Raw genomic sequence first — 70,926 nt, 5'->3', positions numbered from 1 at the left:
CAGTACCGAGAGCGTGTGTCAAATCTTCAGCAAAACATCGGTGGATGTCATGCATGGCCTCAATACACCGAATCGACCTTTTATATTGCGCATCACCAAGACCAAACCTACCAACTGTCTGTGGTGCACGATAGGGACACTCTGTAAGCACGGGAGGATTCGGCCGGTCACCTTTTAGATTATCATAGATATATTCCAACCCCTTGTCCGGGGGTGCACCTAAGAATGCATAACTCAAGTGATCTGGCAGTGGGTTAAGCTCAAGTGTGGGAGCTTTTTCACTAGATGGCTCGAGACGCTCCTGATATATTTTCAGCTCTACTAACCCAAAAGAATCGAATGGCATATCCAACTTCCTCTTCTACGGAGGTGCATTCAAAACCTGCAGTTGATCTGCTCATTCTTCATCTTCAAGAACTGATTCCCCTATTAAGGATCTCTCTAAGGTATCTAACTTTGGAAATTTCTCAAGCTTCGAATCCACGACAGAGTCTACTCACTCTACTTTAAAGCACAGCTATTTATCTGTGGGTAACTTTATTGCTTTGAATACATTAAAAGTGACCTTCTGATCTTGAACCTTCATCGTAAGCTCTCCTTTTTGCACATCGATCATAGTTCGGCATGTAGCCAAGAATGGTCTTCCCAAGATGATGGGAATCTTCTTATCTTCCTCAAAATCCAGAATTATAAAATCAGCAGGCAAGATGAGTTTATCCACCTTAACCAAGACATCCTCCACTATTCCTTGCGGATAAACGATGGAACGATCAGCTAGTTGCAAAGACATGTTCACGGGTTTTGGATCAGGTAGTCCAAGTTTCTTGAAAACTAACAAGGGCATTAGATTAATGCTAGCTCCCAAGTCATAAAAACACTTGTCGAATGATAGATTGCCAATGGTGTAAGGTATTGTGAAGTTTCCTGGATCTTTAAGCTTAGGAGATAGTTTCTGTTGCAGCACAACACTGCACTCTTCCGTTAGAGCAACAATTTCCAACTCCTCAAGTTTTAGCTTCCGAGATAGAATACCCTTCATGAACTTAGCATAGCTCGGCATCTGTTCTAGAGCTTCAGTAAAAGGTATTTTGATATGCAGCTTCTTGAAAACTTCCAAAAACTTGGCAAATTGCTTGTCAAACTTATACTTTTGAAGCCTTTTAGGATATGGCGGAGGTGGTTAGACCTGTTTATCCCCTGTATTACCCTCAGGAGGATTGCTTTCAACAGCTTTCTTCTTCGGTTCCACCTCGGCATCATTCTGCACCACTTTTACAGCGACAATCTTATTTTCTGGATTTGGCAAAGGTGCAGATGCACCTGCATTCTGAACAGAATTTTCAGACTCTTTGTCTTGCTGAATTTGGGGGCTTGCGACCTTTCCAAACCGCAAGGTGATGGCGTTCACCTGTTCATTAACTTCCCTCTTGCCTGGATTGGCTTCTGTATCACTAGGAAGCGTTCCTGATGGTCGATTCAATAAGGCGTTAGCAATTTTCCCTATTTGGTTCTCCAGAGTCTTGATAGAAACAGCATGGCTTTGGCATATAAGAGACTAATTTTTGCACATAAGCCGCAACTTCTCCAATTCAGATTTTTCATTCGAAGATAGACGTGCACCTCCATGAGTTTGTTGTTGAAGTTGGAGTTGTTGTCTTGGTGGATATTGCGATTGTTAAAAACCAGGAGGGGTAAATTGCTTTGCTGCATTCTGCTGATAAGACTGTTGCATCGCACTCTGATTTTTGCTCCAGCTGAAGTTAGGATGATTCCAGTTGTCAGGATGATAAGTGGCTAGAACTGGTTACTGCGATCTCTGAAAGTTGCTCACAAACTGAGTTGATTCACTAGATATAGCGCATTACTCCGTCACATGTGAACCTGTACACAGCTCACAAACACTGGTTATCTGATTAACACCAATTTAGCCAGAGAATCGATCTTCATAGACAACGCCTTTAGTTCGGCAGTGATAGCCGTAGCTGTATCCAATTCAAGAACTCCTGCTACCTTGCCCTGTGGCAATCTCTAATTTGGATACTGATATTCATTAGCAGCATCAGTTCAATTAGATCATAAGCTTCCTCATAGCTTTTTGGCTATAATGCTCCACCTGATGCCGCATCGAGTATGGGTCTTGACTGTGCTCCCAAACCATTATCAAAACAATTGATGATCATCCAGTCAGGCATGCCATGATGAGGACACTTCCTAAGCATCTCCTTGTAGCGCTCCCAAGTTTTACATAGAGTTTTTCCCGATTGCTGCGCAAGTTGAGTAAGAGCATTCCTGAGTGCAGCTGTCTTCGCCATAGGCAAGAATTTGGTGAGAAATTTCTGAGCGAGATCCTCCCAAGTAGTGATAGAACCTGCTGGTAAAGAGTGTAACCGGCTCTTAGCCTTGTACCTTAGAGAGAATGGGAACAGTCTCAGTTTCACCGCATCCCCAAACACACCATTAAACCTGAAGGTGTCGCAGATCTCTATGAAATCCCTGATGTGCATATTTGGATCTTTCGTTGGAGAACTCCCAAATTGGACTGAATTCTGTACCCATTGAATTATGTCAGGCTTGATCTCAAAGGTATTAGCTGCGATAGCTGGCCTGAAAATGCTAGATTGAATTCATTGATCTTTGGTTGAGAATAATCCATCAACACTTTCGTTGCTGCTGGTTCTTCCATTGCAATAAAAACCAGAGTACCTGAAACACACACAAGTAAACCGTGAAAGTAAAAGAGTCTTAGTCAGTGAACTTTAACGACCACTGATGTCAAGCACATAAACTAAAAATTAATACCGAGTCCCCGACAGTGGCGCCTTGTTAGAGCGAAAACACGCGCTAAAATTACACGCAAGTATACGCGTTCGCAAGTAGTATAAGATATAAATCAGATTCGTTCCTATAGAGACTGGTTTAGGTTAATTATAGATTATACATCTATACAATAATGTATGGTTATCGTTCAATGTTAAGACAATAACAAGTTGGGTTTTGATTAAACTAAAAAATTATACTAAATAACATTAACTAAGAGAATTGAGGTTAAATTACTTATATGAGATAAACATTGGATTCTAACTTCATTACTACTTCATTCAAAGTCATTATTCTTAACCTTAGCATGTGATGGTGATGACAACTAATCAGATAACATGAAACTAGTAAACGCCAACTTTCGTTGTACGAATACCCTACTACCAGACATCCACAAAAGAGATAGAAGCTGAATAGACACCAATTATGTTGAGACCCTATATGTCTATAGAATTTGACAACATAAAGGTTTAATGAACAAGTTATCTATCGTGATTACTAGGGCAAGTAAGATGGTTAAAATTACCTACGAATCATGCATAAGAATTATACATGAACCTATGCTAGCATGACAAGTTCTAAACCTCTAAATTCACTGTCGCTTCAATAGAGATTAACAAACTATCTTATATGTTAGCTACGCACATAAGACAAATAAGCACAACCAATACTAGGATATCAATCAATCACCACACACCAAGATATTGAAACCAAATTAACTATAGAAATCCATAAGTAAATTCGTTAGAACCCCACGACAATGATTAGTTCATAACCGAACTCATCGTCACCATGGGTTCCAATGAAAGCATGATAATAAACAATGAGAGTACTAAGGTTCAAAAACAAATCGAAAATAAGCATCCAAGTATCAACTATACTAAAGAAAACAAAAGTCTTCTTCTCCGTAGCCATCTCGTGCTCTCTAGGTCTTCTTATTGTTCTCCCATCGCTCCTTGTTGTTTAAAATGTCTTTTTATTGATATATATAGGCTCTAGGATGACCAGGACTCTCAAAATCTTCAATTTCGACTAAAATCAGGATTCTGGTGCAGAAACAGGGCATGTGCACGCTACTTTCGGCCGCAGTCGCACGGGAATAGTAATTTCTGGAGCGTAGGCACGCTGGTTCTGGCGCGGCCGCGCTGGCCTTCTAGAAATTTTCTAACAATTCTTCTTTTGGACGTATCTTGAGTTCTGTCATCAGAATTAGGCGATTCAACTGCCCACGCGAAACTAACGAGATTCTCTACAACTTGAGAATGTCCTAGGCTTCCAATTCTGATATCTTTTAAGCATATTTATTTGAAAATCTTCTTTCTTCCTCCAACTACTGCCTGCAATGCAATAACACAAAAACACATCAAAAATATCAATAACTTGAGTCCAAAACACCAACTTAAGCCTGTAATAAAGTGTTCCAAGTAGATATAAAATTCACTCATCAATGAGCCTTTAAAGAAATACAAAGTCTTAATGGGTCGGGTTGGTTGTGCGAGTTAGGCTCGTGGGCTCATTGTTTGAGATGGGCTCGTCGTGTCAGTTGGGCTTGTGGGCTCAGTGCGTGAGCTGGGTTCGTGGGATTATTATATGGTTAATTCCAAGGATGCAGATTCCCATTACTCAACCACCGATTGGCTCTCAAGAAAATCGGGGGACAAATCTTCAACTATATACGGTGCCCTCTCTTTTGAACACCCAAGATTTGGAAATGAATATACTACAGAATATACTACAGAATTAATTATGCCTAATAAGTACACCTCATAATTTTATTCACAACAAATTCAAAAAAAAAATCAATGAAAAGGAATATACTACAATTGACATTACCATTTGGCAAAGATGAAGGCGAAACCGGACTAAGAGGAAAATTTTTCCGACCTGGATAACAATGAACACCAAGTATTTCATCTTTCACTCTTAAAATTAAAATCTATTATTATGACATAGAAAAAGAAATTACCTCCTTCGTCCATAATATTTTCATCATATGTTGGTACGACTTGTGAAAATTTGATAATTCAATTGATATCGATTTTGCAGTAGCTTGATTTCTATAAAGCTAATAGTCTGCCTGATTTTAGAAAGATATTGTTATGATGATAAAGGGATAAAATCCGAACACTCGTGAATGCTACGTCTGATACTACCAAAAACCTGTGGATATTCCATTAGGAAAATGAGTACGATAACGGTTTTGTTTTAAATTTGAATAAAAAATGAATGCATTTGGGTCAAGAATTCATGAAATAGTGTAAATATAGTAAGTTGAATATACAACTTGAAATCCTTTGCTAGTAAATCTTCACTAATTTCTTTCTCATCCCATTTCCCTTATACTTCATTTGTCCCTTATACTCCATACTCTTTACATACAATCTTCGCTATTTATCCTTTTTCCTCATTCTTCATCACCTTTTTAATCTTAATTTTAAATTATTTTATTCTCATATACATACTTATTAATTTATTTTATATTTTAGAATTTAATATCATTATTTAATCTATACTAATACTAAAAGACATATCACTGACATCATTAAAACAAATATGTCATGTTATACTTATACTATTTTTTATAATCTTTCGTCAACTTTTTTTACTAATTTATTCGTTCTCCCTCTCTCTTGCAATCACCCCATTAATTCTCTGTCATACTCGTTTCTTATCTAATTATCTACCATTCTCATTTCCCATCTAATTTTCTATCATAAATTATTTTTATTTTATTTTTATCAATTCTAATCAATTTATTTTTATTTAATTATTATGATCGAGATTATTAAAATCTATCTACACTATATTAAAAGAGTACATCTGATGTCATATTTGTTTAGATGTCAAACTCAAATTTAATAGTTGACATCATCTAATTTTATGTGTGAAACTTAAACTTAAATTTCATCTGATGATTTCAATCTCCCTCTTCCATTTATAAACTCTTTTATAAACGAGAAAATGACCAGAATGCCTATATTTCAATCTCACGAGCCTGATCTACCTACATGCGCTAATTGGGCCCTAAATACCCATCTTATTCGATAGTCTGCAATGCATATCCTTGTTTAAAATATAAAGATGTTCCTATTCTATTGTCTTTTTACATCAAATATTATAACCGCTATTATTTTTATATATTATTTCCACTCTCTCTACATACAGTCGCTTTCACTTCATTTAATTATGCATAATCTGTAAGTAACTATATGTTCATACATAATAGTTAGGTTTCATACATAATACTTGTTCATGTTTAATTGAGATTTTTTTTATTATATGTCGGTGCTTATGTACTCCAATTTTATTCAATTAACATGAATTGTTATTGTAAATTTAGATTAGTGTTTCAGATTTTTCAAAGTGTATTCAATTAGGGATTTTTGCACTCACTTTGTTTTTTATTTTATGCCTAAACCCTAATTTATATGTGGACCCTAATTTAACAAATTTATTTTGGGTTCAACAATTCCCTTTCTAGGTTTTAGACATGATTCGTCAAAATAGTTAAAATCGTCATGTGTATTTTGATAACATAATTTGTTTTCATATGCATGATAAGTGGCGTTGGTTTATGTTTTATGTCAGAGCTTATATGTTATATTTAGGTATTTTAATACTGGTCATTTTCGTGTTTACAGGTTATGGATTATCAACAGTTATGTATGGATCCCCATCCTAAAGAAACTTCTACTTTGCATTTACAGAAGATACATAGGTCATCAGTTGTGTGGGAGGCAGACGGAGGTGATAATTTGAGGTCAAAGCGTCGAAATCCTAATAGCATCAGATTTATTGCTTTACATCCGAGGATGGTTCCTCTCCTTAAAGAATTGAAGTTTGATGGAGTTTCAAGGCTGACCAGCATACAAATCGATTGGAGTTTAATAACTGCTCTAATAGAGCGCTGACGACTCGAGACCCATACTTTTCACTTATCAATGGGTGAGTGTATGATATCGTTACAGGATGTAAATGTTCTTCTTGGCTTGCCAATTGACGGTTCTACTGTTACCGGCTCTACTTCTGTTGATGGTGGATGTGGGAACTATATTGAGCGAGTGTTTGGAGCAAACCCAGATTTTATAGTAAATCCATCTTCATCAGGTCTGGTTGGTGGTAGATTAAGATTTAGTTAGTTGAATTTAGCTTTCCAATCTCTTCTGGATGATGCATCTGATGTCCATCTAAGACGATATACTCAGTCCTATTTATTGCAGTTGATTGGTGGGGTGTTATTCACTGATAATTTTGGGGGTCAAGTACATTGTATGTATATCCCATTGATCGAGAACACACTTTCGCTCATGTTCCTCGTGGTCTAGGTTTAGATAACCACACATTTGGGCTGATCTTCCCGGGCCACACGGTTTAAGGTAAATACATGTCATTGTTTGATAGCTAGCTAGCTTTAATGATTTAATGCAATATCATATTTTGATTATTTTTTAGACAACATTAACACCTAGTTCAATTATTTTATGATAATGTTATTAACTGAGCATTTAGACCATAAATTATGTCTATCTCCAAGGTCTTTGTTCTGGTATAAGCAGTGTCATCAGTCATGGTAGTGGTCCAAGAAATGTCAGTTACAGGGCTTTTCAATCAGAGAATTACTTAGGTAACAAGAAGTATCACCAACCCTATACCATTGAAATGTTTAGGCATCAAGTAAACATCATCATCATCATCATCGACAATCAAGACAACCCGTATTTTTTTGTTTCGGGACTTAGGAACCTACGTGATACACCTAGTGTATATAAATTTGGATCTATTGAGAGCTTCTTACAAAAAACATGTATGAGTTCTTCATATCTCAAACTAAAGTACCATTTTACAAAAGTAACAACATATTTATCATATGAGCTGCCAATGATATTATCATATATGATATTCCCATCACAATACAACCATCCCCGAATAAAATTTGAATTTGAAGCCATGTCATAAAATCAGAAAAAATAGAAATCAAATAAAGAGGGTTTTGAATTAACCTACTGTAAATGTTGTTGAAAAGGGCCAATCTGACATTCTCCGCATATTTATCATATGGGATCAATTTGAACTAGACATAAATAAAAGCAGCTAGGGTTTTTTCTGTTATCTTAAATTTAACAGACAACTACAAGTTTTAAGTCAAATCTCTCAACGATACACGCATAATTCACTTGCATATCGACGTACACGCTCCCTCACTGCGTGTAACTTGTCTTAGTCTTAGCTGTCAACCCATGAAACCAATCTTACAAAGTATACGACTCATGAAGATGTGTATCGACTATCACGGATTTTGCTTATGTGTGTCCGGAAACGGGTTTTTATCATCTTTCCACTAATTTAAATATTCATCAATTTATTTTACTTATTTATATATAACAAAATATTGATAATCAAAAATATTATATCATCCATGTTTAAATATTTATATTTATAATTTTATTTTATTTTTCAACATTATAAACACGATACAATATATATATTAAAATTGAAATATTTTAAAATATATTTTAATAAAAATATTATTATATACCGGGTAAATGTCGGGGAAAAAGAATAGGATTTCTAGAACCAAACCTAACAAAACCGAAGAAAATGGCGTTTCTTAAACCCTCCCTCCTCTTAACCTTCACTCTCGTCCTCATCACCACTCCACAACCCTCCAACTCATTCCTCTTCACATCTCCCTACCAATCTCTCTCCTCTCTCTTATTCTCCTCTCTCCCCTTCTCTTCCTACACCACTCTCTTCTCTCTCGCCCACTCTCTCACCACCCGCGTCGCCAATCTCCGCGCCTCCCGCGGCGACCTCGCCGGAGCCGCCCGTGCACGCTCCCTCGCCCACAAGATCCGACCCGGTATTGGTCTCGGGTTCTGGCGGTTCATGTTGTCTCTTGGGTGGGATTATGTGAGGAACTACTCGTGGAGAGATGTGGGGTCGGTGTCTGATGCCTTGGGAATCGTGTCGGATTTGAATGAGGTGATGAGAGTTGTTAATGAGTTGACGAGGTTTGAGTCCAATGCTGATAGAACTGTGTGGGTCCAGCGAAATTACAAGAATGTCCTTAAGGTCACTAAGTCGATGTTTCGGAGGCTTACTAAAATCTTTTATCAACAGGTAACTAACCTCTTATGCAAGATTGTGTACATTCATTTGTTTGATTTAACATGTTTAGTAATTTTAGCTTATAAGCTACAAGTAAATGATTTGTATGCAGTTGTGTCGTAATTTTAATTTTTACTAGTGTGACAGAGGATAGTAATTTAGGTCTATACTAGTATGAAAATATATGCAATTTAAAGTAGTTTGCTAAGAAACACAATATTTGTATATACATAGGACAATGTCATAAGCATACCATTCTTAACATTTTGGGTAAAAATAGTGATGTTAGAATACGCAGAAGTTAAAAGTTTATGAATGTTCCTTAATGTATACAGTAATTGTAACTAGTGGTTTTTTAATTTGCACTATAAGTTTGTAATAATTATGATGGGATGATGTCTAGGAGTTCAATTTTAACTACTTGTATCACGAGTTAGATGGTTGGCCATCTCTAGGATTTCGGTGGCCCTAGTATTTTTAAATCAGAATTTTAAAGATTCTAAAACTAAAATCATATAAAAAAATTGCAATAGTAAAAATAGTCGGTAATCCATGTTAAGTATGGGGCCGAGTTAAAAAATAGTAATAACAAAAGAAAACTTTGTTAACATATAATCAAACTCAGGTAAAATTAAAGAAATTAAACTAAATAAACAGATTTTTAATCATGTAGTTATAGAGAATCCTGTCCCGGTGAAACGAAAGAAGTAAAATTAAATAAACAATCCGTAGTTATTTAGAATCCAACTTAAGTGAAACTAAAGAAGTAAAATAATAGACAAATCTCTTATTATTTTATAGTTGTAGGAATCGAACCCGTGTTTGTCATGAAATTAATTAATTAAATTTTATAGTAATTGCCAAAATGTACAAAGATAAATAGAACTGCTTGAAGAGAGAAACCAAGACTAACATTTAATTATTCAAGGGCTTTTTTTCTTTCAAGGAAAACCTCTAAATTTTGGGAAGAAACCCTTCTATTTTACAATTTTTGCAGGGAAACTTTCAAATATTTTTTTTATAATTTTAGAGGTAAAAATTGAAAATAGAAATTAAATAAAAAAGAAACTTGGGAGGGGGGAGACAAGTGTCACGTCCTCCACTTTCTAGATCCACCGCTACTCGTCTGTATATAGCATGCTACAGGGGTGGGGGTCTAATTATGTATACTGCGGACTTGATTATACTAATGAAGTACATAATGTTTCGACAAAAACGTTCTAGTAGATAGTGTAAGATGTTGCTAATCTTGGCTGAATGTGGCAGGGTCCATTGAGGGAAGTGGTGCAGATGCTACAAAAAGAAGTTGTGGAGGGTGAACTGCTGAAAGACTGTCTTGAATTGGGGAGTGATGACTTGAAGGGTTTGATTCAAATCATTAAAGACCTTGCTTTACAGTATTCTTCTACGCCCAGAAATAATGAGTTATGAGCAGGTTTTTTACACTTTTGTCATTGCTCGTTGGATGGCAGATATAGAATGGTTGATATGCTAATGCCACTTTTATGTTGTTATATAGTTGTACTTATGTTGGCAACATTAACTAATTGCCCGGGTCTTTGTTTCATCTCCCCATTAGTAGGTGGGTTAATTTTGGAAATGAATTGGGTTCAATATCTAGTTTTGTAAAAAATTTTAGTGACATGAATGGAGATTCAGTCTATTTTTCATTGTGGACCTGACCAAAGTTGTTCCATGGCTTAAGGGTGTTGTGTTTCATGATGATAAATAGCTTATAAAACTTGTAAATTTGGTACCTTTGTTTTGGGCCAGAATTCATTGGTCCAGTGAAAGTGCCAAATCGTTAAGCAGAAGGTATGGCTTGTGGGCTAACCAACTATGTAACGTTCATATTAAGTTTCATTAACGACAGCAGTTATGTTGGAAGTCTCTTTAGCTAGTGGATCCTTACGAACTGTATGAGCAACTTTCAGTGCTATAGTAAAGCAGAAGAGGGACCTAATTCTCAGTGAAATAAAGTCTAATTCAGTTTGGGTAAAGATAAAAAATGGGACGGTACACTGCTGGTTTATGCTGACCTTTATTGTTTAGTTGAATGTTTTGTTTGGATGCCTAAATTAAACAGGAGTGTTTTTTTTTGTCTCTGCATCATGGGAACCAAATTCAGCAAGGTTGATGGGTTGAGAGAGCTCAGAGTAATGCCTGGTTATTATTCCTAGCTGCCAAACCCACAAGTGCTTCTTCCATCTTCAAATGGTATAATGGGAGATGGGTAGGTTTAGGAGATCCTCAGAATTCCGATACATAGGTTGATGTGTTTTTGCCATGTAAAATTAATGGACTAGCTACAGGTCCATGGCCCCAATCAGATGAAACCATGATCTAATTTGTTTCCCTTGTATAATACTAACTTGGTTATAGTTATTTAATCTTATATTGATCGTCCTTGTATATCCTGTCACTTTGCTCGAGTTTCTAAACAAAACAGACCATTTTCAATATGATTCTAAAGAGGCCAGGTTTGTGGTGTTGCATGGTTGCGTGTAAGTCATAGGCAGGACCTTTTATCTAGTAAAACTGTAGAATCTGGCTTTATTAAGGTCTTAGATTAGATTAGATGCACAAATTTTTGTGACAACAGTACTAGCTTGATTCCTAAACAGAGGTATGCAACTATGAATACTACTACTAGTATACTAGGATTTGGTAATGATGCTCTTGAGCGTAACTGATTCCAGAGGACATTCCTACTAGCAGACACAAATAATTCGAGCACATTACTATTAGTTTTGCATTAATAAAGTATTTTCATGCAAAGAGAGTGGAATGAGGCAGTTGCTGAAGCAATATATAACCTAATTGTCAATGGCAGCCTGCAACAGCGTATTGCAGCCATAAAACTGCATTGCATATTTGCATGATATTTTTGGTTAGATTCACGGCATAGGTAAACTTTAAACTTATTGGCGAAACTTGAGTGCTAAGGTTTAATTGGGGCAAGAGCACTCATGTGATCCAGCAATGTGAGTTGGGTAGTAATTGATTATGCGCGTCTAATCATGAAGATGTATTGATTGGGAGACTAGTGATTGAATGGCCTGACGCCCCGCGCTTATCTGCCGACATTTGAATGAATGGCGTCATTAATATGTAGTATGAGGAGTACGGGTATCAACTTCCTTGATAAATGATAAAAACTGGCACCACCGACCATTCATGTTCTTCATCTCAAAGGCTTTGGATCCAACTTAAGTCAAACGTTTAGAGCTTTATAGACCAAGTCCTTGTTCCATAATCAACTTTACATTACCTGTATATGCAGTAACAATGAGGAAATTAGTACAAGGTGGGGAAGGTCGGAGGAGTTGAAACAAGTGTGGAGAAGTTTAAGATATTATTTTATTGGTTGATAAATTGCTCCATGAAACAGGCTGGACAGACCAAGTCAAGATGTTGGGTAAAAAGTTTCTTAAGATTGTTGTGTTAAAGCAGTGGTTTCTTAAGGTACCCAATCCACTAAGCAGGGGTAAGGTTGTACTAAAGCTTCCATACATCTTACCCATCTCACTCGGGATAAGTGAGTAGAGTCAATTTTCCCGTTCTTTTCCTAGCTTGTTTCAGACTTTCGTTTTTTCTTTTTCTCTTTTTTATTGTAAATGATGATGGGTGGGTTGGGGAACCTAAGTTGGCCAATGAATGAGCATTAATACATAGGTTCCGATGTCAAAGGATCACATGTGTCTGTATGTATGTCCGTATGACCATTACGCTTATCTGCTTCTTTATTTTAAGCTACTTAAATGCTTATTTCTTTGTCAACCAAAGTCCTTTTCTGTATTTTCCAGCTTCATGCTTAAAGTTGAAGTAGTAGTGCAAAGTTCATTTTAGGACTCATTTGTGTGAGATTTAAATTCCCCTTTGCGTCAAGTTACTTGTTATTATCATCATTATTATGTAACTTTCTCGTGTCTATGTTGCAGATTTATTTATTGTAGTCCATGAGAGATTTATGATGATCTATGCCCAACTTATATGTTCTAGTATCCATTTTCACATATTAATTGAGGTGACACTCATCATATGATCTTTTGCGCTAGTAAACAAATAAACGGTAGCGTGTATTTTTCTTTTCAGAAATAGAGATTTAACTAATGTTGACACCGCACCTATGAAAGATCTATTTCAACATTATTGTTTGTAGGACTGAATTTTTAGTCCGCTGGCTTTTTGAACAATTGAGCTTAAATGTTCTATAAATGAGTACATGATATCAAATTAAAGAAAAAAAACGTGAACGCTGATCAGGTGATTTATAATAACGAATTGAGAAATGCTAATCAAAATACATCACTATATGTGTCATCTGGGTGCCCGCGGTTTGGGTTAAATGCAAAACCCAAACACAACGTGTTTAATTGACTTTTAATAATTTAAATTTTTTCGGGTTGAAATTAAGGTTGGGTTTTAGAACATGGGGCTGTGGGCATGCACCCCTGATGCCAGCAACTTGACTCTCTAACATATAAGTTACTAATTATGGTAGTAGACCTAGAATTGCTTGGTATTACAAAAGTTAACCAATTATGGATTAACTATGGATTACTACGGATTAAGCAATCATCCTGGCTTGCGCGCACACACACTTAACACGCACAAATCAGTTACTGCAAATGCATGGAAGTGCAGTACACAAATACACTAACATTACATAAGTAGGCTGATACGCAGTCAGTTTTCACTTCACATTATGTCCGCGTGAAATCAATGCCTCCAACTAACATCTCAACTGTACAACAATTAATTCTACTAGCTAATTCTCACTCCCTACATGGACTCTTTCTACATACTCTTTATTTTCGTCTCTTGCATTGCATTAGCATAGCTGCCTCCATGCATGTATAAATACACACATATCTTCTCCATCTTTTAACACATTACCACCATTTCCCAGTAATTCAGAGCTAAATCCTCTGTATATCTCTCTGATAACCTTTACATTTCTAATTGGTTCCCTACAAGCTTTGTTACTTTTGTCATTGTGATTGCGAAAAATGGGTGTTGAACTTAGCAAATGGATGGTGGTGTGTGTGATGTTGCTGTTAACTTTGTACAGGAATGGGGCTAATGCTCAGCAAGTTCCTTGTTACTTTATTTTTGGTGACTCCTTGGTAGACAACGGCAACAATAATCGGATTACCTCTTTGGCTAAAGCTAACTACAGGCCTTATGGGATTGATTATCCTCAAGGACCAACCGGAAGGTTTTCCAACGGTAAAACAGTCGTCGATGTTGTTGGTAAGTTCACTCTCTGTCTCATGTTTCCATATACATAGTATGTTTAAGTTATTAACCAAACTAAACAGTAAACTTATTACGTTCCACTGGGAAGTGAAGTTTGTCAGTGTCTTACCTGTTGCGTAAAATTTCAATTTGCATTAAAACTAACTTTTTCCTGTTTTTCCCCACATAACTGTAGCTGAGCTACTGGGATTTAATCGACCGATTCCTCCTTACACACAAGCTAGGGGTCGATCCATACTCAGAGGGGTTAATTATGCCTCTGCAGCTGCTGGAATTCGAGATGAAACTGGCCAGCAATTGGTGCGTACATTGTCGCATTTTCCTAATTATAATCTGTCATGCCTAGTCTTCATATAAAGTTCATGTCGAATGTGATACTAACAGACTTAATGTTTCTGTTTGTTTCCTTTCTCTTTTGTGCTATAGGGCCAAAGGATTAGTATGAGTGGGCAGGTTAGGAATTACAAGAACACGATCTCGCAAGTGGTAAATATACTTGGTGATGAAAATACTGCAGCAAATTATCTCAGCAAGTGCATATACTCCATTGGACTTGGCAGCAATGACTACCTTAACAACTATTTCATGCCCAATATTTATTCTACTAGCCGGAGATATACACCTGATCAGTATGCTGATGTCCTCATACAGCAGTACAGAGAACAACTAGTGGTATAAAATAACTTTACATACTTACATACTTATATACCTGATGCAAGTAAGACAGCAGAAATGCTAGAGTTTCCATAACGTTTGTCAAATAAATATACTGAACGGTGATGTAGTACAGTATCATGTAAAATGTTTTGCGTCCTTTGTACTCTGAGTTGATTAGTGAGAAGTGATGATGGTATATGGTGTAATGAATATCTCATGAACTGCAGGATTTATACAACTATGGAGCAAGAAAATTTGTGCTGAATGGAGTGGGCCAGATTGGGTGCAGCCCAAATGCTTTGTCTCAAAGCCCAGATGGTAGAACATGTGTACAAAGAATCAATAATGCAAATCAACTTTTCAACAACAGGCTGAGGTCACTTGTTGATGATCTCAACAGGAATCAACGAGATTCAAAATTTATATACATCAATGCGTATGGGATCTTCCAGGACTTGGTCACCCGTCCTGCAAACTTTGGTACATCAATCTCTTATCTTCTCAAAATATTTACTATTTCTAACATTAAGTTGATATACATTTGTAAAAAACAGAACAAGAAAAACATGATTATAATATCTGACTAAATAATATTTTGCTCTGCAGGATTTACAGTTACCAATGCAGGATGCTGCGGCGTAGGAAGAAACAATGGCCAAATTACCTGTCTTCCATTTCAAAATCCTTGCAGGAATAGGGATGAGCATGTTTTCTGGGATGCATTTCATCCGACTGAAGCTGCCAATATAGTCATAGGGAGGAGATCTTATGCAGCAGAGTCTAGGTCTGATGCATACCCCTACGATATCCGTCGTCTTGCTCAGCTCTAGTCAAAGACACATCAAATCATCTGATCATGCATGTTAAATATTTCTATTTTGTATCAATGTTCTGAAATAATTAAGTTTCCATGCATTGTGTTAAGGGGTGTGAAAATGCAACAAGAAGATGTTAAGCATTCACTGAAGAGCCCTAATTGTAGCTATATATATACATTTCTTGGTTTGAAACCAAGAACTTAAGTTCTATGTTGTCATGATTCTCAGATTTTAATGAAAAAATTGTCTTGTATCTTTCACCCTACTGAAGAAACTAACCAACTAACCAAAGCTATGGCTTCTACAAGATTATTGATAAACAAAGAACTATAACATCAACTTCAAAACCATCTTCAGAGAGAAATCACTAGAAACATATAATATAATATATATCCTATCATGATCAACATGAATATATGGAGTATATTGTTGGGGTTAAACCCCAATATGTTATATGGGTTTGGAGATATAAGATATAATTGAATTGGGTAATAAGGGTTTGGTGATACAAGATATAATTGGATTGGGTAATAATTATATTTGTTGACAATTATTATCATAATGAGATTGATTAATAATTGTATGTGTTGACAATTATTATCAGAATGGGTATAAATTGTATGGCTAGACAATTATTATTGTAATCAGATTAGGTGTGTTTTGTTCGCTAAGTTTGTGATGGTTATATATATATAGTCATGTTATTGTTTTGGTCTGGATTGACTCTCTTGGTGGTTGGGGTGGGGATTCTTGCTTGTCTGGGATTTCAACTGAGATGTTATTGATTAACTGGAATTTTGGATGTTGAGTTGGTGGTTCTTAATTCACTGGAATTGTTCTTTTTATCGTGGATTTTGTGGGCTCTGTAAGATGTTCTCTTTTTGGTTGGGGTTCTTTTTGGTTCTGTCATTTGGGGTGTTCTGGAATTTTCAGGGGTAGGTTTATTTGGTGTGAATTGTTTTACTTTTTTTTGTTTTTATTTCTTTCTTTTTTCTGGTGATTAATCTGGGTTTTTTTAGTCTGGTGTATTTTTTCTTGGGTCCTTGGTTTGTTTTATTTTGTTTTTATTTTTATTTTTTGGCTGTTTTGTTCTGCAGTTTCTGGGTTGATCTGAAGGTGTGTTGGGTAGATCCTTTTTTAGGTTTTTCTTTTTTTGCTTTTAGGTTTTGGGTCTGTTTTGAGGAGTTTGATTGGAGAGTGTTGTGTTTAGGTGTTGTAGGTTTGTGTTTGTTTTGGTGGCTTTTAGAGGGTTGGGTTTGTCAGGTTCTGGGTTACTTTTCTGGGCTGGGCTGCTGTTGCTGGGGTGGGGTCTGTGATAGGGGGAGGGTGGTTTGAGTTGTTCTTGGTGGCGTGGGGTTTTGATTCAGGGTTTTCTAGTGGTAGATGCTTGGAGGAGTTGTTTTGGTTTGGGTTCGAGGGTGGTTAGTTGGAGAGGGGGAAGGTTTTTTTGAAGGGATTCTGATGGTGGTAATTTCTGGGTAGATGGTTTTTTAGGTGGGGAAGGGTTTGAATGGCTGGTTTTCTCTTCAGAACGACTGGTGGCCTTTCTAGGGACTGCTGTGTTGTTTCTTTGAAAGTTCTAGAGAGTTCTGTTAAGGCATGTTGGGTTTTGGGGTTGGGTGATTGGGTGGGGTCTAGGTTTGTCAATTGAGGGTGTGCTTATGTATAGCGAGGTGAGTGCAGGAGCTTTAGCTTTGTGGCTGGGGAGGGTTCATTTTTAGTTAATTCAAGGTGGTGATGTGTCGTTTTTTGAGTTCTGGATTGGAGTGCATCTTGCTGTCATTTTGCTGTTGATGTTTGGTGGGATGTTTGATCAGAAATTAGTTTCGTCTAAGGCAGAGATTCTCTGCTTCGAAATTGTTGGGTTGTCTCTGGAGTTTTCTTTCTGCAGGTCAGGAATTTGGCTCTGTTCTTCTTCGAGTTGGGATGCTGGTTGGACTGGGATTGTGCCAGTTCAAGGTCTGTGTCTGTTTCGGGGAGATCTGCAGATTTTCGAGTTGTTGCTGGTCTGCTGGGTTGTTGTAGAGTTGGGGTGTTTGGAGCTGTTCTGTGTGCTCGGTCTTTTCTGGATAAATGCTATTGCTGTTGATCGTGCGATGCTGATGTCAAACTGTGTTTCAGTTTTTGGTTTTATGACTTCTCGATTTTTGCTTCTGTTCGCTTGGATTCTTTCTGGTCTGGTGCTTCTAGTGCATATGGCATACTTAATTGTTGTTGTCTGTGATGCTGTGATGGTTTCTGTGGTCTTTTTATTCTCTGGAATCTTGCATGACTGGGGAACTTGGATTGTGTGGTTTTTGCCCCTGATTTGGGCTTGTATAAATTTTATTTGGTTTGGTTTTAGTACGGGCCTTTTGGTTTTGCCCAGTTTCCTTTTGCTGGGCTTGGCTAATTGGGCTTGGTCTTTTTGGTTTGGTTCTTTCGTATTTCTTTTACTTTAGATACTTTTCTTATTTTCTTTTGGAGATTTGTTCCATAGAAAATTTGAGAAGCATCACCACTTTGTATATTCTTTCTCTCTTTTAGTTAATATATCTGTCCTCATTTACCCCAAAAAAAAGATGTAGTCGTTTTAGGTATCGTGCGTGAGATGCTTGAACATTGGTTGACTCAAGTATCAGTTTGGGACATCATTGAGGTGTTATGTATTGATGTATTGTTGATAGTTGTTTTAATTAATAATACAAGTTGGGACGTGGATTTTCCACGTCAAATATATATTGTTGTGTGTTTGTGTGTGTACTCTGTATTGATAGAATTGAATCTCGAATATGTGTGTGTTTCCTCCTAACAAGTGGTATCAAGAGCCGAGTTTCGAGGTTTGTGATGAATTGGGTTGGAAGAACGTTCGAGGTTCAATTGTTATGGTGGAGTACGTTGATGGATTTGCTGACAAAGTTACGAGCGGTATGGCGGTTGACTTGCACTGTGGATCAATTCGTTTGGAGTCGAGGTGGAAGATGGACGGGATCATTGCAATAATTTCAATGGTTTGATGGTTGATCGACCAGGTGAAAATTTTTGGATGATACTCGTGATGTTCTTCAAAAGAGGCCGAAATATTGTGAAAGCAAGGATCGGGTGACTCAATGCTGAAAGGAGGCACTCGTGGTTGATGCACGTGATTTTGTGGATGGATATGTAGTTAGGATGAAGAACGGTAGTTTGGAGCTATTGGAGGTCACTATACGGGCCTTAGTGATTCTCAAAAAGTTGGAAGAACGAGATGAATGGAGTCTTGTTCGAGGGGAGACATTGGTAAACGGACGTTGATGTTTTGATGGTTACCATTCAACCTGATCTAGAGTATTGGGTTGAAGGGGAGGATTGTTGGGGTTAAACCCAATATGTGATATGAGTTTGGTGATACAAGATATAATTTGATTGGATAATAATTGTATTTGTTGACAATTGTTATCATAATGGGATTGAGTAATAATTGTATGTGTTGACAATTATAATCAGAATGAGAATGGGTAATAATTGTATGGGTAGACAATTATTATTGTAATCAGATTAGGTATGTCTTGTTGGCTAAGTTTGTGATGGGTTATATATACATAATCATGTTATTACTTTGATGTATGCCTAAGAGATGTAGTCGTCTTAGGTATCGTGCGTGAGATGCTTGAGCATTGGTTGACTCAAGTATCAGTTTGGGACACCACTGAGGTGTTATGTATTGATGTATTATTGATAATTGTTTTGATTAATTATACAAGTTGGGACGTGATTTTTCCACGTCAAATATATATTGTTGTGTATTTACGTGTGTATTCCGTATTAATATAATTGAATCTCGAATACATGTATATTTTCTCCTGACATATATTTACATTCCCATGGTCTTTATTTAGAAAACAGTTTACACTATTATTGATCTGTCTAAATATGAGTTGGACAGATCCCTATTTTGTGGAATAGGATCATAATTAACTAAGAAGAATCCTAAAACTTGGAGATCCAACTAAAATAATAAAAAAAAAAATTAACAGCAAAAAATAGATCCACAAGTCAATGTATACAGATAATAGATTTGTTCACAATTCAAAGGTACAGCCCAACAAGTTATCATCAAATTCTGTTCTTGCATCTCAAAGTCAGCTTCAAGATTGCATGCCCACTCCTTCACACCCTTAGTTTGAGCCCCAAATATACACTAACTGCATGGGTTTAATTATCATTTTAATTGTTTATATTATCTAGTTACATATTCTGTTACATTACAATAAGAAATGTTAGGTTACAATTTTCGTACAAACTGATCAGGCAATGAATAATTTCAGTTATGTGTTTAATTTTGCGTAACGTGTTAGCATGCATATGGATTAATATTCCCCATATGGCCTTTATGCAGATATTAAATTTTATATTCAGTTCAAACTTGACTTCAAGCTATATTCCCCATATGGCCAAATTTTGTACTCAGTGCCATATATATAGACCTGATCCTGGTGTTCTGTTACATACATGCTCACCAAAAATTTGATGGCATTTGAGACCACCAAATGGTTCATGGTATGCACTACTATTAGTGTAGTTTTGGTCTCTACTACATTGCCAATTTGGGTTGCTGGAGAGCCACAAGTACCTTGTTTCTTCATATTTGGAGATTCTATAGTGGATAATGGCAACAACAATAATCTTATCACCCTAGCTAAATCCGATTTTCTTCCCTATGGCATCGATACTCCGAATCGTAGACCTACAGGAAGGTTTACCAACGATCGGACAATTGTTGATATCACTGGTCATTCTCATCCCCTGATCATCAACCAAAAATGCTACTCTTTTAAAGTTCATCTTGTTTAAAATGCTTGCAGCATATACATTCTTTTTCTGCTATTTGTTGTATATACTTTGATCATATGCATGTTTGCTATGTGTTTTAGCTTTTCTGCCTAAATCTATGTAATTTTACAAAATTATAAAAGTGGACTATTTGGTGCATTATGAACTACAAGTTCGATCTTTCATTTGATTCCTGTACAAGTGATTTATATGCCCCGTTTTCAAAATTTTCATAATGAAGATGGTTTCATCGGATCATCACCCTACATTAATGAATATAGCATAAAATTTTCATGATGAAGATGCTTATTGGATTGAAATATCTGTTGTCTGTACAGGTGAACTTCTAGGGTTCGAACAATACATCCGCCCTTATGCAGATTCACACAATGCAAATTTACTAGTTGGCATGAATTATGCATCTGCGGCAGCTGGAATACGAGATGAAACTGGACAGCAGCTGGTAACAATAATTACAGACATATGCTTAACATGATTAAAAGTAATACTTGATCCGCCTCTTTAATTTTGTAAATGTATGTAGGGTGCACGGATTAGTTTTAACAATCAGTTGAGAAATCATCAAGATATCATCTCAAGAATCATTAACATACTTGGAAGTAATGAATCTACGATAACTCGCCTCAACAAGTGTTTCTATTATGTTGGATTGGGCAATAATGATTACATCAACAACTACTTATTACCACTATTTTACCCCTCAAGTCACGTGTACACCCCGGAGCAATTTGCAGAGGTTCTAATTCAACAATATTCTGAGCAAATTAAGGTCAGTTTTGTAGCTTTTCACTTTGCCGTCACCATCATTTTCTAATGAAAGGATTAAACAGGGCCACTACCCTTGTGAAGATAATCAATCAGAAACCCTGTTATAACCGTACTCGTATACATTTTCTCGACATGGCAGGCATTGTACAACTATGGAGCAAAAAAGGTGGCACTGTACTCTCTATTACCTATAGGATGCGCTCCAAATGAGATTGCAAGATTTGGAACCAATGGCGCTCTCTGTGTGGAAGATATTAATGCACAAGTCGTGCTCTTCAATAGCAGACTCAGATCACTTGTTGATGAACTGAACAATGATTTCAACGATGCAAAATTCATATATGTCAATCTGTATGATCTTGCGCTTGCAGCAATTCTGAATCCTGCATCGTTTGGTATATTTACTGATCCAAAGTTTTTCCTTAAAACACATTTAGTCGTCGAAATTGGAAACTTATTCATTTTTTTAATAAACAAATAGGTTTCACGGTAACAAACAAGGCATGCTGTGGAGTAGGGCCGAATAATGGAATTGCATGTATTCCCGGAGAAATCCCATGTCATAACAGAGCAGACTATTTATTCTGGGATGCATTTCATCCTAGTGATGCTTCAAACATGATTATGGCTCAAAGAACTTACCATGATCAGAGTTCAAACATCACTTATCCCATGGATATATCTACCCTAGCTCAGCTTCAATTAGCTAGCTAGAGCATGCATCATAGATATATGATCTTTTTGAGCATCTGAAAGAATAACACTTTATGGAGTTTGTGTTAAAAATTAAAATTTTTGTTTTAACAAGAGTTTAAGTACAGAAGTTTCATATATAGTGTTGATTCTGTGAGGCGTACATGAGCTATAAACTAGCTAAAAGTACATAAATGTACACATACATGAAGAACAAATGTTAAGAGGAAAAACAAACACAGAACTGATCATCCGTTGGTACTCTTTCTTAAATTCTTTGAATTACCGACTTACGCTTTCAATGTCAGTTAATTCATGTAGCTTACTATCAACCTCAACCTCGTCGCCAGGGACATGTGACCTATACTTGTAATTCTTAGCCACAAACAAATATACGACGAAATTTATAAGACTCATCAAAGAAAGTAACCAGTAGAAGAGATTTAAATGGTTCCTGTTAATGTTGTTCCCAGCCAACCATCCTCCACTTGCTGTAATGTTCTTCGTCACAGCATTCGTAATTTGTACAAGAATTGTGCTCAGGAAATACCCAAGTGCCATGGAACTCCATAGAAAACAAGTAGAGATAGATTTAAGCCCCTTGGGAGCCTGCGAGTAGAAGAATTCAAGAAGTCCAACGTATGTAAACATGTCAGCAATGCCAAATATGAAGAAATGAATTGCTAACCAAAACACATTGATTGGCAATGGCTGTAGTCCCGGGATTGCATCAAGCATGTTGTTGTCTCGGGCTACCCCTTTTCTTTTTACTTCGAATATTGCTGCTGCTGCCATGGATATGCAGGAGAGGACTAAACCGACCCCTACTCGTTGGAGGTGAGTTATTCCAGTTGGAAGCCCGGTGAACTTACGGGCAAATGGCACGAAAAATACATCGTAAGCCGGGATTAGGACGAGGAGGGAAAAAACAGGAATGATGGGGAGAGATGCAGGTGGAATGTTGAAAGATTTGGTGATTTGTGTGTCCATTGTTGTACCTTGTTGAATGGAAAAAGTCTGTAACTGAGCCAAGCAGAGGGTCATAATGATGGTACACAGGAAAACTGGGACCATGCCTAGTATGATTTTTGCGTTCTCTACTTGGGTTACTCTGCAAAGTTTCCATGGATTTTTTAGCTTCTCTGCATGCTCAATTTCGGTTGATGTTTGGATTGCTGCTTTATCTAACCACCTGCAAATATAAAAATTTCAGAATACTATATGACAGAATTATGGCCAGATTCTCCTAGAACATGTGAATATAGCCGTCTTGGTTTTACCCGTTCAAATCTGATTCGGCAATAAATTTTAGAATATTAAGTCCTAGTAGTTCATAGAGACAAGTTTGAACATTAAAATGAGCAATGCACGAGGCTCGCGAGCCCAAATAAGTTTTTATACCTTTTTAACAAACTGAATCTAATCCAGTTTGGGTCTAGCATAAATTTAAGTTTTAGTTGAGTCATGTTTGAGATTCATAACTCGATAGAGTTCACACTCGAGAACTTGTTTGTCTTAACATGTGAGTTCATGCGAGGTCTTAACATGTGAGAAACAAAAGAGCAGGACTTAATTAAGCTAGAACTTGTTTGTCACACAAGCTGACCTGAAAACTTTTGTGTGAGGAAGAAATTCTTGATCTAACGCGTCCTCCTTGTCCTTGTTTATCTCGTATAGCAAACCATCATTATCAGGATGTTTAAGCTTCCTGTTCCGGATAGCTGCTACATACACCTGCACACAACCTCAAATTTGTATACAGCTGCTACATACAATAAGGAACTCTCAACTTGAGCATATCTGTGTAGATGTAAACCTGGACGAGTTCAGTCAGTGCACTACTTCCTTTAGTAACATGGATTCTGTATCGAGGAAATCCACCAGAAAAAACCACAATTCCCACAAAGATGGCAACAGCGGAAAGACCAAATCCCTTATCCCATCCTTTATAAACCTCAATCCACACAATCAAGGTTAAACTAACAGCAGCCCCAGTGCACAATGCTAGTAATAGCCAGTTAAAGTAACTTGACATCTGTTTGGCCTCTTTTGGATCTTTTTCATCAAACTGATCAGCACCATGTGTTGGTAATGATGCCTTTACTCCAGAAGCACCAAGTGCTAAGGCATACATTCCCGCAAATAACATTACAGAGTTCCTTCCATCAACTTGCTCACACTTTGTAGTCGGATCAAAGATGTTACATGGAGGTGGCTTGAGTTTAGGGTAGTGAGCTTGTATGGTCAGTAATCCGAGCCCCTGCACAAGTAAATTAAGATAGATTTTTTTTGTGATTTTATCCCCAGAAACAATGAAACACATATTTAGCAGGGGCTGTTAGTTGCACTATGAAATGCTTACCAAGAACTCTATAGACAAGGAAAGAATAACAGCTTTGTATCTGCCCAAGTGACCATCTGTTAGATAAGCCACAATGATAGCAAGGATGTAACTAGTGCCCATGTAATTGGTGACATGGTTAGCTGAATCCGATATGTCATAATGCATTACTCCGCTGAAGTATGTCACAAAGTTGACAGTCAAGCAAAAGGTTGCCATGTTTTCAAAAGCAAATGCAACTGCAAAACAATTAATTTGATCAACATCAATCGCGGTAAATAAATTATCTTCAGTCCTGAAATATGAAGATCGGGCTCGACGATAGCAATGTGTCTGTTAGATATATAACCTGTTTATTAGCTTACCTAGCACAGGAAATACAGATTTGACTCCTCCATGCTTGCCCCTCTTTGCTGGCCTTCCTTTCCAGTCCACCTTTCCCTCGACAAACTGCTCATCCTTATCCTACACAAATTCAAGTACACAGCAATCAGTAAACTAGAATCAGAAGCTCCTAGTAACATATTACAAAGAACAAGTTTTGCATTACCATATGTGCCAATTCCTTCGTTGCTATGTCAACTACAATGGCTTTTAGTTCTGTGAAACTATGAATGGTGTATCTACGTACATTTATAAACGATGAATTATTAATTGCCACTTGAAGCATAAGACTGTAAAAGCCTCTCCTTGTCGTGATTCTATTGTTTTTTACCCAACAAAATGCCGACTGAAATTGACTCTTACAAATTTATATCTACATGAAATGGCCGAATCGGAAATTAAATTTATGTTAATAAAATGGCCATATCGAAAGCTGTAAACAGTTTTTAACGAACATATTGGAAGAGACTTTTCACACTCATGGAAAGGGAATGCATGTATAGAATATATAAATTCTCTTTCGAATAGAACACAGATGTTACCTGTAAGTATTACTTAATGAACATATGTTTCCTGTAGGCAACAAACTTTGAGTATGACAACATTTGTTTTTGAACTCTTTGTTTTCAGACAAATGCTACCGATTGATGCATGAGAGACTTTAAGAACGCATGATTAGTATTAATACTACATATTTGTTGACTGCTGCAGTTTTATACTGTAAATTTGCATGCTTTGCTTTCAACAATGCAATCCTTGCCGCATTATTTTATTTTCAGTGCCTAAAATCAACTAACTAAACAATTTTTTGATTTGGGGGGCCGAGAGAGAGAGAGATTTGTATCTATTTGTGCATGTATCTATTTGTATCGGCTCGGCTCGGTTCGTCAGAAAAAACTCGGCTCATTTATCTTAAAACTCGGTTCGCGAACAGCCCTAAATGCATGACACTGTTTTAACGGTTGCACGAGTGTTTCTGTTTGTACAGACTTCAAGTGTGGAAGTTTAAACCATTAAAAAAGTCAACAAATAGTGACCAGGTAAGAGATATTCACGGTTTACTTGAGTGAAAATAAAAGCAATTCTAAAAATTTTAAAGAAATATGCCTAGCTAATACAGATGAAGCCATAAGCAAAGAGTTAACTTGTGTTGATTACAAGGAAAACTCATGAGCAAAAGCTGACAAATACATGCAATTGCTTGATTTAAACACATGCTTTCTTACTTGACCTGGTGTTCCATACAAAGTCCGTTACCAGAAATGGATTTCAGCTGTATGCAAGCCACATTTGCCCATCCATACGAAAACATACAATTTCGACGATCCCTTTCGCCCTTAATTTTTTTGTCTAACTACTCTCCATGCAAAAACATACAATTTCAACGATCCCTTTCATCCTTAAGTTGTTTGTCTAACCACTCTCGTCTATGCAGTAATCAAATGGCGGAAAATTCAAATAACAAGATATCAATATTAAAAAAAATCTGAATGTATATCTCCATCGATTTACAACTTGCGGTTGAATATGTTATAAAATTTTTGTGACTAGATATGTTTAAAAGAAATAACAAAAACCTATACAGAATACTAAAGCAAATTCATACAAATTGAAGGTGTTGCTAGCTGCTGTTAGTTTATTTAAGTTCTTGTTCGTAGTTTATTTATGTAGTCCGGTCTTTCTGTTTCAATTGTACAATAGCTCTCTCTACTACAATTGAGGGGCTTTTGTTTATCGATGAACAGTATAAAAAAAACAACTCAACTAAATTGCAAAATGCCTCAAGCAAATTCAAATTCTTGCAGACCTTGGTAGTTTTTCTGCTCCTAGAATGAAGAGAAAGATCTACTCAAACTTCAGCTCTACCCCTGGGAGTTACAAGACTGTTTCCGAAGAGCAAGATCTGCTCAAACTTTAGCCCTACACTTGGGAGTTACAAGACCGTTTGCATAATAACCTCGACCTACCTAGACACAACAGTAACAGTAATGGAATACAAACATATAAGCAACGTCCAAATTCTCTTTATCCTCGATGACCAATAAGCACACATTGTCAATGGAAGGGTACAAATACTCATAACCAAGAAATTGCTACAGCAAATAAAGGATAAAATAACCTGTGCAAAGAATGCTTAGCTATCCTCTCTAATCCAATAAAAAATAAAAAAGAAACTTATAATAACCTAATTAGTAATTCAATAAGGAGTATTTTATCCGCAAAACTATTTTTCCCTTATCTACCCCAAGCTTTGCCCCTGTAACTAACCAATGACCTGGAATATCTTGAGGGCCCTTCGACATTTCTGTTGTGTCCACTATCTTGGCAAGTTTTCCAACTTGGCTTGAACCATCTGCCTTTTTATCCTCCGTAATTCGTTCACTTATGAGTGACGATGATGAAGCACCATTAGACCTCTGTACATTAGACAGGTTGCTAGGGCTATGATCCCATACAGATCGACGGATTGTACATCCAGGTACTCTGGAGAAGAGAAGTTTGAGGTGCAACACACTTTTTGAGGCACCAAAATCCCATACACCAAATTGGGCCCCCGTGACAATGTACACGCCCGAGAGATCTCCTATGTATGTCTCGGTATGTTCTATAGGTGCAGTACTTACATGGGAAAAGTTTTTCCACTTTATTGGTTCAAACCAACGACTGTCTTGCTCTTCAGGACCTTTCCACTTTGGTGCACCTATGGCCATGTGTGAATCCCAATGGGGTTGTAGAATTTTAGGGAGAGAGACCAAATGCTGCAAATGGATAGCCAGACGGTTTTGCTTGCTGCCTTCTAGGGTAAGTCTAAGTCCTGTCACAGGCCTTCGTCCAACTGTGACCTGCGATCATGCACCATCAGATATTTGGCTGAGCAAATTAACACGTATGCGCACATGTATTAATAAATAAAGATAAGGCAAGCAGCAGGCTATGTTCTCCGTTAGGAGTAGCTGAGACCAACAATTAATCTTTTTCAATCAACCGTAAATTTACCGAAACTTCTCTCACAAATCATAACATGAATGCAGTAACAGACTACTAATAAATAAGGATGATACCTGATTTGGGCTTATATAAAGCTTGGGTCCCATCAAACTGAAATGCAGGGATCGACACACAGGATCTTTTCCTTGAAGGTTATTTTGTTCAGGGGCCCAGACTCGAGAGATTTGATATTCCAAAAAATATTGTAAATCCTCAATTGGAGGCTTGTCTGAAAGAAAATGAGACATATTTCACATAAGCTTAACACTTGATAGTTCATATTTAAGTGGGAGTGTATACATGTGTCTTGTAAAATATATTGCCTACTAAATCGCCACTCATCTAAAATATATGATTTCACAAGTGCCGTGATATACACTGGCTACTTAAAAGAATTAAATGTATCAATAGATGGCCTGCAATGAAGTAGTTTTCACAGGTTGCTACTAAGAAAAAGAACCAATATTGATAGCCATCCATAGGTCATAAAAAGTAAAAAACTACTTAAAGTTTTCTGGAATCCCACAAAATAGTCTCATTTTAATAGTAAACAGAGAACATTTTAAATTTTAACATTGATTTCATTCTATTTAAGTTTATAAGAAAATATAATTGGTATTTTATTCCATAAAAATGTCCTTTTTTGTCTTTCCAGAGTCAAACAAAATATTTAATATCCAATAATCTTGTAAACCCCATGAATTGTGTTGATACAAATATTTACTTGTACAATTAATTACAACTTATCCTAATCACATCTTATTTTACTATTTTCTAAAGCTTTAAGAAAGTCATCAGTTTCAAAGTTAATATGCCTTCGGGTGACAATGACATTTAGAAGTAAAACTGATATCTTTTCGTGAAGCAAAAGAGGTAATAAAACAGCATTATATGTAGAAAAATACACTCTGGGTATGCTGACTAGTTTGTGATAAAAAAATTTGACTTCAAACTGTTTGCAAAATATAGTGGGTAAAATTTCAAATTACTGGAACCAATAAAACAGAGTCTAGATCTTACACTCTAAGTATAATTCAATTGCCCGTGCCAAGTGCTTTATGCCAGGCACCCCCTCAAGCAAAGAGATAATTGGGGTAAACGACATGTTGATGACATCAGGGGCAGATTCTACAGTCTCCGCCCATTTAATGTGATTTTGCTCAAGATCATCCCCACCTCGCCTTCTGAATATAACTGTGACATCCTGCAGGAATAAATTATATGTGGTGTTTAAAATACATATCCGTTGCTAGGAAGGCATGTATCAGAAAAGAACAAGTTGTAGAACAAGGAGAGCTCTCGGAGACAATGTGCCGAATAAGAAAATTCTAATCATTCTAGTGAATAAAGCTTAAGCTTTTTTAATCTTTAGGGGAAAAAGTCATTTATCCATTTCACAATACTAACCTTATCCTTATATTTTAAGGGGGCCGTACTTGGATGATTTGATGTTGAATACCTCTGATCTTCAATGTCTTTTACATAATTCTCAATGTCTGATACTGATAAAGGTGATGATTGGTGCTGCTTGATGTAGACTATATCTCTCCCACCAACTGTTGCTGAGGTAACGATATGTGTGCCGTAATTTTCAATAAAGCTGCAAAGAGGTATTTTTTTGTCAGGAACTATATAACATCAAATTTCGACTAGTAGTTACCAGATTTAAGTATCTTCCTTTGTGACAATACTCTTGCAGTGTTTTAACTGCCATTTGAACCAAAAATGTATAGTTGAATAATTTATAAATATATAGTATCATAGGTTCTCATGGTCTGTGAAGTCCGACAATTATGAGAACTGCAAAGTGAAGTGCTCCTTAAGTGGCACAAGAAGCCTGATGCTCCATGAATCATGACAGTGAGAATCCATATTGCAAAAGATTATATTGAATAAACCAAATAAGTTCAAGTGCAATCTGTATAGATCAAATTCATAGTAGAAGACTACGATTAAATTCACAATAGAAGACTACGATCAAATTCGTTAATAAAAGAGAAAATAGTCAACAGTCATGGTGTCCATAATTACTATATAGTAGAGTTATGTTATTCATGATCTAACACACATACAAAGGCTTCACTCTCTCCCCCTAGTTTCTTTTCATTTCCTACAAATGATTTTTGCCTGGAGGCACAGTGATAAATTTTGCACTGCATTTAAAGAAATAAGTTTAATAGATAGTTCCTATCTAAGCTGAATAATAGTAATGTGCAATTATACCTAGCCAGAGATGCAGGATCCCAAGAGTATGGAACCGCACGCTTGATGCTCTCGTGCAAAACCAAATCCAAATTTGTCAATTCAACTGTATATAGTGGAATGACAGAGCCAATCATTGCAAGAGATTTTGTCGATGCTTCGTCAAGTTGCCAAGAACCACTCAAATTGAACATGGCATTAAAGCTTCCCAGTGGAACATTTCCCAATAGATTGGACTTTTGATTGAAATGTAGGGACATCTGAAAGTCCAAGTATTTTAGCTAGTTCAGTAATACTGATAAGCTTCTATAATAGAATGTCAAGAGATACTGAAATATGAAATACAACGTAAACATGCAAGCAAGTCCTAAAAATGTATATAATGGATAATATCAAACTGCTTAGTTGAACAAGATGTGATTGAGCCACCAATCCCATGAATTCACGACTTATTACCAGCGACATATGTTGACCACTGCAGGTTCTCATATATTACTCACTCGGCTCCAAACAATGCATAGTATCACAATTATACTTTTGTGCTAGTAGGTTTTATAAATTATAAATGTAAAAAAAATATACTGCAGAAACTAACTGTACTTTCCGACTTGATTAATCTTTTTCTGATCTACCATTATCCACAATCCTAACTGGAAAAAGTTAAACTGAATGTGGTTACATGCCTGTGTAATTACCTGCAAAACTCTCAAATTCTCAGTAATTAAACAAGGTCCAATTACATTTAATACCTGAGGGAAAGGGTTGAGGTTGGCAGAGTGCGGCGAGCGACACTGATGAGTACATTTTCAAGTTTATCCCATTTAATATTTATGTAATAGTAGTTAACTATTTGATTAATATCTTTCAAAATATTTGGCATCCTGAAAGTGTGAGAATATCTTCCAGATTTAGGTGTGTTTCCAAGTTATATTGCTGTGTACTTTGTGTATCTTTATGGAAGATGTGATCACATTGTTTGCCATAACAGTATGCAATAAGTAAGGTGACCACCCTAAATTAGTATAGTGTACTATAATCACCTCAAGAAAGAATTTAGTTCCACACTGTAACCAGAAACAATTTCAGTCCGTAGTAACAGAATCTTATAAGAAACTAAAGTTGACCTCAGTTTAAATTCTCATCAGACACCATCACTAAGGGGGTGTTTGATTGGTTGATGGAAATGAAGAAAAAGGGAATGGGGGTATAACGAAATCTCAAGGGGTATGGAGGGAGTGATTTAAACACCTAGAGGGAATAAGGTTTCCATTCCAAATAACCAAATTGTTAATCCAAATACTAACCCACGGGATTGAGGTTCTAGTTCTTTTGGCTAATGTGAACCACACACCCCTAAGTATTCACTCAAAAGGATTAAAAAAATCTGCCAAGACAAGCAAAACTACATTCGTAATCAAATGGCGGAGCAATGTATGACTCTATACGGAACATGACGCAAGCCCAACTCAATTACGGACAAAATTTATAAGCAAAATCCAAAAATGACATGGAGATTCCCAAATGTGGCCTGAAATTACTCGTTTACCAAAATTTCTTTAATTTCAGCTCATAAATTCATTTTCTTATCAAATTTCGATAAGTTAATAAACGGGCAATGGATTGACAATTTTACGAAAACAAACAAGACCCGGAATTGTCATTCAGCTCACAAAAGTATCTAAAAAATAAAAAGTAAAGAACTCCAACAAATTCCTAATTATTCCAAACAACGAAATTAGCTACCAACACAAAAAAAACACACATATCAACAAGAAAATTAGCTACAAGAAAGAAACAATGACCTCATTGAAGCTATAAACAGGAGTAATTTCAAGAACCCTTTCTCCAGGAGAACAATCAACATCAAAAGGAACATTGGGAACAACAATCCCATGAGAAACAACAAGATCTTTAGTCACTTGATCATCAACTTTAACCAAACGACCCCCAGGGGAGCCTTTGCAATAAAGAAGCCTAATATCAGAAGTTACATCAAAACCTCTACCTAAAGCTTGTACACAATTACTAATTGTTGTAATTAAAGCATCTGGGCTACTCATAATCTTCTTCTTTTCAATAAAAATTGGATCTTTCATCAAATAAAGACTACTTTTCTTGGGTTTCTTCAAGAAAATCTTGATTTTCTCATTTTTGTGATAATGGGGTGCTCTAAATTGATGTGTTTTTTAATGATATGGAATGGTTGGACTTTGAATTTGGACCTTGTTGATTGTTTGTCTGAATTTGAAGGCTTTTTGACTGTAATGTTTGTGCATTAATTTATTGCTGTGACTTGTAAGTTGTAATTTTATTAAATTTTTTTCATTTTTATTTAAATTTGAAAAACAACGCGTTTTTGTTGTTGAGACTTGAGAGGAGAATTCAAAGCTGAGTTGCCAAAGTTTGTTTCCAACTCTTCTTTGTTCACATCTTTTTTCCTACTTGGTCAATTTGTCTCTCTACTTCTTTATTGTTATTTTTTTTGGTAGGGGCTAGGATATAAGATTTCAAAATGTAAAAATTAAATTTTGCATTTTTTCTTAAATTTTGAAAAATCAGGATATTTTGCACAAACATTTTTTTATGATTGTAAGGATCTAATAAAATCAGAACATTATATGAATTGCTTGAAATTGTGTATTAAAAATATTATATGGTAAAATTTAACTAGTACTCCTTCGGTCCCCTGTTAATATATGCAGGAGGTGTAGCACGTAGGTTAACAAAAATGGTAATTTAGTAGAGAAAAATGAGAAAAGCGGTTAAAGTAATGGAACCCATTAATATTTAATATATAAAATGAGTGTAGTACTCGAAAGTAGTGAAAGTAAATGAGTGTAATTATTTTTTATATTATAAAATTTTACTATATTCGGAACTTATATAATTGAGAGGAACGTCTAAAATGAAACTATATATAATTGAACTTAAGAGAGTGATTATTATATATTATCTTGCATGCCAACTTGACCCGGCTATGTTTAACTTGATCTGTACACATACTAAATTCTGCATTATAGGAGAATCAACATACTAAAGTTCCAATTGGCAAGAACAATAATAAATTGTGAAAGTTCCATAAACTATCTTCAATAACCTTCCATTGAATTCAGTATCTACTTGATCCTTCAACTAAAAATGATAATCCATGGACAAAAATATGGCTAAACTGGCCAAACATGCAAAATGTAGTCCCTACATTACTAGTGAGGTCTTCTGTCCGGCTGGATTTCAAGTGTCTCTTCCAAAGATGTAGAGGATGAACGCTTCACTGATGATTGTGTATGGAGGGGTGTTCGTTTCTCGGTTTGGCTTCTGGTGAAAAAACTCTGAGATTCTGTACCTTGATGAAAGTCCCTTAAGGCTTTAAATCTTAGATCATCGGAATTTGTATTTGTTTCTGGGGTTATGTCTGGAATGGAGAGTTGTCCTTCCAGCATGCTAACTACCTCTGACATGATAGGCCTGATTGATGGCGTTGTATTTGTGCACAGAAGAGCTACTTTCACCATTCTTACTGCTTCTTCATTGTCAACTTTAGATCCTAGGCTTTCATCAACAAGCTCCTCATACTTTTTGCTTTCTTGCAAATGGCAAGCCTACAAAAAACTGAAAATATTAATGCTACTTATTAATGTTGTAGATAGAAATTAGAAGATATAGGATGTCCATGAGTACCCAATCTAAAAGACAAATGTAATATTCACTTGGCATGTAATTGTTGTTGTTCTTTCCGCTGACAATTTCCAGTGCCACTACTCCGAAGCTGTACACATCAGCCTTGTCACTCAAGTATCCCCACAGCGCGTACTCTGGAGCCATGTATCCTCTGTAGCCCAATATTAAGATGTCAGATTTTCAAAATGATATTATTACCTCAGCATAAAAAAGAGGTGCTATAATAGATCTATTATATGTGATGTTAAATACGAAAAGGAATGTGAAGGTACATTATGAACGAGAGAAAGTTACTTTGCATACATTGTTCCAGCAACTCGAGTACTAATGTGGGACTTGTCTTTATCATTAAGTTTAGCCAACCCAAAGTCAGAAATTTTAGGGTTTAGGTCCCTATCAAGAAGCACATTAGTAGCTTTAATGTCTCTGTGCACAATTTTGAGTCTTGATTCTTCATGAAGAAAAGCCAAGCCTCTGGCAATCCCAATACATATCTTGAACCTTGTTGGCCAATCCAGCAGTAACTGGTTATTTTCTGAACCTAAAATTAAAAAAAATGATGCAAAAGTATTTCAAACGCCAAATTCACAGCAAGGTTAAAGCATTAACTAATAATTTACCATAACACGACACAATTTAACTAGAACAGAACTCACTGAATAAAGCATTGGCAAGACTATTATTTTCCATAAACTCATAAACCAGCAATAACTGATCTCCTTCAATACAACATCCATAGAGCTTTACAAGATTTGGGTGTTGTACACAGGAAATCATTGCAACCTCATTCAAGAATTCACGATTCCCCTGCCTTGATTGAGAGGATAATTGCTTTACTGCAATTACTTTACCATCAGATAATGTACCCTGTACAACATATTTAGCTCAGAGTCTATGAAAGCAAAAAATATATAAATTATTATCAGACTGCACTTCTGTTCAAAAGATACGACAAAAGTACCTTATAAACTGAACCAAAACCACCTTCCCCAATCTTATTCATGGCATCAAAGTTATTAGTAGCGGCTTTTATATGCTTCAAGGAAAAACAAACTGTCTGCAACTCTACTGCCTCAAAGTCTGTCCAAGGAAAATACATATCATGATTCCACAATGAATATGTTCTAAAAAGAAAATGCAATACAAATCTTGGCTTAAGACATCCTAATTTCAAATTTTCACAACTGAAGGGTTTACTGTTTTTGTAAAAACATAGGGAAAATATGCCTCTCTTTCTGTTTGGCAAGTGATAGTCTCTTTAGCAACTACTGTGATTTGATCTTAGCAGAAGTCGGCCACAAAATTTGTGAAGTCTCTATATAAGCCAACACGGAATGATAAGTAATAACAATAACAAACATTAAAATTCGACAGTCCGAGTAAATTTTTTATCTGAAAAACAGCATATAACCTTTTCAAAACTAGTCCCTAGCCAATTCATACATGATAAGTTTATTTTTATCATTTAAACTATAACTCATTCCTGGGTTTTTTACAATAAGCTACTTTTCAGTAATTATTATAGTTCTCACCTTTTCCTCGACTCTTTTTGCCTTTGAAACATCCTTTCCACCAAAGGATGGTGATGGCTAAAGCAGTCACGCAGAAGGCTACAACTCCAACTATAAGATAGACATTGCTATTCTTCTTTCCTCCAGTTTTACAAGATTTAAAATCTGTTCAAAATATCAACAGTTAAGTTGCTAGACAACAAGATATTCCAAACAGAAAGGAAACTAGATATAGATTCTTATAATAACGCATCACATATATTAGTCCAGTGCATGCACTATAATTGGAAGTTAAATATATCTAGTTTCACAATTGGAACTACCTTAATACAATGAGGACTCTTAGGATGATAAATTGTAAAATATGAACACGGCTAACCTTGCATATACAATAAAGTACCTTAACTAAGTAGAAATGTGCATCAACATACAAGGGAATATAATTTACTAAGGAGAAGTCCTCAAAAAGTTGTACAAAACAAGAAAGAAGAAAGTGAGAAAAAATATAGTTGCGACGTTAGTTCTCTATTCCAATTTCCTTGATTTAATATTTTTAAACTCAATCTTAGACGTGTATGCACGTCAAGTATAGTAATCAGATTAAATGACCACCTATTTTGTTTTCAATATACATACAGTGGAGACATACTGAACCACTATTCTAGAAGCTGTATCTTAAAATGCAGAGTTTCTGACTTCATAATCTAAGGTGACAAATACTTACTTGGGTTCACTGATATAGCTGAAATTAAGGGACCATACACCCCTCTGCTAGGAATGCGTGTAGTCCCTTTGCCGGCCCAATAAAATCGGATTTCTATGATGTTATTTGACACACTAGCATTATATTGTTTAATCACTGGCCGTTGAGCTCCACCAACCTCATCTTCAATGTTAAAATCCTTTTCGACTAATTCTCCCTGAACCAAAACTGAGTTTAAATCTAAACATATCAAAGATTGACAAATTGACACTTGAAACTTTTAGACTTTACCTGGACATAGATATTAAATTTCCGCTTCCCAAGTTTACTGTAATTATTGCTATTTGTAAATTGTATTTCTGAAAAATGCAGAGACACGGCGTAACTCCCATTTTGCAAGCAATATCGGAAGTAAGTGAGTGAAACGGGTGAAAGGCGTGCAGCATTATACAAGTCAGGAATGTTTGCTGATGGCAACGATTTGATATAACGTGTATTTTGATAATTATTATCATCCATGAAATCTCCAGTACTACTAAATCCCCAGAAATTATTGGATCTATAATATCTTGCTGAACCGCCTTCAGCTTCAGCATCCCCTTCATACAAAACTTTTTTAGAATTTTCTTTTATCTGTAGGTCATTTCCGCCACTATTAACATGCAGAGAACACCCATCTGTCATAGAGAATGCATTAGCATATTAATGAATATGTAAATAGCCTATAAAATTCACACACAATCTCATGATTCAGAGCATCACAAAAGAGGAAAGTTTCCATGGCAAATTTATAAGCTAAAACGATCCTGCAGTTCAGTTTCCAACTAAGGTCCAAACTTATTTTGGTATACTGAATAATTAAAATTGCAAATATTATTTCTAATAGCTGTAGGGAACTTGTTTAAATAAGAGAAATTAAACAAGTTTAATGTTTGGATTCACCAACCTCAGGACAGTTTTGCCTCAAATTGCAAAATTTATACATAATACATACATGTTAGAAACCTGTTAACTTTTAAATGCCTCCCTACTCAAGGATTAGATTTTGAGTTCTTAATTATACTTTGAACTTCTCGACTCTACTAGGTTGAACCAAGCTTTTGTAATGAGCCTTTATAGTACGAGTTTGGTAAGAGCAAAGCCAAATTGTTTCAGAATCTTCATAATATTTAACTATAGACATAATAACACTAACTGCTACTAAGTCAAAAGATACGCACGATATTTAACAAAGCATCAGTTTACATTCTTGTTACAACTTTAGACAATCAATTTTTAATGTAAAGACTGTTCATTAAAATTGTTATTCATTAAAAGAAATTAGTCTTTACATTGTTGATACAACTATCAGTTTACATTGTTGTTACAACTTTAGACCATCAATTCTTTAATAAAGCATCTGTTCATGCATGAATTTGCAAGCTAAGTTGACTGAAGTTGATTGTTATTCATAATGAAAAGCATATATGATCAGATTCATGTGACCTTGTAATAACTAAGAAACAACATCAGGAGTATAAAGGAATTTTTAAACACACACTAAAACAAAATTAAAGAAAAAAACATACATTTAGGACAAGTGAGATCTTCTGTACATGGAAGAATTCCCCTTCTGTAGAAATGTTTGTAGATAGTTAGGATGGAGTCGCGGAATAGAAGAGAGATCTAGGTAAATCCATGTTTCTTCTTCATTTTCCGGGTATAATGGTTAAACTTAATGCTATTAAGGAAGGCTAAACAAGCAACTTACAGGGGATTTCCGGTGGAAGAGCTTTTAAACAAGTTGATGTAGTAATTCCTGATTGGTAAGAAAAATGAAAGAAAATAATAATTTCATGAATTACCAATTAATTTTTTGCATACAAGAACAAACCAAAAATTGCACAAAAGATTCTGACATGTTTGAACGACAAGTGGGTTGTTCCGGGCCCTGCCATGTAAAATTATTGTACGAGAGATCACTGCACACAATCACCAATTTTAGCATCTTGTAAATAGATGTAACGAGTTATAGGCATGTAAATTTTTATCGTTAGACCGATAATACCGTTACTAGGCATGACACATGAAGAGTATGTGTATATGAGTGAGTCAAGCATTCTGTTTCTGTATTATTTAATACTTTCATTATATAAAAATACGGAAACTGAATTGCGAAATCCTGTAAATAGGCTCTTGCATGCATGTCATCTAAATCCACACAGAGGGGGGGGGGGAATGCACAAAAGCTTTATATCAGGCATCTAGAGAAATTACGTACACGCTATAACCATCCTTCAAAATTGATTCTGGAATATTTCCACTTAGCATGTTTCCCGTTAAGAACCTGTTTAGACAGCTGCAGTTAGTATCATATAGAACAAAGAGTAATACCATGCAGTTGTTCCTCAACAGTCAATTAACAGTTAATTCCAAAATGGTTAGGAATAGGCTTTTAATATAAGCTAAATATAAATATGTAAAACTTATTTCAATAATAAAACTGGCTCTGAAATTCCAGCAGTAAGTTCAAAAGGATATATCAGTAGCTTGAACATAAATTATTAAAAATCTTGCTGTGCTAACACTGAAATTTAATATTGTACTTACACCATTCTCAGGCTTTTACCACTGATGTCATCTGGAATTTCCCCCACTAAGCTGTTAAAGCTTGCATCCCTGACCAGATCACAACAGTTAGATACTACCAAAAGATCAAATGCGTGCAGGTTCTAGTAATAGTATTAGTACATATGGAGTGGGTCCTGCAGTGTTTCTTTTTTTAGTAAAAATAATGTGTTTATGCTATTACTATTGGATTATTGCATATGTTTATCTGGTAGGAAATAACTTTGAGGCGCAAGAGAAGTCTTTCTAATTTTGCTTTTGAGTTTATCATTATAGCTCAAGCAGTTAATTGGCATTTAGGTTCTGTGATCAAGTTTTTGGTTCCCGGGATAGTTCATGCTTTTTTTTACAAAAATTAAAGATCTGAAAACAATACCACTTACACCACTTCAACAAGTTGCATTTTCCAAAGATATGCAGGGATTACTCCCGAAATGTTGCAGCTTCTCAGGACCCTGTATCCACCAGGTATATAATGTCAAAAAGAAGAGGATGAATAATCTTTAAACCAATAGATGTACGACAAACTGAAAATTGTATATCTATTTCAAACTTACAATCTTATTATTCCTGTAATTCTACTCAGGTCAGGAAATCGCTGAATTGGGCTTTTAATGTCGGTAATCCTTCTGTAAAATCAGAAGAAAAAATGTACGACATATTATATATATTATAAAGAAATTAGTCATCAGATAAGTAAACCAAAGTCATAAGATGAAAGAGTTTATATACTTACAAGTCAATTAACTTTTCCAGAACAGATATATTTGATGGGATAGGTCCCTCCAGTCCACTTCCACACATTTCTCTTCATTAACACATTAAATTCAGTACTTTGAAAAAGAACAGAAATAAAAAAAGTTACTAAGATGGATACAGTCTTACAGTCTGGTAAGAAGGCTCCAGTTCTGTATAAATTCAGGTATTGGACCACTAAAATTGTTATCATTGATTCTACTGCATGTTGCAAGAGAACAGTAGTTACTTGATCATGATACGAGTAATACAGACAGAAATATGGAATAAACTGCTAAGAGACTTACAAATCAGTAAGATTTTTCAGGCCAGCAAAGGTCGCTGGCAACCTCCCTGTAAATTGATTTGATGACAGCATCCTAGAATTCCAACATTATGCAGCAGATGAACAGGCTATGATACGCATAGATTTGAGTACTTATTTTAGATAAAAAAAAAGTATGATGACTCGGACATGACGAATCTTAGCGTCTTACAGAGTTTCCAAGTTCTGCAAATTCTGAAACTCCACAGGTACATTTCCTGAAAATTCGTTTGCTTCAAGAGTCCTGCCAATATTTTCCATCTAATTATAATTAGCGAAATTGCACCTCCTTTATGTATAGAATGTGTTGGAGTATATACAGTATGTATATATATGAGATTTCAAGTTTTACACAACAATCACAATGTGGACTGGACAAAACATTGGTAGGATTTGTTAGTTCTACTCGATGCATCTATTACAACTTCATAGTTCATATCATGTACTTCTAGTCATGATATTTATTTAGTGGACAATATATATTAATTCTAATGAAGACCTACAGATATTTGAGAGTGGTAATATTTCCCAATTCCTTCGGAATTTCCCCGGACAAACGGTTTACAAGGAGAGAGCTGCAGCAAAACTTCAGTTAAACAATGATTTCCAGCAAGTAATATACTCCAATAACATAAATGGTATATAATTGGTGCGTACATTAAAGTCAACTGTGTCGAACCCCACTCAGGCGGTATAGTACCACTTAGGTAATTGTAAGCAAAATCACTGCAAAATTTGGATTCGGTTAAATTATTATTGATATTTTCTACAGTGTATGCATTATAATGGCATTCGATAAGGATCTTACATTTCACGGAGGTAACGGAGCTTTACTAGTTGAGGGGGAAGAACACCAGGAAGATTATAACGCTTGAGGACACTGCATATAATATTAAATTTGAGCTATAATATCGAAGAGCATTTCGAATAACCATGTCCCATGAGGTAAATTAAGGACATCAAGGTTCTAATTGAAACCAAACTCACTTCATTGTAGAATCTACTAACAAATCTACCAAGTAGCATCTTCATAAGTAACAGATGGTTTAAATTGATAGAGGTTATCTGCATTTGAAGTATTTATGGGTAGGAAACAGCGTCTAATTCCTATGAATGAGGGTAATGTCATGTACATCTCGCCTTTCCCGGACCCTGCTCGGCGAGCAAGATTTACAGGGTACGTGTGGTATGTTTTGAAGCATAAAAATATTTATAGGTTTATATATATGTGTGTGTGTCTGTGTGTGTGCTTCTGTTACTACAATGATGAAGGAATTAACAAAAAGCCAGATGTATATAACTGAAAAATAAAGGTATTGCGTTAACGAGTAGGATAAGAATACTATACATCCTTACGACACGACATGTTGTGCTGTTGTCAAAGGTGCACTCACAATCAACACTACTTTCAGATCCCTCAGGTTTTGTAGGAGTTGTCCCAACTGTTTCAATTTGGCATAAGTCATCATTAAACTTCCAATATGTCGCGCCCATAGTAGAGGTGATTTCTTGAAGAGCATCAACTGTACAACATATAATAATGTTATTAATTGTTACTTTGATAATAAGCATATAACTATAAATTTTATGTAGAGTGATTGATAAGAAAGGTTTGATTCAAGACTCATACCAAAAGTTACAGGAAAAAACAATAGCTTAAGTAAAACCCAAAACTAAAAAAAAAAACCTATCGATCTCCTTCTCCAGCCAGTGGGAAAAAATTTACATTATTGTTATTAGTTATCACTCTCATGCTAAAATAAAATAAAAAATCTGATATACCATCTTTTTTACTTTTAAACTAAATCATTTACCTAGTCCTCATGATCAAACTGGAGGTTCAGGTATGTTAAGTATGCAGTTTACCATGTTAAGTGGCAAGTACTGGTCTGAAATTCATTGCTCAAGATGCTGTGATTGAAACCTAAAAAAGTATGATCATGGAACTCCTATTTCCAATGTTATATGGATGGGTCATTCTTATATAACAAAGGTAACACTCCTACCTGTTTTTACTACATGGTTGCCTTCAGCACTACTAACAAGTTTTCACAAAAGCCTATACTCCCCGTAATCTACCAGCCCTACAATGTTAAATTGAAACATCGTGGTACTAATTTTCGACAGTCACAGCGTCTCTGGATTGTATTACTAGGTCAACGAGTAAATAGTGAACCACTGAGTAACTATTCTTCATCTAGTATGCACTTTTTTTGGTATAGACTAGCAATCCCAATAGCAGTTATTGACAACTCGATCCTTTCCATATCAGTCATAATCTTTTACTTCTATCTTGTTCACTAGGGGAACCTAATCAATTAATCAAATTAATCATAACAATTTAACCCAATTAAGTAAAATCAAGAACTAAAGCTTCAAATTAATCAAACTAACACTCATTTGCAGAATTTGTTAGCATATACACATAACAAAATTCAACAAGTTATCATATACATATATCAGTTATTAATAAAAAAAAATTGACATTCAGAAATATCTCAAATAAGCTATGCTCATAAAATGTTGATAAACATGATATAATTGAGTAACATCAAGAACCAAACATGTATAGAAAACAATTGACACTAATTTTCAAGAAGAAGTTGGCATAGAAACACAGTAATAAAACACCAAGAACTCACTTTCTTGTTGCAGCATCTTGGAGTGTGCAAATCTGAACAAAATGAAACAACTCATCAGTTTAAGAATGATCTGAACAGTTTGGGTCCAACCCATCATTACCAAGTTACTAACGCTGAAAAGTGTGAGTTAAAGTGGGAAGTAGGACGTATGATTTTATTACAAGAAGTACTAGTTATGTTTGGTCTTGTTTGAGTTAGGTAATGATAGGGTGTCTGTAAAATGCGGAGTGTTTGAAAAAAGTGACAAGTTGGGGGGAGAGAGGACAATGAGCCTGGGGAATGCAGGAAGAAGACATATTGATTGATTGATGCAGATAATGTAGTAATATACATAACTGGTTAAATACACGAATACAACAACATCACATACGTCAAAGGTACACCATGTTATTTAATTATTCCTCCGGTTTACCCTTTACATAATTCAGAGGTAGTGAAAAAGAAAAGTAAACGAACGCTTTTTTTAAAGTTTATACAATGTGACACAAACGTCACCCAACCCTTCAAGTGTTAACAGTTGCCCAAAACGATTTTTGCTGGGGTTCATATAACACACTCCTCCTAAGTTATATTTTAAACATCTAGATTACATTCTTTTTCTTCTTTTTTTTGCGGATGAGATCGTTTTTATTTTCGCGCAAGTGTGTAGATAAAGCGTCAGCGCCCTTTTTTCTCATTGTGTTTGTCCATTTTTTTCTCATGTTATTAATGGACAAAACGCCATTAGATAAGTTGTAATTTATTAATTTGAACTACAACTTTTTTAAATCTGAGCTAAATTAAGTACGTAATATTGACCGTGAATGATTAGATCCTGTTCTCGATTCTCCAACACCGATAATAATTAACAACTACTACAAAAAAAAACTCAATTACAATATTATAAAATTTAATCTTCGAATGATAAAGTTAATGAAAACTGTGAATGATTTGTCAAACTAATGGGCTAGTCAAGCAAAACAATACTTATCTCTTATCTTGTACTACTTGTCTTCAGAGAAGAAAAAGGAGGAGGAATGTAGCTAAATGTCAACTGCAACTCTTGTATGACAGCAGAACAAGCCTGTTAACTGACATTGATGTTGGATTATCAATTACCCGTAAGAATGAGCTAAATCTGTAGTATCCTAATTAATAAATATAGAAGAAATTATGATCCTACTAGTTAAACATTTATTATTTTATTAATCAGCAAAAAAACAAATTATTTCCCCAGGATGACTTTCACTTCCATCTAAAATTTTGATTACAAAGCTAGATGATATTTCTATATATAAGGTAGCAGCAGATTAATTGCGGGCTGCGGATCTTAGGAAAGAGGCACTCTTGGTGATCTCGCGCAGGGGCTTGTTTGTAAATCTTATAATGTTGTAGACCCATGCACCTGCTATGGCTAGAGGTGGCCACTCGTGCGGGTCGTGCGGTCCGGGCCGGGTTTGTAGCGGGTTGGGACCGGAAAAACTGAACACTGAACCGGCACTTGAAGCGAGCGAATCGGGCCGGGCTGTGCTTGAACTTGCAGAAGGTAACTCGGATTCGGCACTGAACTCGTGTGCGTGCCAGGCGGTTCACGGGTTCGCGGGTTGCAGGCACACGGGCTCGCGGGTTGGCGGGTTGGCACGGTAAGTTTTTGGTTAAAAAGAGTACGGTAATCAAAATATACAATTAGACTAAGCTCTGAACCACCAAGAGAGCATTTGGGTTGAACTCAACAACAGGATTCTCAGGGACTGGTAAAGAGGGGATAGGAATATATTAGTCCAAGAGTTTGCAAAACTTGACATAAATGTTGTACTTTGCTTTTTCCTATATAGATACTGGTTAATGGTTTACCCTTTTAGGCAATCATGTTGATGACTTGGGTTGGGCGGGAGAGTTTCTTCCTAATATCCTGCTTGCTTGTAGTTACAGAGCCTTTTGAGCTCTCTTCCTCCTTTCACTTTTTCGTCATATATGGGTTATATGTTTAGTCAGGGAGTTTAAAACGGGCCTCTATGATCCGGTTCTTGTGTAGTTTAGCCAGTACATAAAAGATTTTGATTGAAATGGGTAAACTGGGTATAGTTGGTTGCTTCTTTTCCTCCCCTCTTATGTGGCACCTGGAAGCCTCATTGAGATGAGTTTTCGATTATGGTTGGCTGAAGTGTAGATGCCGTGCGGGCTGTGCGGGTTGCACAGTTTGTGCGGCTCACGCGGGCTTCGCCTGTGCGGGTCGTGCGGGTTAGTGCCGGTTCCGGTTTTTTAAAATTAAATTCGTATTCGGTTCGATTCTTTCGGCGGGTTGTGCGGGTTTGAACCGGCCCGAATCGGGCCGAATATTTTACGGTTTCTGTACGAGCCGGTCCCGAATGTGCGGTTCGAACCCGCACGTTTGGCCACCTCTAGCTATGGCCCCTGCTATAGGAGCAACCATGTAGATCCATATTCCTCTGTATATGCTTGATACTATTGCTGGACCCAGACTCCTTGCCGGATTCATTGAAGCTCCTGATATTGGCCTATTAAACAGCCCTTTAAATTTTCTATAGGAGTCGTGTTTCACGGGAAAGAAGTATTAAAGAAGTGAGAATTGTGGTTATAGACTGATACCCTGCTATCATGACATTAACCACAATAGTAGCCCCGACAGCAAGCCCAGCTAGTTCACCAATCTGCATTTGCAATTGAAACACCAGGGTCACTAACCTTAAAGTGGGATATATTAGTGTTCAATTCATTCTCTTTTTCCATGTTTTACTTTTCAATGCACAAATTTTTGTAACATACGGGGATGGGAGTGCGATATTGTACCTATTACCTTTGGCCATGAGGGGAAGGGGTGGGAGAAGGAGCATCGCCACTAGGCTAGCGATGTTTACTCTAGTTTTCATTATATTAAAATTAGTATGAAGATTAAATTTAGGATGAGTTGAGAAAAATGGACTAACAGCTCGATTATCAGTGGCAACACCGGATATGACAAACATTAGGTAGAAGGTAATCACAAACTCTAAGACAAAGGACTGGAGTTCTGATCCTGATGGGAGGGTGCCTGAAAACTCATCTTGCTTCCCGTTGAATATAAGCCGGAGAGTTCCGCTGGCTAGGGTTGATCCACTTACTTGAGCAAAGATGTAAGGCGTTACCTGAGTTGAAAAATTATGTTAAAACTAAGTAATTGTTGAGAATAATTCAAAATTATTTGAATTGTTTTCTTGAAATTTTGTTGATTAGTTTGTTAGGTGTTTTTCAAATAATTAGTAGATAAGATAAGTTCTATTTTTTAGGAGTTTTAGTATTTTCTACTATATAAAACCACACGTTGGTTATCAGAAATAAAATAGAAGTATGTATCTCATTTTATTCACTACTTTTCTATATTTTCTCTCTTTCTTTTATTAGTTCAAACACCAACAGTGGTATCATGAGCCTTATTGATCTTAAGGGTCTGTGATATAACATAGCCATGTCTTCAAATCAAACACCAAATCTTTCTCCTCCATTTTTTAATGGTGAAAATTATCAAGTATGGGCTGTTAAGATGAAAACTCATTTAAAAGGTTTGGGTTTATGGACATGGGTGGAAAGTGGGAGGGAGATACAACCTCTTACCGACAATCCTACTCTAAATCAAATCAAGTTTCACGAAAATGAGTCAAGTAAGGGTCCAAGAGCTTTATCAATTATTCATACGGCCGTGTCAGAATCGATTTTCACAAGAATTATGACTTGTGAAACAGGAAAAGAGGCTTGGAATAAACTAAAAGAATTGTATGAAGGCAACGCAAGAATAAACAGGATGCAAGTTTTAAATCTCAAAAGGGATTTTGAGACTTTAGCCATGAAAGAAAAAGACACTATACAAGATTATTATGATAATTTGATGGGTGTTATTAACAAAATGCGGCTGATGGGAGAAGATGTACCTGATAGCAAAATTGTAGAGAAGCTGTTTGTGAGTTTGCCCGAAAGGTTTGAGTCAAAACTTTCATCTCTTGAAGATTCAAAAGATATAAGTGAACTATCTTTATCCGAACTAATTAATTCTCTGCAAGCTCAAGAACAAAGAAGAGCGATGAGAAACAAAGAAACTGAAAATGCGGTTGAAGGAGCTTTTTTGACAAAAACTCAAAAGCAAAAAATAAAATTTACTCAATGTGGTCATTATAAGAAGAATGGGCATGAAGAAAAAGATTGTTGGAACAAGGAAAGGCCTAAATGTTTTAAATGCAAGAGGTTTGGACATGTGCAAAAGTATTGTAGAGTCAAGACGGAAGAAAGTGTCAATAAGACACAAGTATTTGATGAAGAACTATTTTGATATTGGAGAGAAGTGCTCCAATGTGTACATTGGTGAGAAGTGCATCAACATGAAACTGTGGAGAGAAGGGCTCCCAAATGAAACTGTGGAGAGAAGGGCTCCAACAACAATGATGATGGTGGGAAGTACAACATCATCGAATTAATTTTAGAATTTTGAATTTTGAATTATGAGGGAGTGTTGAGAATAATTCAAAATTATTTGAATTGTTTTCTTGAAATTTTGTTGATTAGTTTGTTAGGTATTTTTCAAATAATTAGTAGATAAGATAAGTTCTATTTTTTAGGAGTTTTAGTATTTTCTAGTATATAAAACTACACGTTGGTTATCAGAAATAAAATAGAAGTATGTATCTCATTTTATTCACTACTTCTCTATATTTTCTCTCTTTCTTTTATTAGTTCAAACACCAACAGTAATTAGGTTACCAAACCTGAGAAGAACTCAACCAAGATTGTAACTTGAAATAAAATACCAACAAATCATGCATTATGTAGTAAACAATAACAACATATATATAACCTCTTTCCATGGAAATCTTTTGCAAGTTGCGAAAGCAATGGTCACAGCAGGGTTAAAATGGGCTCCGGAGATATGGCCAACTGAGTAAACCATAACCATAACTGCCAGTCCCCAAACTATTGAAATTCCGGGGAGAGTCACAACATTGCTCTTTGCAAGATTAACTGTTACAGCAGCCTCCCCTGCAAAAATTACGAAATAGGTTCCTAACATCTCTGCAATCACCTGTACATAGACAACACTAGTAATTTGGAACTGTATATTATGTAATACTTATACATTTATACAATGCAATCTTTAACTTAATGCTGTAGTCGTGGTATTGGTATATATGTCCGAGGTTTACAGTTCTTTTGAACTTTTAGCATAAATTATCGAATGAAGCAGTGAGCCAAGATTGTCATAGAAAATCTAATACTGCAATAACACAATAATTGGTATAATATTGGTTTAAACTGGCTGGCCTCTACACTTATATATAAACGGAGTGCAAAGAAAAAGGTAGAGAAGCAGTAAAGAAATGCAAGTGAAGTAAAAAAGCAGACCTTCTGCATAAAGGCAAGTGTTAAAATGGAGGCTGAAGATTCATTGTGGAGGTTATTCATATTACCATCTTTTACACTCACAGCCAGTCCCTCATGGTCTCCATTGCTTCCTTCTTCCATCTTCCTCTTTCCCCTTTTTGTAGTTGTGAAGTTATATGCGTGATTGTATTTGTATATTTTCTAGAGATATATAGATCACAAGTCACCACAATGACATTATGACAACAAGGGTAAGCAAATATGTCTAAAGTAGGAAGAGTGTTTTATGTGTACATGTGAAAAAAGCCAAAAATGAGGTGTTGTTTGAGATTGTTTTGACTTTTGGCCTAAACATACATGTCATCCTTTTACTTCCATCCCTGTTACACATATTTTCATCATCCTCCCTTGCTTTTTCATAATGTTCTGAAAGTTAGTAATTCGTCTGATTTGAGTATTTGTTTTTAACCCCTTATTCAATTCGAGTATGAAATATTCGGATTTAGTATATATAGACTAAAATTTGAAGGAGGATTAAAATTTAAATATGATGAATTCACATGCAAGCAAGATTTAAAAAAAAATAATAATAATATCTCACTACTCATTTCCAATACTCATTTTTCGAAACAAAATCGAGTCGAATCAAGTTACATTTTCATCTAAAGATGACGGGGTCGCCGGTTTCCCGTCCATAACCCACTGGGATTACAATACATACACATATACTGAACTACTAATAATCTGGGAATGGGACAGATATCCTCAATTTCGCCTACATATCTGTGAACACTGAACACGCGATCTTATAACTTATTCTATATTACATTTAATGGATGATATTAGACTGTATCTGAATTTATAGTATAAATTGGATTGAAAATATGTCAGGAATCTACTGATTTTTACAAGTACTCTATTAATGTTGCTTTTGCTGCTTGCTGATGCCTGATAGATTATTATTTTATTTTATCTCATTTCTAAAGGGGATAGAGATATGTTAAGTGTGGTTAAATACGCGTGCGTGTCTAAATCGTAATAACAAGAATGTTGTTTCATGAAAGAATTAACAATATCTGAAAACAATTAGCTGACCTATTTATGAACAACACTCTAGATTCTTGTATTTGTATTGAAGATGCCAAGTTCATTAACGTTAACGCATGGACTATAATTAAATCCGCTTGGTTGATAGTTTTTTTTTTTATAATTTTGATTTGACTGGGTTTAATATAAAATACTAAAAAATGGCTCTTAATCTCATAATATTAGATTAAAATGTCCAAAATATGATAACATGAATTGATAATCCTTTGTATCACCAAAAAACCGATATAAAAATTTCGTTTATAGTTTTAAATGAATCATGACTAGAGATGCACAAAAGGTCCACATAGCCGGGTCTTGATCGGACCTTAAAAAACCCGGATTTTGACTGAGCCGGATTTTGTATTTAGGTTTTGTTAAACCTAGATAGCGATGATGTATTTTCGGCTGGGTTATGTAGTCAAATTTCGAGTATTTTTCCAAAATGGGTAAAATTCCGATTTTGAAACTAGTAATTTTAATACATATTATCAATTGACTTGATTTTATAAAGATCTCAAAGATATTATTTTTTTCCATTATGAGATATCACAAAACTTTTCTTTGTTGGTAAGATTTTTTAGTCGAACTCGTAATTTAAAATTAAACCTATGCAGGGACGTGGTATTTACGGGCATGTCATTTAGTCAACTTTCGAGTATTTTTTGAAAAATGGGTCAACTTCTAGTTTTAGATTCGAAATAAATCGAAATACGCTAATTATAACTTATTTAAATATGTAGTACACATATATATTATTTATATAAGTGTATCTCTTTTTAACATATAAAAAATTAATTATATGTACCATTTATTTTTAATTAAAAAATATATATTAAAAATGTATGAGACATACTTTTCAAATTAAAAATTGTTTAATAAATAAAGGAATGATCCGTTTATGTACTATAATTAACTTTATATCTCAAATTCAATTGTTCAAAATTAACTCTACAAATATTTTACGAATTATGTTTAAAGTTAAATAAATTATCGCTATTTACGACACTCACATATTATGTGTATTATAATAAACTTAAGTAACGGTGTGGTATAGTATTAAGGTGATGTCCTTGTGAATGTAAAGATTCGGGTTCAATTCCTCCCAATAACCTCTTTTATATAAATTTAAAGTACAGGGTAAATTAGTCATTTCAAAAAGATTTTTTAATCTCATGGATATTATAACTATGTTCTCGTATTATATATATAAGAGATTTAAATAATTGTTTAGTATTTTGGCAATTAACAATTTTTATTTGAGGTTAAAATAAATTTTTTAGAAAAAATTATATGTATAAAAAAAGAAGTAGATTAAGTATTGTTTTGGGACCAAAACGCTACACAACAAGACGCTACATGATGTGACCTTTGAAACCAAAACACTACTTAAATCACGTTTACTAAATTAAAATAAATAAATAAACAAAAACGCTATACGATATATAGTGTTTTGATGTGACATTTATGGCCATAATTTTTAAAAATGATATTTTGGAACATTTTTTATCTCAAAATGACATTTAGGGCCACCATTATTTTTTTATTGGTTTTAAAATCAAAACCGAAAATTTATAATCTAATCAAAACTTTTAAAACTGAAACTCAAACCAATAATGCAGTCACAACTGCAATTTTTGATTTTTCTTCAATTTCGATTTGGATTTTATCCAAAAAATTTGAAACAAACCATATTTTCCCTACTCATCAGTACTAGGCAGGCCCTGACACATTCACCGAATATCTGCCACAGCCTTTAATGATTAATCCGTAATCACATCACTCAGCGCCTAACGCCACATTTAAAGACAGTAATAAAAGTTTATAAACAAACAAAAAGCCACCTTAACAAATATTCTCCTGTCAAAAAAAAACAAATTCTAATCGCGTTTACTTTTTTGATAATTTAAATAAAATTTTATACAGAATAAAAGACTTCATAAATTTTGGCCGAGTAAAAATTATTACAGATTACAGATCAGCATAAGAAAGACGGTGATAAAAATGGGGGCAGGTTTAGATTTGAATTCGTCTTATTTTTTCCCATCACCGAGTTGTTGAATCATGTATTATGCACTAGTGTATGTGTAAGTTGAGATCCATACCCAAGGAATACAATATATATTAATATATTAATACAAAACAGTAAGGGGAGAGAGTGAGATCAAACATAGAAGGTGTCCTGCCTTGCACAGACCATAGATAAACAGTTCACTGATGAACAAATCAAGTGGCTTATGCAAGACAGGTCACACTTCTATTTCTGAATATCGGCTCTGAATTTACCTATGTAGATTATAGCTACTAGTAGAATTTTTAGACAAAGCTGTTGAAAAGTACGGAGTAAACTGGAGATAAGAGGAAGGAAGAAGAGAGATGTGATGTTGTTTATGTGTGTCATTCAGCGGCTACGAGGCGCTTATATAGGGGGTAATAGGGGAGGCTAACTAGGGTAAACTCTTGCCCCTCCGCCTCATCTCTTCTTATTATCCACCCTTTGGTTTTGGGTAAATGGGCCCATCTAATTTTAACACCAACATATACCTTATTTTCGCTTTTCGTTCCAAAAAATATTCCCCACATATTTTATGAAATCATGTGAATAACAGGTGGGGATTTTAATTTATACACGGGGAGTTCTATTATATATTTTGGAAGATTGTTATCTACTATATCACACATTAATATTTTAATTTTTAAAAATCTCAATATATCATCTAAAATATTATGAATTCATAACCCTATTTTAGTTATAATAGAATTTAAGAAAAATATTTAGAATTACATAAAATAATTTTTAGTTCTTAAGCACATATTCTGAGTTATCTGTTTGATATTTATTATTATTTTGGTGATCCAAATGATATCGCGTTAAATTTGATGATTAAACTAATATATGGTCTTCTGTTAAGTGATCACCTTGATATTTAACCCTTTTAAAAACTTTCGATTTTATCGATTAATCTCGAATTAACTCTATATAATATATATGACTGATTCGATTTCTAAAATCTGATCAATTTGTATATATTCTTCTTGATATGAATATATAAAAAATAATTATTCAATAGAAAATAAAATTTAAGTGATTACAGTATATGTAATATGATAAATATTAATTAATTAATAATAAAATAATGATATAAACTAAATATAATTAAAATATTAAATTACATCCGATTAATTCTTCCTAATATTATCCAATTTTATGATTATTCCTGGATCAATACATTAACCAATTTTTACACCAATGAGCAAGACAAACATATTCCAAGGTTTTCGTTCTTTTCTTCCCGTTACAATCCAATTTTATGATTATTCCTGGATCGATACATTAACCAATTTTTACACCAATGAGCAAGACAAACCTATTCCAAGGTTTTCGTTCTTTTCTTCCCATTACAGTTAAACCTCGATAAATGAATACCCTTGGTACCGATATATTTTATTCATTAATCGAGATTATTCATTTATCGAGGTAAAAAATATATTGTTTCTATTATGTTGGGACTGAAAAAAAGTATTTATTTGGTAAGATTATTCGTTTATTGAATATTCATTTATCGAGGTCCTACGGTAATATCCAAAAAATATCCGTACACAATGACCCAACGTTTCTGAGAGCTAACCATCTCATATCATGAATTAAAATTTACTAATTTTGACATAAAAGTCATGGAAATTAGTTTCTTGAGAAAAAAATATTTTTTTTTTATCAAATAGAGGTTTAACCAAGTAAACCTCTTATATTAATGTTTGATAGTTAGCTGATTGAAATAAATTAAAATAGTGGTTTGATCCTAAAAAGTAACTCTGAAAAGCTACTTAGATAAGATTTTTATTATGAGATGATTATCCGTAATTCTAGTGAAAATATAAAAACTAATTAATATATATATATATATATATAATAATTTTATTCAAAATAACTAAATTTAATTTATTAATCAAAATAATTTACTAAATCATCTAGTTAAAATAATTAATATTTGACAAAATATTATACCCAAGAAACCTCTAAACTACTTCATAGAAATTAGAACACACTTTTCATATCTAATGTTCAACGAATCAATCATCTTTTAGGTCCCATTTGTTTGGCCCTGAATGTTACTGAATGAACACTGATCTGACCGCATCTTTTCATTCAGGTCATTTGTCTGAAAACATTTAACACATGAGCGATTCATAAATCACCTGATCATTCATGTAGATAACTTTATCCGAATGATTCATATGATACTGTACACACTTTTTATCAAGCTTTTATATTATTTTTTTCCTTCTTTTTTGCAAAAGCCTATTTTCTCTTTCATTTTTAATATTTTTTTATTAACTATAATTATTATGACATTCATAATTATATCATTTTGCACTAACATTAAAACAAATATTATGATAAACAAGTTATTTTATTAAGTTAATAATTTTTTAATAATATTCCCATGTATCCAAATTTAATATCTAGCTACACTATATTATATTATAATCAATGAAACCTTAAAAATTTGAGAGTGGATCGATAGTACCATACTTGCTTACTTAACTATCCTTATTTAAATTTTATTTTTACTTAATTATCCTAACTTAATTAATATATAAATCAATAAATTTTTTCAAGTTAAACACATTGCCCTTTTTATTTTACCCAACTAAAACACTTCTTTTTATAAAAAACTCACGAGCAATTTTATTTAATAAAATATTATATTTATTAATAACTAACCAATTACTTTTACTAAAGCGTATTAGTACCTATTTTAATTTATACATGTCTTTGTCTGAATTACATTTTTAATTAAAACACATTATTTTTTAAAATATTTAGTGCATCTAGCATTTTAAATGCTTAGCACTTTTAACATTCAATATTATATCAATTTTAAAATCTTGTAATTGTTTCAGACTCATTTAATCACAAAATTTAATCATTCAGAAATCATAAAAATAAATATATACCAAATGATCTTAATCAATTGATATTCAGATTTTTGATTAATTCAGATCATTCAGAAATATTAATAATTCAGATATAAATGATTCAGATTTGCCAAATGACCCCTTACTTTATAAGAACGTATTCAACCCACGGTACTCAAATAAAGTAAGTTTAGAGATTTAAATGAGTTAATACGCTGAATAGTTCGGTCGTCGGTTCGAAAAAATTCGGCTCAAGCTTTATTCAATTTATAAAGAAAATGAACATAAACATAATTTTAAGATTCAATTCATAAATGAGTTGATTTAGGTCAAAAATTTGCAAACAAATTCCATTAAAACATTTGTGAGCAAATCGTGAAAATCACTAGTTATATTACTCGTAAACATCTTACATGCATACACATTTATGACTCGATAATCAATTAGTGAACAATAAGTTTATATTTATGTACAAATTAATTTACTAATTAATTTAATCTATTTTATTAATTTTTTTCATAATTATAAGATTTAAATTAAAATACATGCTGAATAGTAAATGTATAACCTTTTTATTTAATTTTTGTTCTTATATTTAATTACAATTAGTATGTATAAGTTATTTAACTAAAATAACACAATTTAATCAAACTTATTTCCTAAACACTTAAATTTATTTATTTGGTTCGTAATTCTTTTCTAAATTTTTTTATTTCATATTTTTTATTTTGTTTAGGAAAGAAAGAAGTAAAACTCATGTAATATTTTTGAGAATAAGTGTAAGAACCCAAATTTTTGACATAGGTAAAAGATCTTTATGAATGGTAATATAATAACTTGAATTTTTGAGACCTTATAAAACGTTTAATGAATAGTAACCCTGAAGGACGGGAAAATTTTTTGAGCCCACACTATGTAGTGCACGAGAAAATGAGTTTCAGAGTTGATATTACGATTATACGTACCAAATGAGTTTATTTAAACGCTATTAGTTTTCGAAGAAAACGAACTTTGAAAAACGACCGTATTTACGACTTATCGAGGATTACGGAAATCACAATATAATTACAAGATTAAAACCCTACGAATTTATATTCAAGTATGATAATTAAAAATATAAGGAATAAATACGAAAGGAAATACGTCGCGAACCATTTACGAATAAGTATTACGAAAACGTTTAAGCGACCGAGCGAACGCGTAAACGATTAAATAAACGTAACGCACTAACTAAACCATGGTAAGAGAGTAACCATGGTTACTTTATCAAATAGTAAGCTAACCATAGGATTATCAAGCAAGCCATCCAAATAATGTGCTAAGGAAGCTAATATAAGTAGTTTCTAGGAAGCTACCAAAGATTTGTCCCTAAGATTTGCAACAAGAATAAACCTAGGATTCAACCTAGGAGAATAAAAATCAAGTGCAAGATCTTCCACCCCATTTCCTAGAAGTTACCTAGCAAATCAACCAAGCTAAGCAACCAAGAGGAGTATAAATACCCCCCTTGATGCTTCCATTCAGCCCTATTGCATAAGAAGGGGAAATCCAATTCAAAATCTCAAGTTCTAGCCATGGTAAAATCATCCCATTAATTCTAAAGCCTCCTAGCAATTAAACTAAGGTAAGAAAATTCTTTCATCTCTTTTTATCAAGGTTTGATGGGTGAAATAAATTCAAGAAACTCACTAGTGAATAGTATGAATAGTAACCTCTCCTTGGTTTCTTGATTTCAATGGTGATTCTAGGCTCCAAAAATAATACCAAGCACTTCCAAGACTCCACCATCCTCAAGAACACATCTCAAGCTTTCAATAAAGGTAAAAATCTTTGGCCCAACTTTATTTAAGATTCATTTTTAAGATCCATTTAGTATACGGTAGAAAACTTAGTTTAAGAAGTGGTATTGTTGAGATCTTGAAGTTTAAGTTAAGTAGATTTAAGGTTGATTGTTGTTGCCTCAATAACATGATGTTCTTGAGAGGAGTTTGTGTGTTTATGATGAAATGATGATTTTTGGTGGTTGTGTTAAGAGTTAGGGCGTAAACGAAACCCCGATCGTAAACGTAACTCCGTTAAAACCAATGAATCGTAACATTAAGTTTCTGCAGAAAGTCCCAAAGTTGTAAACTGTAGTTTCTTGAAAAATAACCCTTGATTATGATAGGAAATGTTATAAGGATCGTTTAGGCGCTTGAATCGCTTGATTCCGATTTACGGATCAAAAGTTATGGTCGTTTTAGTTAAAGTGATTTACGCAACAAAAACTGCTACAAATGAACTTTGAATATATAAAGGATTGACTTAAAAGTGTTCATAAATCATGAAATTTTTACAGAGAGTAATATATTGAGTTTCCTAACTGCCATAAAAATTTCAAGTGAAAATAATGATTTATCAATTTTATAAAAATATCAAAGCCGAGACCGCGCGAGTAGAAACCGTAAGAATCCATACGCGGAGCCGACGACGATAAAGAGAATGAACCTAAGATACTTAGAAAAATGAAGCGACCATGATGTGAATAAGGACTTAAAGGAATAAGAATGGTAGTTTAAGTTGAGAGGGTGCATAATAAATAGCGCATGAGTGCGAGTCGCCGTAAATTAGAACGGGACCTAACGAGATAAATTGTGTTTATGGTCATAGATTTCCGAGCGGAACCTAGAGCATCCTCCACCTCGAGATACCCAGACAAGTTTTCAAACCCTACCTTTTAAGAACTGTTGTGTTGTGAATATTTTACAAAACTGTGATATATGCATAAGATTGCTTTAAACTGTTTTACGAAGTTTGAGATGTATTACATTACTCAATTGTTGATAATATATGTTCATACCGAGTTCGAAATATTATATTTAGACCGAGAGTCAGTAGGTGTAAGCTTATAAAAACCCAGAGGTATTCCGGAGGAGTTTATGATTGAGAACGTTAACGCTAGCGAGTAGCGTGGCGCGTATATATTTTAGACCGAGGATCGGTCAGTTAAATTGATGAAAACCCGGAAGTATTCCGGAGGTGCTTATTTAAGAATATTAACGCTACAGTAGAGCGTGATATATAAGTCATAAGACCGAGAGTCGGTCAGTTTTGTTTAATAAAGTATAAACCCGAGAATCATCCCGGAGATGTTTTGGACGGTTATAAGTCCATAGTAATACGTTTTTAAAGGGACTCATCGTCCACTTACGAAATATTAAAACACCTCAAACTTTTATTAAAACGATTTTCCAACGATCATATTCCCTCAACTATATTTTATTATTCGAATAATAAATACTATATACTTATTCCTTATTATGGGAGTAGTATACTCCAACGTTGATTTATTTCAAACCCGATTAATCATTATAGATTATTAATTATGTAGACACAAACTAGTTGAGGAATATTATTTTAAATATTCTTTTAGAAAGTAAACTCATTCGAGGTTTAATTATTTATCGACTATTATTTAATTAATTATTATTCTTAAAAGGGTTTATTATTGATTTAAAAATCATAGATCCTGATTTGAAATATACTTTCTGATTTCAGAATATCATTCAAATAATTTCAGATCGTCGGTGAATATTATCCCGACTTATTTAATATGTTGAATATAGTTTCGAGAAGAAACTTTTTCCCCCTTATTAATTATCTGTTGACAACGGTCAACTCACATCCTTAGTACTTCCTCCGAAATTCTCGGAAGTACGTATATACATATATATACACCTATATCTTAAAGAGATAAGCTATTTCTATCAACGAGCAAAATGCTTGGGGAACTTCGATGTGGTTCGAGTTCTCGAGATTGATAGATTTCTTTTAAAATGACAAGGGAGGGGTAGGCTCTGGTACTATGTGTGCTAGATGGACTACCAAAGGTACTGCAGACGAAGGTACTCTGTGTACTCAGGAACTTGTGAAGTATGTGTATACCCGAAAATGGGACACGTAGCCCAAATGTGGCAAGGGTGAAACCCGAGGGATGATGGTTTCGTCCTTCTACTAGTAGAAAAGGTTACTATTTCCGTAGTACGACTGATCATCGTATACGGTGGCTCCGGTGAATGTCCAAACTCTTCCAATTGGAATTGAAATGCAATACCGTAACCCAAGCCTAGGTGCTGGGTTTACTATTAAGGTATTCGCAGGTTAATAAAATCCACTAAAGGATTGTTTTCATAAGAAGGTGTGTATCACCAAGAAAAACTAGTTTGAAGAAAACGTATTTATCATATATGATGTTTTACGTGAGTTTATCATACAGTCATTTTCATACTGTACATTATTATGCTGGGCATTATAGCTCAGTCTTGCTTTCTTTTAAATGACACAACACAACAGATAACAGTATGCCGGTGTGGGACTTAGTCGCTTGTAGTCATGGGGAGGATCCCTGGCAGCTTTGTCTCAGGTGTGCTAGAGTATCAGATAGATATAAGATATCAGTCATAATTATTGTAACTTCATGTAGAGGTTATAAATAATTGTTTGAGATCCTGTAAAGTACATTTGAGTGTAATAAAAGAAGATTACATTTTGTACGTCATTTCTAAGGCTATAACTTGTGTGTGTGAGTATGAGATTGGGGTCTGTTGGATTATTGAATCAATACCAGGTTACACATGAGAAGGATGGCGTGACGACCCAGATTCCTGACCCCGGATTTGGGGGCGTTACAGAAATGGTATCAGAGCGTTAAGTTATAGTACTCAGAAACGAGAGTGTTAGGAGTCTGTCTAGATGCGAGATTTTGTAAGAGCTCATATAGAGTTCATCATTGGGCTCCGGATGTAGCCTCAATGTGTAGGTTAGGATAAGTGTATATTTGAGGTATTAAAGTATGACTAATGAGATCATTGGAGATTATCAGAATGATGAGGAGAAAAATTAGAATCATATTTGATTTGGCAAGGATGTGGATGTAGAACTTGGAGCTGAGTCTCCCGAGTATTTGGGGTAAAGACGATATTACCAACACCTTATGTAAATGTTGATAACACAAGCCTTGTTACCTGTAGTTCTGTGTAGGTTGCCCAAGAAGGGGCATCACATGTGAGGATCATGAAGTCTAATTATCAGCATACAATTGAGGTTATTGGCCCAAACTAGTTGACAGTGTCATTTTACGAAGGAGTATGGGAATGCCGTATTAATCACAAACTCACCAGAGATAGTGTCCAATATACCCTTGAGGATTCTAATTCTATTACAGAATATTTGAATGTAATATAAAAATGTCATCATAGGACGAGTACACTATGTGATATTATTAGTGCACTTAACATGTAAGGTTATAGTGGTTTAGCTCAGAAATCGAGAGCATTGAGAATTGATAGCTTGTCTATAATTAAATGGCATAAGATTACAACGAGCGATGGTTTGATCTTAGAACCTTTTAAAAGGATAGATCAGTGAGTCTAGAGCGGAATTCTTCGGTAGAAATGATGTCAGAGGCAACGTATATATACACGTAGACCTCTAATATATTCGGTAACGTATGTTCAATTACACACACATGCCACTGAACTTATGGACTGTATTGAGATCCCTAAGAGATCTCTTTGATCTGTTCCCAGGGGGAACTGGCCAGTTATAGTTAGTAACGGATGCGTGTAGCAGGCAACTATCGGCTTAACGGATGTTTTGGAATATTTCTGAGTAAGGTCTTCGAGGTAAAACACCTGAATGACAGATATACGTGTGAAAGTCAAGTTAGTAAACGATTTTAAAATGATGTTGAAAGAGAAACTATTGAAACATGGAATTACAAAGACGAAGAGGTGGTATCATCCTCAGAGGATAATGACGAGAGTTAGGATAATTAGTGAGTTATTTTGACACCTACTCACTGTCATGTTACTCCCTCCAAATTGTTGATCATTCGTATCGCCTTGATAAGTCATATCAGGCAATCCTTTTCGTTCCCTACTTTGAACTTCTGATGTGACCATATTGAATAATCTTTCTCCATATCAGGACTTGTTCAATTCTTTTAGTTAATCCATGAACTTTCATTCATAGATTATGATCTTTTTGTTCAAATCAGAGATATTTATACTTCATTTCAATTATCCAAGAGATTTTTTTTTATAAATAAATTTACCCTCAATTCATCGATGATTATTCATAATGAGTATCTTCATTTGATTCTTCTTTCATACTTACTCTTCTCAGTCGAGATAGTAAATATCTAACAAATTGTTAAAAATATGAATGATCTATTATCCATATATTCCTCGGGAATCCTTTTCCTCTAATCGGGATGAAATTATATATTGAGCTTTGAAATCATAGTAAGGGTATCAATTTGATATTGGTATTCCGATTCAATTCTATTTAAAGATCTGATAAAGTATGTGGACTAGGGCACCTATGAGTGTACCCTTTATTTCAAAAAAAAAATATTTGATAAGAGGCTATCGATTGTTCCGATGCCAAGACCACTCGGTTTAGAGTTATAATTGTCTTTGTCGGCCCAAATTTAAAAACTCTTTATTTCAAAATCATCATCCAGGTAGCCACAATTTCTTCAGTGGTTACGATGTTGAGATTTTTATAAACAAACTGAAATATGCCTAGTTGCATATGTTCTCATGACTGACTAGTTAATTGTCCTAACTAGTCAAAATTTTAATTAATATGACAAAAACCTAGCTAATCATCCTAGCTAGTTGCTATAGGCCAAACCAATTATGCTGGCCATTTTCTTAGCCGGTTGATAATATTGCTTGATATGGGCTAGTTATTATTTTGCTAGTTCCACTTCCAATAAAATTTTGATTATTCCATAGTGCATTATATATGCCAGATTTAATTGTTGAATTTTTTTTAAAGAATGATTTAATTGAGACCTAACTAGGTCGCCCACTCAAACGAGAATTCATATTCAGTTTTATGAAATATTTTATTCATGAAATATTTTATTCTTTCGTTTGTATAACGAATATCCAATTAAAATTACAAAGCGATTGAAGAACAATATACTTCCTTATTTATTAATCATTGGATAAAATTCCTTCTTTCAAAATAGAACCTCTTGGAGACCTCAATGGTTAACCTTTGGTTGAGGATGTCATTCCATATTTCTTTCATTTTTCAGGAAGAAAAGTATTCCTTCAATGGAAAAATCTTACAAGTATCATTCATATGATGTTATTATTCAGCAAACATTGCTTTCAATGAATATTCTCCATAATATTCCAATATAGAATTCTAAGGACATGGAAGGATAATCCTTGTTATATTCTTCCTTTCAAGTTATAAATCTTCTGAGTATTGCGACTCTTTTATTCAGAGCTCATTATTTGTTCAGATGTTAGATTTTGTAACCTTGTTAAGACTGTCTAAATTTCATCGATATCATGAAAATCATTTTTCCAAGGCTAATTGCCTTCCCAACAAAGAGGGATATAGTTGAGAACCGATTGTTGTAATATGAGACTGAAAGCTCAGTGCTATGATGGTGCAATCGGAGAATCGTGATGAGTAAGCTGTTTTAAAAAGAATAACACCATGTTTATTTATTATCATAAGTATCTTTAATATGGTTCTAGAAGAACGAAAATAGGGATACAACGTGATTAGTGAGGTACACTTCTATGAAACATTGTCAGGATAGGTGCTAATAAATTCGGGAAAGACCAAGCATGTGAGAATTTGAGGAATAAGATTTTCAAAAGGTAAATGTAAGGTTAGTAGCAATCCCGTGCTAGAAATACTCGACGATAAAAATACGATATTGCGTGAAGTCTAATGATATGTCTACTCAGCTTAAGAACCGTGACATAAGGCTTTCTAATAATAATCTAGAATAATTGCGATAAGGTACGGACTGAAAGGGACAAGGAGTTTACTTATGAGAAAATTTGATTTTTTTTTACACTGAACACGAGATAGAGAATATAGTCAAAATGATCAAAGGCCATGATTGAGGAATTTATTATCATCAAGGAAAGGCCAATGTGGTGGCCGATACTTTAAGTAGGAAAAGATATATTGAGGATGACAAATCTCAGAATAACTGGTGAGAAGGATCGCATGAAAAGAACGCTTTATTACTTAACAAGAAGACTTAAAGATGCCTAAAAATGTAAACGGATATTAGTCGTGACAGAATATAAAAGGGAATGTCATCGAGTAGGTAAGTAAGTATTCGACATAGTTGAAAAATGAAAACGGAAAGGCAAAGGGTTAAAATTTTGGCGATTTCAACTTGTAGATGACCCAAATAGGGTTAGGAGTTAATTATAATGAATTTTAAAGAAGGATTATTAAGAACCAAGTTAGCCATCGTGCTATTTGAGGATTTTGAGTGATAGATTAAATAAGACCGCTTACTTTATTATGCAAACGATAGATGTCCACTCTACAAAAAAATTTTATAAATGAAGAAGAGATAAATGGGACAGAAAGACCCCGTGACGACTGCACTACACAAGGACCCAAGATTTAATTTCACAACGGGACTATTTCCCAAGATATTTTGCGAAAAAGGATGGACAGAGGAATGACTTAGAGTTCTCAAATTGACAAGTAGAATGAGAGGACTATCCTGACCATTGAGAATACAACTAGCGGCTTAACTTTTATTTGGAACGATTTGGGAAATCGCCTATTATTGACAGATAATTCGTGTAGATGTACTTACCACGCTAGCATACGAAAAATAGTCATCGATATCCCTTACGAAGGGCAATATGAAAGAATGAAGGATGTCATTGTCAGAACTGATAGAAGGCAAAGAAGATCGTACACGCCCTATTAAGACCACTAGTAGCAGGTACCAATAAACGTGAATACGTCTAAGGCGCTAGCGAGAATAACGAGTACGGCCCAGAAAGTGTCGTAGTACTGTAGATATTATATGGGGAATGATTAAAGAAGTCCGACCGATGACGGAAGCTGAACGTTGCACGATCCTAAAACGTGTCAATAAATTGCGTATGAAATGGTGATTCCTTCAAGATGGCAACAAGACAATGACGTGCTTTACGTTACTACGGGAAGAAATGTTTAATCTGGCGCTAAGCGTGTAGCAGGAGACGAGCGTGTAGAAATGCGACGAGAACTTCTTACATAGAATAATCGACAGAGATGATGCGCCCAAAATGGGAAAATGTTAAGGAATGAAACTCTAGCACTAGTATGAGCGATGTAGGGGGAAGCGAATAAGTTGAAGGATGATTCCAAACACTAGAAAATACGCTAATCATCCATGTTATCAATTTTTAAGGGGAATGAAGTGGCCAGTTGACGTTAATCGAATTATCGAAAATAACGAGTTATCGTGAGTGCATTGGAACGACTATAAAGTTTGTACGGAAGAAATAATCATTCTATCTTAGGTTGGGAAGAAATTGGTAAACGAAGGATACTGTACCATAGTTGAGTCAACAGACCAAAGAAATTCCTAGAACTTATCAGATGCCGGCTAATGGCCGCCCAGGATGAACAATAGAGATATGCGGACCAGAACTATAAAGACAGAAAGTACGAAGTAGCAGACCAAGTATTGTTGAGAGTACCTCCCGAGGAGGGAGTGATGAGATTCGAAAGGGAAAGGAATGTTGAACCCCAGATTTATTGGACCAGTTGAGGAATTAAAGGACTAAGAAAGTTGACTTATAAATTAGCACCATCGTCGAACGATCACCAAGTTTATAACGAGTACCACGAATCGAGGTTAGGAAATTTAACTGTCAGAACTAAACATATGATTGAAAATGAGCTAATAAACTCGTAGCCAGACTTAGCATATATCGAGTAACGTGTAGAGGTCATAAGACTACAAGGACGAGCACCCGGAAATATATTGGATGGATGAGTGTAAATTTTATGAAGAGATCAAATACTGTAAGGTCAACGCGAGAACTCGAGGTTGTCATGCGAGAAGCATATCCCTACCTGTTTCTGAACTGATTCCGGGACGGAATCCTTTTAAGGGGGGAAGACTGTAAGAACCCAAATTTTTGACATTGGTAAAAGACCTTTATGAATGGTAATATAATAACTTGAATTTTTCAGACCTTGTAAAACGTTTAATGAATAGTAACCCTGACAGACGGGAAAAACTTTTGAGCCCACACTATGTAGTGCACGAGAAAATGAGTTTCGGAGTTGATATTACGATTATATGTACCAAATGAGTGTATGTAAACGCTATTAGTTTTCGAAGAAAATGAACTTTGAAAAACGACCGTATTTACGACTTATCGAGGATTACGGGAATCACAATGTAATTACAAGATTAAAACCCTACGGATTTATATTCAAGTATGATAATTAAAAATATAAGGAATAAATACGAAAGGAATTACGTCGCGAACCATTTACGAATAAGTATTACGAAAACGTTTAAGCGACCGAGCGAACGCGTAAACGATTAAATAAACGTAACGCACTAACTAAACCATGGTAAGAGAGTAACCATGGTTACTTTATTAAATAGTAATCTAACCATAGGATTATTAAGCAAGCTATCCAAATAATGTGCTAAGGAAGCTAATATAAGTAGTTTCTAGGAAGCTACCAAAGATTTGTCCCTAAGATTTGCAACAAGAATAAACCTAGGATTCAACCTAGGAGAATAAAAATCAAGTGCAAGATCTTCCACCCTATTTCCTAGAAGTTACCTAGCAAATCAACCAAGCTAAGCAACCAAGAGGAGTATAAATACCCCCTTGATGCTTCCATTCGGCCATATTGCATAAGAAGGGGAAATCCAATTCAAAATCTCAAGTTCTAGCCATGGTAAAATCATCCTATTAATTCTAAAGCCTCCTAGAAATTAAACTAAGGTAAGAAAATTCTTTCATCTCTTTTTATCAAGGTTTGATGGGTGAAATAAATTCAAGAAACTCACTAGTGAATAGTATGAATAGTAACCTCTCCTTGGTTTCTTGATTTCAATGGTGGTTCTAGGCTCCAAAAATAATATCAAGCACTTCCAAGACTCCACCATCCTCAAGAACACATCTCAAGCTTTCAATAAAGGTAAAAATCTTTGGCCCAACTTTATTTAAGATTCATTTTTAAGATCCATTTAGTATATGGTAGAAAACTTAGTTTAAGAAGTGGTATTGTTGAGATCTTGAAGTTTAAGTTAAGTAGATTTAAGGTTGATTGTTGTTGCCTCAAGAACATTATGTTCTTGAGAGTAGTTCGTGTGTTTATTATGAAATGATGATTGTTGGTGGTTGTGTTAAGACTTAGGGCATAAACCAAACCCCGATCGTAAACGTAACTCCGTTAAAACCAACGAATCGTAACATTATGTTTCTGCAGAAAATCTTAAAGTTTTAAACTGTATTTTCTTGAACAATAACCATTGATTATTATAGGCAATGTTATAAGGATCGTTTAGGCGCTTGAATCGCTTGATTCCGATTTACGGATCAAAAGTTATGGTCGTTTTAGTAAAAGTGATTTACGCAACAAAAACTGCTATAAATCACGAACTTTGAAAATATAAAGGATCGACCTAAAAATATTCATAAATCATGAAATTTTTAAAGAGAGTAACATATTGAGTTTCCTAACTTCCATAAAAATTTCAAGTGAAAATAATAATTTCTCAATTTTATAAAAATATCAGAGATGAGACCGCGCGAGTAGAAACCGTAAGAATCCATACGCGGAGCCGACGACGATAAAGAGAATGAACCTAAGATACTTAGAAAAATGAAGCGACCATGATGTGAATAAGGACTTAAAGGAATAAGAATGGTAGTTTAAGTTGAGAGGGTGCATAATAAATAGCGGATGAGTGCGAGTCGCCGTAAATTAGAACGGGACCTAACGAGATGAATTGTGTTTATGGTCATAGATTTCCGAGCGGAACCTAGAGCATCCTCCACCTCGAGATACCCAGGCAAGTTTTCAAACCCTACCTTTTAAGAACTGTTGTGTTGTGAATATTTTACAAAACTGTGATATATGTATAAGATTGCTTTAAACTGTTTTACGAAGTTTGAGATGTATTACATTACTCAATTGTTGATAATTTCTAGTATATGTTCATACCGAGTTCGAAATATTATATTTAGACCGAGAGTCGGTCGGTGTAAGCTTATAAAAACCCGGAGGTATCCCGGAGGAGTTTATAATTGAGAACGTTAACGCTAGCGAGTAGCGTGGCGCGTATATATTTTAGACCGAGGATCAGTCAGTTAAATTGATGAAAACCCGGAAGTATTCCGGAGGTGCTTATTTAAGAATATTAACGCTACAGTAGAGCGTGATGTATAAGTCATAAGACCGAGAGTCGGTCAGTTTTGTTTAATAAAGTATAAACCCAGGAATCATCCCGGAGATGTTTTGGACGATTATAAGTCCATAGTAGTACGTTTTTAAAGGGACTCATCGTCCACTTACGAAATATTAAAACACCTCGAACTTTTATTAAAACGATTTCCCAATGATCATATTCCCTCAACTATATTTTATTGTTCGAATAATAAATACTATATACTTATTCCTTATTATGGGAGTAGTATACTCCAACGTTGATTTATTTCAAACCCGATTAATCATTATAGATTATTAATTCTGTAGACACAAACTAGTTGAGGAATATTAATATTCTTTTAGAAAGTAAACTCATTCGAGATTTAATTATTTATCGACTATTATTTAATTAATTATTATTCTTAAAAGGGTTTATTATTGATTTAAAAATCATAGATCCTGATTTGAAATATACTTTCTGATTTCAGAATATCATTCGAATAATTTCAGATCGTCGGTGAATATTATCCCGACTTATTTAATATGTTGAATATAGTTTCGAGAAGAAACTTTTTCCCCCTTATTAATTATCTATTGACAATGGTCAACTCACATCCTTAGTACTTCCTCTGAAATTCTCGGAAGTATGTATATACATATATATACACCTATATCTTAAAGAGATAAGCTATTTCTATCAATGAGCAAAACACTTGGGGAACTTCGATGTGGTTCGAGTTCTCGAGATTGATAGAATTCTTTTAAAGGACAAGGGATGGGTAGGTTCTGGTACTTTGTGTGCTAGATGGACTACCAAAGGTACCGCAGGCGAAGGTACTCTGTGTACTCAGGAACTTGTGAAGTATGTGTATACCCGAAAATGGGACACGTAGCCCAAATGTGGCAAGGGTGAAACCCGAGGGATGACGGTTTCGTCCTTCTACTAGTAGAAAAGGTTACTATTTCCGTAGTACGACTGATAATCGTATGCGGTGGCTCCAGTGAATGTCCAAACTCTTCCAATTGGAATTGAAATGCAATACCGTAACCCAAGCCTAGGTGCTGGGTTTACTATTAAGGTATTCGCAGGTTAATAAAATCCACTAAAGGATTGTTTTCATAAGAAGGTGTGTATCACCAAGGAAAACTATTTTGAAGAAAACGTATTTATCATATATGATGTTTTACGTGAGTTTATCATACAGTCATTTTCATACTGTACATTATTATGCTGGGCATTATAGCTCACTCTTTCTTTCTTTTAAATGACACAACACAACAGATAACAGTATGCCGGTGTGTGACTTAGTCGCTTGCAGTCATGGGGAGGATCCCTGGCAGCTTTGTCTCAGGTGTGCTAGAGTATCAGATAGATATAAGATATCAGTCGTAATTATTGTAACTTCATGTAGAGGTTATAAATAATTATTTAAGATCCTGTAAAGTACATTTGAGTGTAATAAAAGAAGATTACATTTTGTACGTCATTTCTAAGGCTATAACTTGTGTGTGTGAGTATGAGATTGGGGTCTGTTGGATTATTGAATTAATACCAGGTTACACATGAGAAGGATGGCGTGACGACCCAGATTCCTGACCCCGGATTTGAGGGCGTTATAATAAGTTTGTAAGTTGAGATGTTCATGATCAATTGTTCAGTATGGATATTTATGAGTTGTTTCTGAAACATGGTTTGTGAATTTTGATATGGATAGAAAGTAATCCATAAATACACGATTAATATTGAATTAATTATGTCCTAAAGTTGATTGGTCAAAGGCTGTGACGCCACGACCCAAAGTAGGTCGTCACGACCACGACCCGATAATGTTCCTAATGGTCCAAGTAGACCATGACGGTCACAACCGAAGATAGGTCATGAGGTCCACAATGACATCGCGTCTTATCCAACATAAAAATGGACTCCTCCAATGAAGGATCCATAATCCTTCGTCTAGAGGAAAACTACTTACCATTTAAGTAGGAGACTTGTCCTTCAAGTCTCCCTACCCGAGTCTAACCATAGACTCAAAATCTATATAAAAGGCTCTACCCATCAACCTAGAACTACGTTTTTGGTTTGATTCTCTACAACACGGAGATACGTAGGCATCTTACGAGGAAAACTAGTCCACACCGTGAGAATAACCATTAAAGATCGAAGCTCAACAACATCAACGTTAATTACAATTACAGCCCTGGTTTTTATTCCACACATTTGGCGTCATTTGTGGGAAAACAACAACAACTATGGTGATCACACGGAACATAATTAACAATTGAGCCAAGGACCTAATTCCATCACATACGCTCTCATCCATGATGAAGATCCCTCCACACTCGGCCTATGCCACCACCGGAGGAGTAACCCCTGTAAGGGCATCTAAGGCTCAAACTCAAGGGATAAATCCCCCAGATCAAAAATTCACCTAAATGGATGAATCCCCAACTTCAGTAATTGCACACAACGATAAACTCTCAACCTGTTGGGTATGATTACTCAACGATTGTGATTCCAGGGATTACTAATCCACCTTTTGGGATACCACTCTACCCTGAGATTGGAAGAAGTGGTCTCTCAAATCAAGAAGAAGGACAAGGGCGGACTCCCCAATATATTCGTGGCTTGGCTCCCATCTCCGAGAATCGAGAATACTCGAGACCCTACTTTGCTAGGGACTCCGACTCATCGGACGAGAAAATCGTTCCAAGAAGGAGACGCCCTAGAAAAGAGCCAATGCTAAGTGGTTATCAACAGCCCAGAAGCACCCAAGAGACGATTCCCCAAGATGTACAAGAGAGGATTGAGGCTTATAAAACTGAGATTCAAAGGTTGAAACGTGATATAGAGATGCATCAGACACCAAGACCTCAATAGACAATGAGACCAAGAGATTTTCCTCCCGTTAGAGACCTGGAAGGTCCAATGCTAAGGTAAAGGGTTGCGACCCCAAGGGTTGATCTGAATGACCTGATGCCCCTCGGATATTCTGATGATCCAAACCCTCCATTCACTGAATAGATAATGAATAACCACATCTCAAGGAAGTTTAAGATGTCCGCCATAAAGGCGTATGATGGTACTGGCGATCCCGTAAATCATGTCAGGACGTTCTCCAATCCTTATTACTACAGCCTGCGAACGATACTATTAAGTGTAGGGCCTTTCCTCAAATTCTATCTGGTATGGCTCAAAGATGGTATAGCCGTCTACCTCCAAACTTGATTGGTTCTTTCAGAAAATTGAGCTAAGACTTTATCAAGCAATTTATTAGTGGCAAAGTGCATGAGAAGAGTTCCGCTTCTCTCATAGGGATTGTGCAAGGAGCGAAGGAATCCTTGAGAGATAATCTAAATCAATTCACAAAGTAATCCTTGAATGCCCTAGATCTTGATGATAATGTAGCTATGATAGCCCTGTAGCAAGGAACCAACGATGAGTTATTCAAAATGTCTCTAGCTAATCAGCCCCATAAAAGCATGTTATAACTCCAAGATAGGGCCGAAAAGTATATCAAGGTGAAGGAAAGTATGAAGAAGGCAGTGGTAAATAATGAACCCACTGGCAATAAGAAGTGGAAGATGGATCAAGAGTACGATGCCAAGGACAAGTATTCTCAAACCGGCAAGAACTATGATCCACCTTCCAAGAAGAACCAAAGACCAAGGTTCACTGAATATGCAAGGATGAATGCGCCAAGGAGCCCAATATTGATGGAAATTAAAAAATACAAGGACTTCAGATGGTGGAAGCCACTAAGGGAAGACCCCGATAAGAGGGACAAGAACCAATTTTATAGGTTCCACAAGGATGTTGGTCATGACACCAATGATTGTATACAACTCAAGGACCGGATCGAGTATCTCATCCAACAAGAAAAGTGCGGAAAATTTATTAAAGGTGATGATGGCGGAGGCCACAAGAGAGACGATGATCAAGGGGGTATGACCGGGGTCGGAACATACAGCTAGGGGGCCGATGATCAATATGATCTCCGGAGGGCCAACAACCGCTCGGATGACAAAAAACTCCTGAAAATCTTATGCTCGTGAGGTGATGGGTATAGTCGGAGACGCACCCAAGCGTGCTAAGACTGAGATAATACTTGAATTCGGTGACCTCGACCTTGATGGTTTCAAATTTCCTCAGGATGATCCCCTGGTTATCACCCCGATAATTGGAAATTGTCCTGTCAAAAGGGTCATGATCAAAAATGGAGATTTCGTAGATATTCTGTTCCACGACGTATTTCTAAAGATGGGGTATATTGACTACCAACTGACCCCTCTGATGCACCCATCTATGAGTTTAATTTAGTAAAGTGTCAAGTAGATAGAGCAATTTGACTTCCCGTGACTATTGGAGAAGAGCCCATTGAGGATGTTTAACTTTTAGATAATCAAGGCAGCCACTACCCACAACACAATCATGGAAAGAACCGGGATTCATGCGTTTAAGTTCGTGCCCTCGACTTACCACATGGTACTTAAGTTCCCAACCATAAACGGTGTCGAAGAAGAGAAAGGAAATTAGAAAATGCCCCGAAGTTGCTATATTAGGTCACACACACTGTAGAAGGGGGTTGAATACAGTGTCTAGCACAATCAAATCGAATTAAGAACACAAGTATGAAACACAGAATAATCTTATTAATAAAATAGTATTATAATGGAACCGTCCTCTCTCAGTGATGAATAAATATCACGAGAGCTGCTAGGGTTACAGTGAATAATATTCTCGAATTGGATAACACATATAGTGTAAACCCTATGCTGTGTTTATATAGACACACAGTTACAAGATAATCTTCTAATTGATATCGAACATAAGTTTGCATCCTAAAATATATCAACTAGTTATCTTTTCTTCCAAGTATTCTATTCTTCATAGAATTCTTCTCCATGCATATCTCTTCTTATTTTAATCTCGATCTTCTTTCCTTTAAATCAATCGCCTTCCTTATCTGAAAGTCTCCTTAAGTCCTGATATTATCTCCTGATAAATACCTTCTGATAACTTAAGTTCTGACTTCATTATAAGTACTGATTTCCAGTTAAGTCCTAATTTGTCCTGTTAGGTAAGATCCGAAAACTAAACACAAATAATTATTAGACATGACATCACAAATATATCTAACAATCTCCCCCAACTTGTAAATTAGCATAATATACAAGTTTAACAGATATTTGATGATGTCAAAAACATTAAGTACAAATGCATGAGAATTTGACTAGATAACTACAACTTACAGTCCTTACAGCTTTACCATCCTTAAAGTTTGATATCAGCTTCAGTCTGTATACACT

At 35.2% G+C, this 70,926-nt stretch overlaps 7 protein-coding genes and 1 non-coding gene across 11 annotated transcripts; 4 read left to right on the top strand and 4 right to left on the bottom strand.

Annotated features, from left to right (window-relative positions):
* The first annotated feature begins 2,190 nt into the window (after window positions 1-2,190).
* Window positions 2,191-2,297, top strand: LOC141669091 (small nucleolar RNA R71). The gene has a single exon (XR_012553387.1). It is a non-coding gene; the product is annotated as a small nucleolar RNA R71 (small nucleolar RNA).
* Window positions 2,298-8,371: 6,074 nt separating this feature from the next.
* Window positions 8,372-10,595, top strand: LOC141664295 (uncharacterized). The gene is made up of 2 exons (XM_074470218.1): window positions 8,372-8,937; window positions 10,192-10,595. Exons 1-2 carry the CDS (start codon window positions 8,416-8,418, stop codon window positions 10,354-10,356), a joined length of 687 nt encoding a protein of 228 aa, XP_074326319.1. The 5' UTR covers window positions 8,372-8,415; the 3' UTR covers window positions 10,357-10,595.
* A 3,168-nt stretch (window positions 10,596-13,763) lies between these two features.
* LOC141664294 (GDSL esterase/lipase At1g29670-like) lies at window positions 13,764-15,922 on the top strand. The gene is made up of 5 exons (XM_074470217.1): window positions 13,764-14,181; window positions 14,363-14,487; window positions 14,614-14,859; window positions 15,072-15,324; window positions 15,451-15,922. Exons 1-5 carry the CDS (start codon window positions 13,938-13,940, stop codon window positions 15,672-15,674), a joined length of 1,092 nt encoding a protein of 363 aa, XP_074326318.1. The 5' UTR covers window positions 13,764-13,937; the 3' UTR covers window positions 15,675-15,922.
* A 3,726-nt stretch (window positions 15,923-19,648) lies between these two features.
* On the top strand, window positions 19,649-22,133 carry LOC141668406 (GDSL esterase/lipase At1g29670-like). Its single transcript, XM_074475289.1, has 5 exons — window positions 19,649-19,715; window positions 20,792-20,916; window positions 20,998-21,243; window positions 21,382-21,637; window positions 21,724-22,133. The coding sequence occupies exons 2-5, from the start codon at window positions 20,863-20,865 to the stop codon at window positions 21,954-21,956; spliced, it is 789 nt and encodes a 262-aa protein (XP_074331390.1). The 5' UTR covers window positions 19,649-19,715; window positions 20,792-20,862; the 3' UTR covers window positions 21,957-22,133.
* An 84-nt stretch (window positions 22,134-22,217) lies between these two features.
* LOC141664997 (protein NRT1/ PTR FAMILY 4.5-like) lies at window positions 22,218-26,713 on the bottom strand. The gene is made up of 7 exons (XM_074470956.1): window positions 26,628-26,713; window positions 24,827-24,899; window positions 24,642-24,741; window positions 24,298-24,515; window positions 23,752-24,195; window positions 23,542-23,669; window positions 22,218-23,127 (listed from the first exon to the last, which is right to left on the bottom strand). The coding sequence occupies exons 1-7, from the start codon at window positions 26,711-26,713 to the stop codon at window positions 22,218-22,220; spliced, it is 1,959 nt and encodes a 652-aa protein (XP_074327057.1).
* LOC141666762 (MACPF domain-containing protein CAD1-like) lies at window positions 26,663-32,122 on the bottom strand. Its single transcript, XM_074472937.1, has 6 exons — window positions 31,653-32,122; window positions 29,872-30,110; window positions 29,056-29,248; window positions 28,669-28,852; window positions 27,723-27,877; window positions 26,663-27,503 (listed from the first exon to the last, which is right to left on the bottom strand). Exons 1-6 carry the CDS (start codon window positions 31,944-31,946, stop codon window positions 26,850-26,852), a joined length of 1,719 nt encoding a protein of 572 aa, XP_074329038.1. The 5' UTR covers window positions 31,947-32,122; the 3' UTR covers window positions 26,663-26,849.
* Window positions 32,123-32,889: 767 nt separating this feature from the next.
* On the bottom strand, window positions 32,890-42,325 carry LOC141664194 (putative LRR receptor-like serine/threonine-protein kinase RFK1). Of its 4 annotated transcripts, none has more exons than XM_074470090.1 (24): window positions 42,052-42,325; window positions 40,758-40,932; window positions 40,218-40,289; window positions 40,067-40,135; window positions 39,913-39,984; window positions 39,582-39,653; window positions 39,393-39,464; window positions 39,235-39,306; window positions 39,086-39,157; window positions 38,907-38,978; window positions 38,733-38,804; window positions 38,332-38,400; window positions 38,003-38,068; window positions 37,641-37,703; window positions 37,493-37,540; window positions 37,311-37,354; window positions 36,034-36,419; window positions 35,764-35,959; window positions 35,061-35,204; window positions 34,490-34,608; window positions 34,185-34,395; window positions 33,823-34,069; window positions 33,529-33,679; window positions 32,890-33,449 (listed from the first exon to the last, which is right to left on the bottom strand). In XM_074470090.1, the coding sequence occupies exons 1-24, from the start codon at window positions 42,146-42,148 to the stop codon at window positions 33,054-33,056; spliced, it is 3,057 nt and encodes a 1,018-aa protein (XP_074326191.1). In that variant the 5' UTR covers window positions 42,149-42,325; the 3' UTR covers window positions 32,890-33,053. The 4 variants fall into 4 exon arrangements, with proteins under 4 accessions (XP_074326191.1, XP_074326192.1, XP_074326194.1 ...); XM_074470091.1 differs by having other exon boundaries at window positions 33,832-34,069; window positions 42,052-42,323; XM_074470093.1 differs by lacking the exons at window positions 39,913-39,984; window positions 40,067-40,135; window positions 40,218-40,289 and having other exon boundaries at window positions 42,052-42,324.
* Window positions 42,326-42,509: 184 nt separating this feature from the next.
* LOC141664195 (aquaporin NIP1-1-like) lies at window positions 42,510-47,584 on the bottom strand. The gene is made up of 6 exons (XM_074470095.1): window positions 47,419-47,584; window positions 46,874-47,098; window positions 44,979-45,176; window positions 44,641-44,702; window positions 44,444-44,549; window positions 42,510-43,445 (listed from the first exon to the last, which is right to left on the bottom strand). Exons 1-6 carry the CDS (start codon window positions 47,536-47,538, stop codon window positions 43,341-43,343), a joined length of 816 nt encoding a protein of 271 aa, XP_074326196.1. The 5' UTR covers window positions 47,539-47,584; the 3' UTR covers window positions 42,510-43,340.
* Between the last annotated feature and the right edge of the window lie 23,342 nt (window positions 47,585-70,926).

This window comes from Apium graveolens, chromosome 6 (assembly GCF_009905375.1).
Source record: "Apium graveolens cultivar Ventura chromosome 6, ASM990537v1, whole genome shotgun sequence".
In the NCBI taxonomy this organism is placed as follows: domain Eukaryota; kingdom Viridiplantae; phylum Streptophyta; class Magnoliopsida; order Apiales; family Apiaceae; genus Apium; species Apium graveolens.
This window is presented reverse-complemented; position numbering and strand designations above follow the sequence as displayed.

Excerpts from the sequence above, each read along its gene's own strand:
- LOC141664295 (XM_074470218.1), top strand. The coding sequence starts at position 8,416 with ATGGCGTTTCTTAAACCCTCCCTCCTCTTAACCTTCACTCTCGTCCTC. Across the intron at positions 8,938-10,191 it reads CTAAAATCTTTTATCAACAG|GGTCCATTGAGGGAAGTGGT; the intron begins GTAACTAACCTC and ends TGAATGTGGCAG.
- LOC141664294 (XM_074470217.1), top strand. The coding sequence starts at position 13,938 with ATGGGTGTTGAACTTAGCAAATGGATGGTGGTGTGTGTGATGTTGCTG. Across the intron at positions 14,182-14,362 it reads AACAGTCGTCGATGTTGTTG|CTGAGCTACTGGGATTTAAT; the intron begins GTAAGTTCACTC and ends ACATAACTGTAG. Across the intron at positions 15,325-15,450 it reads CACCCGTCCTGCAAACTTTG|GATTTACAGTTACCAATGCA; the intron begins GTACATCAATCT and ends TTTGCTCTGCAG.
- LOC141668406 (XM_074475289.1), top strand. The coding sequence starts at position 20,863 with ATGAATTATGCATCTGCGGCAGCTGGAATACGAGATGAAACTGGACAG. Across the intron at positions 20,917-20,997 it reads ATGAAACTGGACAGCAGCTG|GGTGCACGGATTAGTTTTAA; the intron begins GTAACAATAATT and ends AAATGTATGTAG. Across the intron at positions 21,244-21,381 it reads AATATTCTGAGCAAATTAAG|GCATTGTACAACTATGGAGC; the intron begins GTCAGTTTTGTA and ends TCGACATGGCAG.
- LOC141664997 (XM_074470956.1), bottom strand. The coding sequence starts at position 26,713 with ATGTGTGCTTATTGGTCATCGAGGATAAAGAGAATTTGGACGTTGCTT. Across the intron at positions 24,742-24,826 it reads CGAAGGAATTGGCACATATG|GATAAGGATGAGCAGTTTGT; the intron begins GTAATGCAAAAC and ends GAATTTGTGTAG. Across the intron at positions 23,128-23,541 it reads CCTCACACAAAAGTTTTCAG|GTGGTTAGATAAAGCAGCAA; the intron begins GTCAGCTTGTGT and ends TTATATTTGCAG.
- LOC141666762 (XM_074472937.1), bottom strand. The coding sequence starts at position 31,946 with ATGAAAGATCCAATTTTTATTGAAAAGAAGAAGATTATGAGTAGCCCA. Across the intron at positions 30,111-31,652 it reads CTGTTTATAGCTTCAATGAG|ATGTCCCTACATTTCAATCA; the intron begins GTCATTGTTTCT and ends TTGGACTTTCAG. Across the intron at positions 27,878-28,668 it reads AATTGAATTATACTTAGAGT|ACAAGCCTCCAATTGAGGAT; the intron begins GTAAGATCTAGA and ends ATTTTCTTTCAG.
- LOC141664194 (XM_074470090.1), bottom strand. The coding sequence starts at position 42,148 with ATGATGGGTTGGACCCAAACTGTTCAGATCATTCTTAAACTGATGAGT. Across the intron at positions 38,979-39,085 it reads CTGGAAAAGTTAATTGACTT|AAGGATTACCGACATTAAAA; the intron begins GTAAGTATATAA and ends CTGATTTTACAG. Across the intron at positions 37,704-38,002 it reads TTGAAGGATGGTTATAGCGT|TGATCTCTCGTACAATAATT; the intron begins GTACGTAATTTC and ends GATTGTGTGCAG.
- LOC141664195 (XM_074470095.1), bottom strand. The coding sequence starts at position 47,538 with ATGGAAGAAGGAAGCAATGGAGACCATGAGGGACTGGCTGTGAGTGTA. Across the intron at positions 45,177-46,873 it reads AAAGATTTCCATGGAAAGAG|GTAACGCCTTACATCTTTGC; the intron begins GTTATATATATG and ends TTTTCAACTCAG. Across the intron at positions 43,446-44,443 it reads TGGTTGCTCCTATAGCAGGG|GCCATAGCAGGTGCATGGGT; the intron begins GCCATAGCTAGA and ends TGGCCACCTCTA.